We start from the raw sequence: 71,525 nt of genomic DNA on the forward strand, positions 1-71,525 counted from the left end.
CTGGTAGAAACAATGTGGAAAATATGGAAATGTTTGTGCATTTGTGTTTCATCTATTAGTTGAAGGAGTATAACGGTCATCTGCTGCAATTTCCATTCTCTTCAGTGGCCGTTTAAGGCACTTAAATGTCCACTGAATCAGGCACATCATGATTTATTAATGACATATCCAAGTTTTTTATCTGCAAACTGAAAATGTACATAAACCCACCAATAGTATCAGTGCAAGTACTACAGCATATGTCAGTGTATGTTGTTTCTGTCCTTTCAGTAATGCTTTCATTACCATCTTTTCAACATATCTATTACATGTGTCAACTTGCACCCTCTTTATAGTACTACTCAGCCAAACGATGCTTGAGAGTTGAGTGTTTGCGCTTTAGAAAATGTCAGTGTCATTGGGAATGACATTTTCTTTATACTGAAACCTGCTGTAGCTCACAGGTTGCAGAATAAATTCACTCACTTACACAAACCAGCAAGATTATTCTTATTCAGATTATCTTCATGATTGAAGTGGAGACACAAACCTTTTTCCTTTTTGGTTCCAAACACAGGGGATTCAGAAGGGGGTGAAAGACCCATATCATTTATAGCAAAGACCCTGAAGTAATACTCCCGTCCAGGCAAAATGTTGACAACTGTGAACTTATTGTTAAAAAGGTTGTCAGCCACTGTCCTCCAAGTGTGTTTAAAGGAGTCCCGCTTGGAAACCATGTAGTGTAGTCTGTCGTCCCTCTTTTCATCTGGGGATGGAGCCCAGGACAGAGTCACTGTGCCTGGGGTGTTCTGGTACAGCTCAACTGGACCTGGAGGCTTAGGATCATCTACAAGTGGATTTAAATGCATAGATACGTCTGAGCTTTATCCTGCGAGTCAGATTTATTGTATGTGTAAATGTGAAACACCTTTATCATCAGTTAGAAATTAAGTGAAGTGAAGGGGGAATTCTAATCAGATTCACCTGTAACTCTGATTTCAACATTGACACTCTCCTGGCCGACCAGATTCTTGACAGTAATGGTGTAGATGCCGGTGTCGGACCGCTCAGATGTGGGGATTAACAGTTGAGAGCCTTTATCAGAGTTGGTAATTGTTACGTGTTTAGGCACTGGAATGCCATCTTTTAGCCAAAAGATCTCTGGCATGGGAGATGCCTATAAACAGGAAGGAAAATATCACATTTATATGTTTTTATAAATATCAGGATAATAACTTAGATTCACAAACAAGAAAATACATTGTTAATTAAATTACTCATAGTACCTCAAAGCTGATGTTGAGCCGAACTGTATTTCCGGATCTCACCACCACAAAGGTCTTCATATTGCGGTCTTTGAATTTTGGCCTTACTGTCAGGATAACATTTTTAATGATAATGATTATTTTGCCAAATTGCGTTCCAGAAGACTGTCTAGTAGTTCTTCAGTTTTTACTATTACTATTTACTATGTTATAAAAACTTATTTTCTTGGTGCCAATTTCTAAATGTCTTACCAGGAGGAGGCATGGCTATGATGTAATTGTCAAAGCCCTGAGGTTCTCCATCACCTCCATGATTGGTGGGAATTACTCTCACCCAGTATGCGGCCATCGCCTTCAAGCCAAGCACAGTGTAGGAGGTTCGAGTAATTGGGATGACATTACAGCGGATCCATTCGAGGCTTTCTATTAGTCTGATCTCCACGTAGTACCCCAGGGCTTCATCCTCCACCCCTTTCACTTCTTTAGGTTTAGTCCAAGCCAGTGAAAACGTGGTGTAATTGGAGGATGTTAATTTCAGGTCTGTGACTTTGCCTGGGGGTTCTGAAATTACAGTAATGTGAGGTAATTTACACAAAGAGCTGCAGACAATTATGTTGAACAACACTGATTCACTTTTAATCAGGATGTTTTAATGTGATAAAAACAACTCGGCGTGATTGCCTTACTCATCGGATCTCTTGCGATAACTGTGTCACATGGAATACTAGGATCTCCAGCACCAGACAGGTTGATAGCAGAAACCCTAAATTCATAAGCAGCACCTTCAAAGACATCCTTCACTGCATATTTTGTATCTGTGGAAAATTGAACAAGTGATTATCATATCAGTAGATGTCTAGATTGGACTAGGCTGATTCAGGGCTTTCTTTTATTTTCACACTGGAGCCAGTGGCAGTATCTTGCTGTAGCTTGTCATGAGTTGAATACCTGTAATGGGCCCTCTTTGGTTTACAAGGCTCCAGTAATTAGTGCCTTTTTTGTTCTTTTCCAAATTGTATCCCACTATTTTGGTCCCTCCAGTGTCACATGGAGGACACCATGACAGGTTGATGCAGTCTTTAAAGGCACTGACCACTTTAGGTACTGTGGGGGGTCCAGGGTAACCTGTAGGGCAAACGTCTGTTACTGGTCTATTACTGGAGTATTAGACCCAGAAGGAAGGTTTTTTTCATATTTAGTTTGACTTTGTTCTCATCATTTCAACTTTATTCTCAACCTTTTGACTTTATTCTAGATATAGCATTATATTGCCTAATATTTACTTGTAGATAATTTAACAACCAAATGTTTCAAAATAAGGATGATTAAATTTCATCAAATATACCTTGATTGTACATTTTCAGTCTTGTGTTTGCCTGTTTCATTCTATGGCTCTGCTCCCAGGAAACTACTGGGTTTTTTTTTTTTAGATGGCACCTAAAATTGTCATTATACTTTAAAGTCTCTAACTAAAGACTTACGCAATACACCTGCAGGAATGTCCTCCGTCTGCAGGTAATCACTGATGCCCTCTGCAGTCTTAGCTCTGATCCGGTAGCAGTACCTCCTTCCAGGGTCCACATCTGAATCTTTGTAAACTAGGTTGCTGCCAGGGATTTCACCAAGATCGGTCCATTTATTGCGTCCCACTTGTTGCCGTTCTATGAGATAGCTTGTGACCGGACATCCACCACTGTCTTTTGGCGGTTTCCATTTGAATTCAACCGATGTTACAGCACTTTCCATTATGTCTACAGGTCCTTGTGGTGGCGTGGGTTTGTCTGATTAAAAAAATGAAAAGAAGTTATATAATGCTAAAAGCAAACAACTTTGGTGTATCTCCTTACATAGAGAACAATGTAATACATGCAAACCTTAATTGCCTCTCTTTAGTAACTCACCTAGTACAATAAGTTTGGAAATTGCTTCTGTTGTACCAAATTCATTTTTGATTTTGATTTTGACTTCTCCACTTTCTTTTCTTTGACACTTAAGAAGGCGTAGTTGGCTCTCAGTGTCTGAGGTTTCAATCTTCACATTCAGGGCAGGCAAAAGCTCATCATCATCCTTATACCACTGTATACTGAGTGGTGCCCCACCTGAGAATGGCAGCTTCCATTCGGCGTTTTCACCTGCTTTTATAATTATTGGCTTTGTGAACTTTCCTAGAGCATCACTGTCAATTTTTGGCGGGTCTTGTTAGAGAGGAGAGATAGTTATTGTCAAAAACCTAAACCTGTTGAAACCATGATAAGTTAATAAAATTTGATAATTAAATTCTGACCTTGAATATTAAGGGTTGCCTCTGATTTACGTCCTTCAGCTTCGAAGCGATAGACTGCTGTATCGTCTTTTTTACAGCTGTCAATAATTAACCTATGACAGGCTCCATCTTTGATTATTGTTACCCCCTCCTCATTTGTTAGCTTGTTGGATGAAAGGTTTTCATGTTCATAAGACAAACATTTGATAAATTAAGTTTTTTTTTCTAACACAACAGCAAAGTTTTACAGTTACAGCTTTACAAGCAACAATGACATGCTATAATTTGCCTGTAGGAGTTAACTTACCAGCTTCCCATTTTTATACCACTGTCCTTTTGAGGTGTCACTGCTTAGTTTGCAGGACAGCTCTACTTTTTCACCAATATTAGCAACAGTATCTGACAGCCCACTGACAAACTGAACTCCTTGATCTGCAAAAGTGAAAACAAAGAGAAAATACAAGAATTATTGGTGTAAAGGTAGAAAATGCTGTGAGGTGAATGCACATAAATTAGGATTCTTGTTACACAAGTCTAATATAAGTCAACCTAATATAGAGACCATGCAGTCACCATTCTTACAACCTGGTAGAAAATCTAGGATAGAAATTTCTTACTGCTATGTTGAGAGATGTTTGAAAAAAACAGGCCCAGATATCAGAGCCAGCAATGTGGTATAGTATGCAGTAGAGACATATAATGTAAACGATAATAACAATAATACTCTCTGCATTTATTGTGATACCTTAGTCTTCACAGAATGATGCAGTCAATGATAATACCTGTAATGGTGTCAGGAACCAGAGGGCCAGTTTGTAATTTCTTCTTTTTCTTATCAGTTGCATGATCTCCCAGGTTTCTATTCTTTTTATCTCCATTGACTTCATCAGCATCGGTCTTGCCCCCAGATCCATCTCCAGACCTGTCTCTAGATCCATCGCCAGACATGTCTTTAGATCCATCTCCAGACTGGTCTCTAGATCCATCTCTAAACCCGTCTCCAGTCCCTTCACCAGATGCATCTCCTCTATTTGCTCCATCATGCACTGCAGCTCTAGCAGCTGCGTATGCACCATCCTTTGCAGCCTGTGATTGCTGGCTTGCCTCCAGGTTGTCTCTGTCTTTTTGTAATTTGGCTTGCTGTTCCAGGGCTAGTTTTATCAGGTCATTCTGATCCCCTGTTTTTGTGCCTTTACGGACATTTGGACCAGCTGAATTTCAGGACACAGAAGCAGTTAGAAAAAAAGTAATTGAATTTTCCAGTAAGTGTGATTCTGAATTATTAAAAACATGTTTGACAGTGTTTCAAGCTAACAAAATTCTGCTGGTATTTTATTGAAAACTAAAATATGTCCAACCTTCCACTGTGAGAGAGGCATTGCTGGAAGTTATTCCAGCAATGGCATAGTATGTGCCATTATCTGCCGGTTTGCAGTCCTTTACTTTTAATGTATGAATAAGTTTGTCCTCTGAAACAGTGATCTCATATTTGTCCCCATGTTCAAGCGACGAATCCTGTTTTGACCATGTAATTCTGTTGAGGGGTGTTGACAGAACGCACTGGAACGTGGCATTGTCACCTTCAACAGACTTTGCATCCTTTATTCTGGCTATGAACTCTACAGCTGGCACTAAGAGAGGAGGAAAGTGGATGTCAACATAAAAGTTCATTACAGACTACTTCATAAATGTCAGTATTTGTCTCACCAGTTGAATCATTTCTGTTTATTTAGTACAAAGTTTAAACTTTACCCTGAAAGTCAGTTGTAAGGACATTTGCCTCTTCAACATCAACCTGGTATAATCCAGCATCTTCTGGCTGAGGGTCTTTGATGCTGAACACATAGTTTTTCCCTGTTTTTTTAAGGCTGTGCTTTGAATCTTCGTTTTCGTCATCATATGGCACCATTGTCCCATCCTTTTGAGAGAACAGTAGTCAGATAATTTTGTTTTCTGAGCTTTTTCTTGCTGTAGATTCATTAACCTGGATACATTTCAACCTACCTTGAACAAGTTAATCGCACTCTTGGGATCCCAAAGTGTCATATCAAAACCAAACTCGGCTCTCCCATTTGGTTTCACTTCTATTAGTTTCACATTTTCAAGGTTCTCAACAACCTAGAAAAAAGTTGAAGTGTAAGTATTTGTAATTGGTAACTGGTATTTGAGCTTCCATATATCCTATTCTAGCTTTAAAACATCTTTAGCAAATGTCATCTACATTCTTACAGTGAAGGTATTTTTTTCCTGAACGTTTAAAGCCTTGTCAACATTTTCCAAGTCAAAAGTAGCCATTTCAGAATTATTGTGCAGTTGTCACAAGTTGCTCTTTACTGCACCTTTGCCTGTTCATCTTCCCTTTCCTTTCTCATTTGGTTGAGTCTCTTCAGCATCCAACGAAAGTCAGTAACACCAAAGTCCAAACAGATTTTTTCATAGTCCTTCTTTGGTGCACTGAGAAGCAGCTCCCAGAGCTTAGGATCAATTTCTCCCTCTTTCTTTGGTGGGAGTTGTTTTTTTCTGGTGACAACAACACTGAAAAGAAAGGAAGTTTAATGTGGATTTGCTGCAGTGCACAGTTTAAATAAATGTCAGCTTTCATTTGCACTTACGTTTTCTTAAGCATCGATCTGAAATCCTGTGTTCCTTGATCATTTGCTGATTAAAAAAAATGGAATCCCGGTTTTATCGATACCAAACAATTAGGCATCATCATTGTATCAACCATGAAAAAACAAACCCCAAAACAACTTTGAAGATTTTTTAATACAACAACATTATATTGAAACCATATTTATTCGCTGTATCTTTTATTACCATGTTTAACACACATTGCTGTTATTGCTGCGTAAAAGAGCAAACTTATGCTCTCATAGGTTTGTAGTAATTTCATACCTGATTGACCTTTCTTCTTGAAGCCAACTGCGAGAAAGATGAAAACAATAACACAACAAGAAACCATAAGTGAATAGTCAAGGCTATAGTATATTGTATTTATGACAAACATTTTGAAATCATCTTTACCTGCAATCACGTTTAGAGTTGCAGCGCAGAGAGCTTTTCCATACTCATTGGTGACAAGGCATTTGTAGGTGTCGGCTTGGTCGGGTGTTACACTGACTATCTGATAAAGCAGCATTATCTCATAAACATGGCATCTCTAGTGCTGAATATCAGCTTCTGTCTTGCATTCACATAAAGGTCAAACTTGTGATCTTGTGTAGTCAGATACCGTAAAGTACTTAAGCTTAGTTTATACAGTTTAAATATGAATAAATACAAAAATACAATTTTAACATATACAGTCCCCTCCAAAAGTCTTGAAATGACGAGGCTAATTTATTTATTTTTGCTGTACATTCAAGACATTTATGTTTAAGATCAAAACATGCCTTTGAGGCCAATGTTCAGAGTTTCAGCGTCTACTTGATGGCATTTTCACATAACATTACATACCTTAAATAATGTAAAACATATCTAAATCACTGCTCTTGGCTTTAATTTCTAGAAAATTACAGACATGAGCCACAGAAATTCTGGACCAATGTTTAATAGACCGATGAGATGAAGATTAATCTTTTAAAAAGTGATGGAAAGGGCAAAGTGTGGAAGAAGAAAGCATCTGCTCACAATTTAAAAACTTATCTGTGAAGCAGGGTGGAGGCAGTGTCATGGCATATGCTTGCATGGCTGCTTCTGGAACAGGCTCACTAATTTTATTGATAACATAACTCATTATAGCAGCAGCAGGATTATTTCAGGGGTGTACTGAAACAGTTTGTCTGCCACTGTACATGAAATGCATTAAAACTAATTTGGAGGATCTTCAATAATTTGTATTGTGTCTTATGAGATGTGGAGTTTTTTATTTAAAATGTTCTCTCACCTCAAGGATGTGCTCTTGAGTTCTTTCATCATATCTAACGATGAACTTTTCTGGGTCATCAGTGTCACCCTTATTACGAACCCATGTGACAGTTGGTGCAGGCTCTCCACTAACCATAGCTTTAAAAGTGGCTTTTTTACCTGAAAAATTAAAAATAGGAATTTAGTGTCTGATGATATTATTGATGCAGTTTTTTTTTTGTTTGAGTTTGCGTTTTACCTTCTTGAACAGTAATGGCCACTGGCTTTCTGGTGAAATCAGGTGTTGACTTTCCTAAAGGCAGTTGCTCAACATACTGAGTGATTATAACCCCAGGAACTCTGGACCTTTTGGTGATAGCCACTGTTAAGACAATAAAATAAGCATTAGACGTTTGATAGAGAAGGAAGATAAAAAAAAAAAAAGTATTATTATTGTTATTGTTGTTATTATTAGTAGTAGTATTAGTAGTAGTACATACTGTACATATTCACCAGTGTTTCTGATTTTTGGAGCAGTTATGCCAAAATTTCACAAGAGGTCAGTATTTCCTTTCTTTCTGTCAGCCATAGACAAACTAATGAGAAGACCTTCTGTACTGTGTAGAGCTGTATTTTGCATTTAGATCAAATTCAATTTTATTTCATTTAAAATTAAATTTATAAGAATTTGGGACTGATCTGCAAGTTCTGTATATCTGTTAGACTAGAACAATATGTAATTCACATTTCCATGAAGAACATCTGAGCATATATGCATGTAAAATGTACATCACAATACACATAAAGCATGAAATCATAATTCTAGAAGAGTGCTACTGAAAAAAGTATAATTTAAGATCCTCTGAAAGGTTTCTCTGACACCTTTCGAAAAGCTATTACAAAGTCCTATCAGCCCTTATCTCAGACCTGGGTACCATGAACTGCTACCCTATTACACCTAAGAAGGATGGGTGACACATTTTTCAGCCTTTTTCCTCTTTAACATTTCAGCTGTAGGATGACTTGGTAAACAACACCAGAGTTTATCCAACAGCTGTTCAATTCGTAAACTCTAACCCACCATCTGTTGCGTCTTTTTCTGCACAAGCATCATTCCTCATAATTACTCGGAGATGCTTTGTCACCCTAATGCCTAAACGTGTAGAATGACTTTACTGCGGCAAAGTATATGTAGGTCAAACAAGTAATTATACACAACTAAGTTGGTAAAACGCAAACAGTCATGATCTTACCCATTAGTCATACAAAGTGATGTTAATAAACGGTTTAACCTTTAACAGCTCAAGAGTAGCTGTGAATTAGACCTGCACAACGTCCAGGAAAAAGTTTGGACAACTCTTACTTACAGAGCTGCTTCAGCTCATCTATTCTTAGGATGTCTGGCTTGAATGGCTCTTTTCATATCATTCTACAGCATACTTATTTAGTTGAGGTCTGGGCACTGAATAGGCCGCTCCAAAAGGCAGAGTTTTGTGTCTTCGAAGGCATTCTCTAGTAGAATTATTTAGATGTTTAGCTCCATTGTCCTGCTGCGTCAGCAAACATCCACTTTATCTAAGCGAACGTCTTGTCTTGTTCAGTGGCTGGAACACTAGTACTCGATGTTCAGTGTTCAGGGTAGTGTTAATGTTTTGCTTCCACCATGCAAGTGGGTCAGAGATGACTTTTGTCGTGTCTCTCAGTCTGTTGCTCCATTTCCAGTCATGCAGGTTGTACTAAAGCGGTAGACCCGTTTCTAATGGCATATTTAGTACTTTACTTTTCTCTTGTCCTGGTTTAAAATATTCCCACATTCATTGTATTGAGTGAGAGGGATGTAAGGCTCTCAAGTTGAGAAATGACAGTATGTTTTTCCACATTATAAGAAATATTAAGAAACAAAAGAACACCACCACGGATTCAAAGAAAAAAAAAAATCAATTGTTAAAACAATATAACAATGCATCTGCAACGTCAGCTTCAAATTAAAATCCTATCCTGCACAGACATAATTGTAAACTCAAGGACTTGCTTATAAACTTCTGCCCATGTGAGTTACTTTCAGACTCCAATTTCTTCATAAGTTCTCTTTGGCAGCCACAAGTTAGAGGCCATGTACTGAATATTCATCAGTCTGTATGTGTCATCTCTCAAGTGGTTGATTTATGCTTTTATATCATCTGAATGCAGGCAGAATTCTTGTAACCTTGTTCCTCCCTCATTGATTCACACATAATCCAAGTCTGGTTTGAGAGCAGTCAGTCGTTTGCTTCCGCATACCAATCACCCCTGGAAGAACTGCTGGATTTGAACGCCATCAGACTTGAGGACACCTTCAGTGAGAATTTGTTGGCTGTATAAAGCTGATATCCCTTTAATAAACCACTTCAAGCTGCCAACATAAGGCCTCTAGTATGAGGGTGAATGGTTCTCAGACACTCTGGGATAGTGTTTCTCGGAGGCAGGAGACACACTTGTCTCCATTTCAATTGCTAAAGAAGTGGCATTTCAGCAGTCAAATAAAGTTCGTATGTTCTGAGGTGGGTGCTCAAGCAAATTAATTGGTGTCTTTTCTGCAGTTTTATCTCACCCACCTTCACACAGAAAATCCTTACACAGAAAACTGTCTCTGTAATTTAGCCTTGTCTTATTGATATAAATTAACTGAGCAAAATAAACAGCTTAAATGACACTGCCCGTCCAAAATAGAAGTCACCACCTGGATTTAACTAAGCAAATGGGTAAGAGCAAGAGCGTCCCTTTGGATGATTACTGCATGGATGATTACGTTTCAGATGGTAGCAAGTTATTTATTTCTAACTGATGCAGTGAGTAGCTTCTCATTTCCTAAACAACCTTGTTAGAAGACACATCCTATGGTTGTGGAAAAGATGTTTCAGAAGGGTCAAATTATTGGCATGAATGAAGCAAAGAAAGCTCCTGTGGTGGCAGTGCTATGATCTGGGGCTGCTACAGCAACTCTGGACGGGAATAAATGTTGAGAGATTGCAGGTTCGCTAAGTGGTCCAACCAAATAGTGTGTGGCTAAAGGTTTGCTGGTGGTCCAATGAAATATTAGTATGTGGCTTTTTTTATGGACTGGCACTGTACAACATAGTATATTCTAGAGCACCACCTGCACTTAAATTACTCCTTTTAATGAGTTAGGAACTGAGTATCTAAATTTTAGCAGTTTTGAATGTAAGACTTTAGCTGCTTAACAGTTCATAGTCGTCTTTGGGAAAAATAAATCCATGTTATCCATTTTCAATAGGAGACGGCTCTGAACAACAGGCAGGCCAGTCAAGCACACAGACTCTGGGACTACAAAGCCATACAGTTGTAGCACATGGAGAATGAGGTCTGGCTTTGTCCTGATCAAATATCCAGTGACTTGCTAGAAAAAAAGATGGTGCCTTGATAGCAGCATGTCTACTTGATCACTGATGCATCCCCATAACATCACAGATTCTTTTCTTCTTCTTTTTTTTTTTCTTATGCAGTGCCACCTGAGGTCTTTAAGATCACGTGCATTCAGCAATGGTTTCTGACCCTGCCCCTCTTTACCTCTGTTCCAACTTCATTTGAGTGTGTTGCAGGCATCAAAATGACACTTGACACTGGAAATAGGTTTATGTATAAACAACACACAACGACAAAACATCTCAAACGTTTTTTACCTAGGGCTTTTGGGTTCCTGTTAGTGTCTGAACACATTGCAGCGTTGTTGATTATCAGATGAGTTGTGATCACTGTGTCTGAAACACAAAGAAAATAATCAAATGTGTACTGTATGTGAAAATAATTACAATTGTATAAAACATTTTTAAGCCTGTATGTTCACATGTATACATTTTTAACAGGGGTGACACTGAGCTCTAATATGACTAACCCAATCTTTCACAATTAAAAAATGTTAATTTAAAATTAAAATAACCACGTAATTTCAATTGATGATTGAAGCAAATAGATCAGATAATTTTAATTAATTAGTTTATATGTAATTCAGTTGGATTTTCTTGCACAGTAACACATGTCCTTGACTAGAACAGCTGGGGTCATGAGAAACTGGGAGACATAAAAATGGCGTCATGGGTCAGAAAAGGTTGAGAAATCTCGCCTCTGAGATGATTATTGTATATCATCTATGTTGCTGTATGACGCCAGCCTGTCAAAGAGTGATGCCTTGACATCTGCGTGACTAGTGCAGACAGTTGGCGACATGCTGGTACACTGTAAATGGGGAATGTGAAATTCCACCTAATGGCTGACTCCGCTTTACTGCCTGTGGAGTCGGGTGGCTGTGTGAGAAAACTGCTCACGATCCAAACATAGACAGGGGCAGAATGTCTTTACATTAAACTGTTAAGCTGAAGCACATATCTGTAAATCTTTGTCACCAACTTAAATATTACAATTTAAACGTGGAGTGTCACTGGGGTCTAGTTGTTAACGACTAGCAAAAGAGAAAATATAAATCCAAAATGCTTGTCTTACGGGGTCCGTTAGATTTGTTCCTTTTTAAATAGAAAAACTGTGTACTTAATTTATTAATTTGAAAATAAATCTTCTCCTGAGAGTAAAAACAATATACTGAATCTGTATGAGCCAAGAAATCAAAAAGTGTTTTTGACCTTGAACATCAGCAACTCACAAAAAGTATAGTGCAAACTAATCATACTGCTAAATCCTTTGTTAGTCATGGGGAGCCATTTGGGAAGGTCACATTTCTCACTGAAATATAAGACATTATTGAGATTTTTATCATTAGTATTAAGGATAATTTAATGTACAGATACTGACAGCTATTTAATCAAACGTGTATCTATGCTAAAGAAATCCTCAAACTTGTCTGTTTCTTTGAATTAATCAGTGATGCCTTTGGCCGGTTTGAAAGTATCTTAAGTTTCTTTAAATCTTGTGTTTTTTGTTGTTTGATGCATTAGATTGAATTTCTTTGCATATGTTTTATGTAAAAAAGAAATATGGATATGACTTACTTTCAGTTGTTCAACATCTGCGTTAAGTCAACCGTCTTTATCTTGTACTCGCTTTCTCTCTCTTGCTAATCTTCCGGTGATGACATCCCTTTTTGTTTGGTGATAAAAGTTTGGAGCGCATAGAAATCCATAAATGGATGAAATGTATTTGGTAAAAACCCAACTACATGTTGGTATAATGGGTGGAGGTTCCTCTTACCCATCCTTATGAAAGCGATCACTTTGCAGTTGCCACTGAAAATATATTATGACTCAGATACATTATGACTGTCCATTCAATCTGGTATTGAATGTATCCAGTCAACACTTTTCCACCTTTACTGTTGACAATATTGAAACACAAGTGGCATCACATACAGTACTCACAGTATTTCAACATTCATGCATAATATCATTAATGTCAGTCACATTAGTGATGGATATTACTGCACATGCTGTTCATGGTCAGTGATTTATGATTTATGGATCTGCAATAGCCATGAGCTGTAATTTCCCACATGTAAAGGGCAAAGCATCTAGCCAATAGATTTTGAATGGCAGCTTAGTAAAGGCTCAAGTAATCTGATCATTCTACAGTGGACTTTATTGGTCAGTAAACATTCATTTGAGACCTTTTATTTGGTAAAATAATCTTTGGTTGATTTGAATGAATCGGCTGTTCCAATTAGCCTCGACAAGTCTCAGTGGAAATTCTAACAGCACGCCGGTGGTATTTAGAGAGACACATTAGACCTGTGGTGGCATTATAAAAAAGATGATTGCTTGTGGTGGTGTGTTGGACTCGATGTGCTGAGCATGTTTTTAGATTCACATGGTCAAAGGTTAAATATGCATAACTTATCCAGACAGTTTGAATCGTCACCTTGATCTCATAAAAGAGACATAACTGCCAGAAAGGCCTGATGACACGAGTGGGGAATAAAAACAAATACCACCTCTGACCTGGCAGAGGAAATGAGGTGAACAGTCTATTATAAAGCAAGTACATAAGAAACTGTACTTGTCTTATGGAAGTAAATAAACATATCAGTAGAACACTGCTGCATAATGTCTCTTTTCAGTGAGTGTGTCATCAGTTATAATCATCAGTTAAAACAGGCCTTTGTGTTGTGTGTAAGAGTATACAGTACCCATCACCAAGTTTGTGTTTTGTAGGTGTCACATTATGTTCAATATGAATTAATTTTGGTCATGTCAGTGTAATATAATAAGTAAAACCACAGTCTTCGTGCAATTATACTTAGTTGTCTTTCTGAAAGGTCATTCTTTTTTCAAGTGTATGACAGCAATGTAACTAATTTAAGGTTTGCAGCCATAGTCTATTAGGGAACTCAGGTGGCTATATATGGAAATGACTGTGCTCTCAGTCTGGGAGGGCTTAATGCAGTACTGTGATGTGCATGACATTAAATGCTCAGATACTAGAGCTGCATGCTGCTGAAAGCACATGCTTGGAAACATGTATTGCTTTAAAGATGGCCCATGATTTTTTTTTCTGTCAATGACGTTAGTGAAGAATATGTAAAGTCATTAATGAAGGTAGGATACAGTGGCAGAACAAGTCGAATAAGCACATTACATGCATGGCATCAGTTTGTTGATATATTCCAGTTGAACAATTTGACAGATGTTTCTGTGTTACGGTTTGTGACTTCACTTCTACTGAATTTCTGGTGACAGAGTAACATGAGTTTGTGAATACATAGAGTATTTTATTGGTTTGACCAGCACTTTGCATCAAAGTGTCAACGCTTTCCATGTAGGCTATGCATTACAACCAAAGGGTTCTAGGTACTTATTTTCCAGAATATCTCAGTATGAGGAAAAGCTCCATAAAGCATTTGTGACATCTTAATCTGTGGAGAAAAGCAAAAAGAAACATAATCACCAAAATAATAAATTATGTCAGGTAGCTGAATAAATAGCTTCGAAGTTAAACTCTACCTTTAACAACAATTTTAGTGGAACACTCCGCCTTGCCAAAAGAGTTGACTGCAACCACCTTATATTCACCACTATGTTGTGGTTGGACTCTAAGAATAACCAGGGAGCACACACCAAATGAGTTTGTGATGTAGTAGGTGTTGTCGGAGTTGATGCAGATGTCATTCAGGTACCAGGATACAGTGGGTGTAGGGCATCCTCTGACAGCGCATGTCATGAACAGTTGGTAACCTTTAGGTGGTGTGTGTACTTTCAGAGGGACCAAAATGGATGGAGGCCTCTCAAAGCAGAGTGCTGTTGCATGAACCCCATTTGACATTTGAACTAAATTGGAAAAAATAAATGTTTTAAAGCCAAGATTTCAGGCATATAAACTGAAATATATAAAGTGCACCTGTATATTTACCCACCTCTGTTGCTGTTGGTACCCCATGTAGGTGACTGAGATGGGTCTGAGAGGCCCACATCATTCTTGGCGTAGATCCGGAAATGGTACTCTATCCCAGGAACGATGTTGTAGGCTGTGTATGTGTTGGTAAAGAGGCGGTCGGCTATAGTCTTCCACACCCTGGTGTTGGAGTTGCATTGAGACACCACATAGCACAGGTGGTCATCAAGCTCTTCATCAGGAGATGGAGCCCACGATATCACAACTTTACCATGCACTGTTTGCTCCAGCTCCACTGGCCCTGGAGCCTTTGGCTCATCTAGCAGAAATATAGTAAGATGCAAATATGTTATTGAGTGAGGAAGAAAATGTAGCCATTTGGAACAGTTTCCATTCATTTCTTCAGAATGTGGTTGCTGTGAAGTATTATAAAATCGTACTCCTCTATGGATTTTGCTATTACATTTGCATTTTATGGCTATTGTATTATAATCATATGCTATTACTGCATCGGACATATCGGATCAGAAAGATAACGTTTCTTATTCCAGCTATAAGTGTTCAATGTTAATTGGGTTTAACAAGGGGTTGCCAAGAAATAAGTGTGTTATTTAGATTTAATTGGCTAAATATTACCAAGCTAATGTTGTGTGTTGATACACCCCTGTTCCCCATCCATAGGAACCTATTGCAGGCAAATTAGTTCGTCATTCTTAACTAAGGAATTCCTCATTTAAAGACCTGTAACTGTAACACTGTATTACATGTGCTTACCTGTGACTCTGACCTCCACGTCAAATGAAGCCTCACCCATAGAGTTTTTGGCTTTGATAGTGTAGATGGCTGAATCTGAGCGTTTTGATGAGGGAATAACAAGCTGAGACAATCTCTCTGTATTAATGATATTAATCCACGCAGATACTGGTTCACCGTCTTTCAGCCAAGTGATCTGAGGTGGAGGTTCAGCCTGGAAATAGGTCAATATCAGATAAGGACATATAAGACATATATAGCTATGTTGCATTGTGTGTCAAAAATATGACATTGTTGGAATTGATGAGTAAAATCTAAAATATAGAAATGATAGATTTACGATTTACACCAATGAAGAAGCACATTTTAGTTTTTAGTCTTACTCATACCTCATAGCAAATTTTGACACGAACAGAATTTCCGGCTCTGACAACAATGAAGTCCTCTGGGTCTTTAAAATATGGTCTCACTGGATGGAAAGCAGACAAAACACTAAATGCAGACAGGAAACAAACAATGCTCCGAATAGTAAAGTTACATCATTAATATACACTACACAGACAAGGAAGTTTCATCTTACTGTTGGGATTCTTTGCACACACTAGTTCAGATGGAGGGCTTGGATCTCCTGATCCTGACGCATTTATTGCAGAAACCCTGAACTCGTACTCTGCTCCCTCTGTGATATCTCTAACTGCATATTTCACATCTGAAAGATGAATGAAAAAAAAAAGTTGGATTCTACTTATTTGTCCACTGGGTAAGACCTTTATTGAAATAATACCCTTTGTTTTGACAAACCTTTGATAGGTTCATTAAGTCCATTCAGGGCAATCCATTGATTTGTGTCTTTTTTTCGTTTTTCTACTTGATAACCAAAGATTGGCAATCCACTGCCATCCTCAGGGGGGGACCAGGCCAAGTTGATGCAGTTCTTAGATGCACTAACCACTGTGGGGGCACGAGGTGGACTGGAGAATACTAAGGAATTACAATGAATGTAATTAGTAAAGTAGGTTCATTATTAACGATTAAGATGTAATCAATGACATGGAACAGATTAATACATCTGCAGGTTATTACCTCAGGATATTGAAGAACTCCTCTTGGAGACAGAGTAACTATTATAGCGATGACAAAGGTGGGCTTTCTACAGTAACCAAATAGTGTTTGTGATGAATGATTTGAAGCTCCCACAAAACCTTATGCAAAGGCATTTTCATTTATTGCAACCTGTGGGAGGTTAACATGGGATTTGCTGGGGAATGTTAAATGAGACTTCTCTTTTCTATACTCACTCATTATGCCAGCCATAATACTATCAGCCGTCTCCAGGGCGTCACTGAGGCCCTCAGGGTTCACTGCATAGACGCGGTAGTTGTATTTCTTTCCATGAGTCACATTTCTGTCTCTGAATGAGGTCCTGTCAGCGGAGACATCCCCAAGTTTTGTCCACAGACTCTGTCCTGTTTGCTGCCGTTCTACGATATAGCTGGTGACAGCTGAGCCACCATCGTCTTGGGGAGGTTTCCATTTGATCTCAATTATAGATGAAGTGGTTTCAACAGTCTGCACTGGACCCTCTGGTGGACCAGGACGATCTGTTAGGAATAAGATTATGTTACTTTTTAAGCAGAGGTACATAATTGCTGTGTTTCGTTCAGTATATGTTTGTTGATGAACATCAGTGTTGATCGAGGAATAAATACATTCTCATCTTTATGTATTTCAAGCTTTTTATGTTACATTAGATTCCTCCTTTCGTACCAAGCACAATAAGCTGAGATGTTGCTTCCAGAGCCCCGAACAGGTTTTTGAGTTGGATCTTTATTTTCCCGGTGTCTGTCCGTAGACAGTCTCTAAGCAGCAGCCGACTGTGATTAGGCTCCCTTATGATCTTAACGCCACCTCCTTCTTTGATCTCAGTGCCATCCCTAAACCAGGTGACCACCAAGGATTCCTGAGGAGTAAAGGGCATCTTGAAAGCAGCGTTGTGGCCCACCCTCACTATCACAGGTTTAGAGAACTTGTGAAGGTCGTCTGGATCAAATTCAGGTTTGTCTATAAAACACAGTGTAATTCAGTTTAGGACAAGAACGGATGTGTGATCTCATACATGGTGTGCAGTAAGGGGAAGTCTGTGATACCTCCAACCCTGATCGTCCCTTGCGTACTGTGTGCTTCTGATATAAGACCATAAAGCCCTAAGTCGTCATCTCTGCAGCTTTGAATTGTCCAATTTTGAGAAGTTCCATTTTTGGTTACGGTGACTGCAGCATCTGAGTTCAACTTGGAAGTCAAAAGAGGAGAGAAGAATATCTTTATATTACTTTACTAAATTAAAAAAGGATGAGAAACTACTTTTCATGACCATTTCTCTTATACAACAGTGTAACGCTAGTTATTAATGACACGTTCCTTCTAGCTTGGCTCAAACAGAAACTTATAAATGAAAATCCAACTACGACACTTTCTCATCTCTTTCTTTGTTGCTCTGTTCTATTTTTACCAGATTGTGAGATGTAGACACTGAGTGATAACAGCATGCAAACGTGAGGTGTTAAAACGAAGACACCACCACATGAATTCTGAGCCGGCCATTCTGAGATGAAATGATTTGAACTTAGGACGAAACTTGAAGGTGGCATTTAAGCCTCTATTAGACTGGACAGACTCCAGCATATAATGTGAGCATGTCTTAAATAACTCTTAATAAAAGTGAGATACATTTTAGTGTGTTTTATTTATGGGCTTCACCTGCTTCCCGTCTTTGAACCAAGTACCATCACAATCCATATTCCTCTTCACAGTTAATTCAGCTGGCAGTCCACAGGTAATTCCAGGCTCTGGACAAGATAAAACAAATTTACTCTGCACTTTGCATATTCATCTAATGCAGGGCTACATGCAAAATTTATAAATGTAGTTTATTAGCAACACACATTTATTCCATTCCTACTTATTAAAATGCTTAAGATAAAGTGGTTAAGTGGTTCATCAATAGCAGTATAGTTGTGCTTTACATAATAAACAACGTTAATGGTAGGGTATGTTTTAAAGAGTTGGTGAATTCTAACGCTGTGAAGAAATGATTTAAGAGTATAGTTACATAATCATGTTTTTTTAGTGCATATTCCAATAAGGGTTATTCATGGTTCGAAGATTTATGATAAACAGTTGCAAAACTAAGTGAGTTAATGGCATTAAAAGTGAGCACAGTTAAGCAGCAAACATCCAGAACAGGACAAGTTATTCTAAACAGAAATCTAGTGAATTTACAACACTTCTAATTCCACATTTCTTCTATCTGTTATAGTTTTCACATTGTTTTTGTTTTGTGTTTATAGGAAACTATTGAGTTGCACAATATATTTCCATTTTAAAAGCTTTCATGTAATGATAATCAGATGGTAAATCTGAGTCTTTTCATTTAAGTCTCTCATTATTTACCCATACTATGACCAGTGGTTACAAATCCTCAGTATTAAAAGAAAATCTTTGTTCTTACAACATTAGTCAAAGAACGTATGTGTTTACACAGCTCAGTAATGCCAAATGCTCAGTAGATCAGGAAAGGGAGATGTCCTCATACATTTAATAGTTTTTGAATAAAGTATTTTAAAAATGTTTTCATGTGTCTGGAAGGACCATTCACAAAAATACTAACATGATGATAGCAATAACAATTACTATTTATTCCAACTTCTTTCAGTGTGAAGGATCTTACCAGTGCTCAAATCTTCCACAGCGTTTGAATCCAAAGCTGTTGCTGCTGGTTTTTTTGTGGCTCCTACAAATGATTAGTTAAAAATAACCATATCAGCATATTATTCTAGTAATATTACATGTAACAACAAAGGTTATTAGAACTGTAATTATTAGCTTTAGAATTATTATTTTTGTTTTCCTCCTGAAACCTGGTATTTAATTTTTGTCCCCGGTGGATGACACGTGTTTCTCATCTGCATTGATTGAGTGATCTCTCATTTATTAGGATGATAGTCTCTGAAAACCGGAGTTCTGGTTTTAGAAATGTTCAATGTCATCCACACTTTGTGGTAAAGCTCGAGAGGGCTCGCTGGAGATAGTTTGAATGAGGCATTTTATTCAATGGCCTCTTTGTTGGAAGGTTTTCAGATTCATTCAGTGGTTTTTAAGAAACAGGAATAAGTTACATTAACCTTTTAACGTCACATCAAAACATTTTTTCTTATTTTTTTACCGGCAGAACAAACAATTTTACACTGTTGCTTTGCCAAACACAGTAGTTATTTAGTGGTGTTTGTGGTAATTCGTTTATTTCTGTTGATTGGTTAATTGCTTTTGTTCTTTGGTTAACTGTGGTAGGTTGGTACAGCATCGTTGTAGGGATGGCATTTGATTTCTGAAATGAGTCCACTCAAGCTTTTACAGTTCTACTACCTTTTTGATGATAATATTGAATCTTATTCACAATTTAATGTTTAATTGATTTAAATTATAATTTTTTTAAGCTAAGAAACTGAAGAAATCCTTTTTTATTTCTTCATCCAGCAGGTTTTTTGTCTAAAAAAATAACTAAATTACAGATACTTCAACTAATAGCTAATCACATTTAAATAAAAAAATACATAAATGCTCTGCGTTGACAAAGATTTAGCACATTTGTGATATGTCTTGCCAGTATGGTTTCCTTGTTTGCTAATTTACCAGTCTTTTCTCTAAACTTTGTGTTTGTCATTCTTACTTGGTTGAGGGTCTTTTGGTGCCGCAGGTTTAGTCCTCTCTGGAGCTTTATTGGATGCAGGAGCCTGAGGGGTTTCAGCTGGAGGTGCTGCTGCTGCACCCTCTTTAGCAGCTTTAATCTGTTCTTTCCTTTCCTTTCTCTCTTTTTCTAATTTAGCTTGTTGCTCTTGGGCAACCCTCTGCAGGTCCATTCCCGATCCTCCTGCTCTTGTTGTTTTCCTTGCTGTTTTTTTGCCCTTTTGCACATCTTTATCAGCTGAATTGTTAAAAAATAGAGATTTGCAGTGAGTGTGCACCCTGTAATCTCAAATTAAGACATGAAAATCAGTAATTGGTAGTTTAGTCAGCAATTTTGTTCTTTCTCATTATTCCATCAGTTTTGGTGTAGTATCCTCTCTTACCTTCCACAATAAGCCATGCATTGCAGAATTGTATTCCTGCGCAGGCAGAGTAAATTCCTTTGTCCACAATCATGCAGTCTTTGACCACCAGTCTGTGAATGAGCTTGTCCTCTGAAACCTCAATATCATATTTATCTCCTTGTTCCAGTTGAATGTTCTTGCCAAACCACAATATCTTGGAGAAAGGATTAGACAAGACGCACTCAAACACAGCATCTTCTCGCTCCTTTGCTTTCACTTCCTGAATTTTTACCAGGAAATCCACAGTAAGGACTGAAAAGTAATGAGCAGTTTGTTGTAAATTAAAATCACATCTGCCTTTATGATAATTACAGTATTAGAAACACTTTAATTTATTGGCTATTTTATTTATATGGTTATTTCATGGTGTGCATCAAGAACATTGTATGCTTTGAACTGCTAATATGCTGTGAATGTAAAACTTACTTTTAAAATTTGTGGAAAACACATTCACATCCTCTACATCCAACTGATACAGTCCGGCATCTTCTGGCATTAGGTCCCTTATACTGAAAATATACTTTTTTCCTACTTTTCTAAGGCTGTGCTTCATTTTATCTCCCAGCTCCTTGGTATATGGAATCATTTCTCCATCCTGTTGGGGAAACCATACAGTGAAATTTCCTTTCTTCTGGGATAGTTGGAATTGTTTTTAAAAACCATAGATATGAGATAAAAGCAGGAAATGCCACTCTGTGGGGTCCAGGCTGGTCTACCACTGGTTTAGACACTAACCTTGTAAAGGAAGATTGAGCTGCTTTGGTCAAATAGGTCCATGTCAATCTCAAAGGATGCAGTACCATCAGCATTAACCTGAATAGGTCTCAGGTTAGAAAGGCTTCTGACAAACTGGGACAAAAACAGAAACAGCTGAAGGACATTGTTTCCTACAATACATTATAGAAATATGTTCTGTACTTTTACTTATATTAAGCCAATATGCAAATATCACAAACCTCACTTAGTTCTTCCTCCTTTTTTTTCTTCATTTCATTTAGTTCCTTGAGCATCCAACGAAAATCAGTCACCCCAAACTCTGCACAGATTTTCTCATAGTCTTTCTTGTCAGCACTAAGTAAGAGCTCCCAAAATGTAGGATCCATCTCCCCCTCTCTTTTCTGATGTTGCTCAGATTTGGGACAAACCTTACTGGAAATTTTTAAATTGTTGCAATTAGTTAAACAATTTTGTAAATGGACACATGGTGATTTAAAACCTACCTTCTCCTTTTTAATATGGGTGTACATTTCTCATCAGTGGCTTCTGCCTGTTGCTGGGCTCTTGCTTTTTTGAACCCAACTAAAAGCAGAGAAGAAGGTAGTTACATTATTCATGTAATGCAATTAATGCAAACAGCATTACATGGAGGAATTGCTAAGTAGTAGTAAATTGTGGAAGAAGTGCAGAAGTTGATTTGAATCATTTGAGAATATTCAGTATGAATGTTTTGTCAGATTATAATGTGAGAAATTATAACCTTATAAAAGTAGAATTGATGGCAGAGCTGCTGTATGGGATGTATTTGATTCAACAGGTTAAACCTAATGAAGTGTCCAATAAGTGCAAGCAAACTTTCGTGCTTACCTTCAATCACATTCAGAACAACTGTGACCATAGCTTGTCCATATTCATTTGTGACAAGGCATTTATAGGTGTCCGCTTGATCTGGCATAACATCTGGCATCTGTAATGTATAAGACATGCTAAATAAAATGGACCCAATGGGTGACACAGTTAGGCTTGTCAGCTAGTTTTATGCTATAGCAGTGGTTGCAGTACATTACACTACAGTATATATACAGTGGACATCATAGTTACTGTTTAGATTGGTGTGTTTGGTTTGAATTTATTCTATTACCACATGGAAGGAGGTGTATTTTTCAATGAGGAATTATTCAGTTATTAATTAATATGCATGCCCTAATGTGGTATTGCATTCCTTTTCTTTACACTTTCAATATGTAACTACAGTAGGCTGTGGGAATTTAGTCTATTTTGTTATGTGTGCTGCTCCCAGGATAAGTTTATTTTAGGAAAATTAATTGGCAGGTTGATGGATCAGAAGGCTAAATTACTTAATAAAGAGCTACTTAATAGCTGCATCTTCTTTCTTTCTCTCTCCCTCTATTTCTATTCATCTTTTTCTTGGTGATTTTTGTATAGCTTCTTTATATGCATGTTGCCATGTACTACTCACAGCAATTCAATATCCTGTATCACTTGCCTCAAATGTATGCTCATTGGAATTGGGATCATATCTGGCCTGGTATCTTGATGTATCAGACACATCTCCATTATTTCTGCTCCATGTCACAGTCGGCTTTGGGTCTCCAGTGACAATGGCTTTAAAAAAAGCAAATTTGCCTGTAACAGAAAAAAGGAGGGTTTTAATGTAATCGGCTGAGCTTGTCGTACTGTATGCTAAATGGTAACAACATAATAAGACCATAGTTGTATTGGTTAGTGTTTCATTTTATCACACTGACACAGAAGCTTGTGTGGTCTGTGGCAGGACTCTGGTCTCGCAAAAAATAAATCAAGGATCTAATCTATTATGCACAATCATGGAATATTTGGTGACATAAATATTTAAAATGTTTGTTATGCTATCAGTCCTACCCTCTTGGATGGTCAGGGCAATCGGCTTGCGGGTGAAGTCTGGATGGCTCGTTCCCTCTGGCAGTGTCTCGACAAACTGTGTAATCATCACCCCAGGGACCTTAGATTTTTTCTTGATCCCCACTGACAGCATTGGAAAATGAAATGTCAGTGACAACACATTTGACATTTAAAAATATAATAAATAAATAAATGAAAAATATGATAGTGATAAGACCCAGACTTCAAAATTGGTAGTTTTGTAATGAGACCATCATTTGAAATGTCGAAACACATTCTACTTCTTCTGTGACACAGTGGAGTGTCTATTGTTAATCCGTTTATCATCATTTGGTGACACATCAAAAAGTACATGGCTCATTTCTTTTCAGTAAGGTTTCTTTAAACCCTTTTCATTAGGAATCAGTGAAATGAAACCTGGGAACAGATATGTAATATTGCACCTACATATCCACACACAAGATATGTGCAGTCATTCTTTGTGTTAATAAATGAATTGCATATCAGTTCCTCGTGCAGCAGAGAGAAAAAAGACAGATAACAGCCGTCTCTGTTGGCCTCTAATCCTACCTTCTTAACTACTGTAATTCTCTACATCAGGACCTGATAAAGCACATGTTAAAGAGCATGTACAGCACATCAGCATGGTATTAGCAATGGATTATGCATTATACATAATTAACTGAACAATGAACAAAAAAATAAAATGGCAAAGTAGCATGTGGAGCACTGAATCGCTACAGTGTGAGATTTGGCAGCTAAAGCAAAATAATTTCTGCAAAGATTTAATTCTTTGACATTTTTTGTTTTTCTTGTTTTGGCCTTGTCAGTTTGCAGCAATACATCAGGTACTGCTACATAGTCAAATAAGAAAAACATAAGTATACATCAAAAATTATTCCTGCTATAACCTATCTACGCCTGAAATACTTTACTATGCAGTATATAGCGTACAGAACACTTTATGCTTACCTTGACCAGTGGCTGTCCCACCTGTCCCTTTTGATAATCTGATCATACTGTCCATAAATTCCTGGATGGATTCAGCAAGATTCCCCCAACTGCAAAATAAGTACAGTAATTGTATATATACTTACATATTCAGCTCTACTGAGAATGTGTTCCTTTTTATTCTTTCATTGTGCCAGTATTTTTTAAGAGTTATTTTGCAGTGAAGCTGTGGCATCAGTGAAAAAGGCAGAATACATGCCTGAGACCCTAAATTGATGGCAGTTCAGTATGGAGGTGTGATGTGCTTCGGCCTTGGCAGATTCTTTATTGGATTATTTAAGCGCTTCAGTGCTCTGCTGAATGCACATTTCCAGTATGAAAATTTTATGTTGAGATATTGTGTGCAAAATTCAGAACTCCCTTGAGCAATACAAGGATTAGTTAACTTTAGTTAAACAAGAGTAAATCCTGTAAGAACAGTTTTCTCGACTGTCAAAATACTTTTTGTCAAACAGGCCCTTGGAAGTCTTACCTTTTGGCATGATTCAAGTGCAGATTGTGAGTGTACAGTAAAGGATGTGATGATCTGGGGCTACATGCCATGCAGCCGCTTGCTGCATGGCATCATATCCTCCAAAAATAAAATTCTGTCAAAATTATAACTCAAGTGTGGAATTTCATATAAACTTCATGATGCAATTTCTTACCATATTTACACTGTCATTATCCATTAGTTTCCCTTGTCATTATAAGTTGTAGCATGCTGGCTTGATGTTCAAATCATTACATGGTAATCACATCTTTTATGATTTGTTGGTACCTTCGCAGCAGGGAAAGCTATATAACAAACTTTCATGACCAACGTGGTTACTAAACTTAGAATGACAAGCGCCACTTCATGAAAATAGGTTGATGGAACATTATTTGTTATGGATTCAGTTTTGCTTGAGCTTAATTGGATTTGCAGTTACACTGCTTTTTGTTTAGAAAAGGACACATTTTGTATATAGATTAGCTTTACATGGGTTAGACCTAACCCACTCAGTGCTTTGATTTCTATCTTCTCTTGGCTACAAGTGACTAAATGTATTGTAAATGTTGCATTGTATGACCTTTGGAAGTAGATCTGATCATGCCTGTAACATCAATGCTGATTCTAATGATACTGAAAATGATACAGTTCGATATGAAACAAACAAATAGGCGTGGATAAATTGACTTTAGTGCAGCATTTGACCTAGGCCTGGTATTTTTAAGCTGTTTCTTCTATCTAACTATCTAACCTAATCTAACTCTTAGGACACACTACAGTGTGCCTATAGAAACAAGCAGTTTCCTTGCAGTGGAGTGATTTAACCTAAGGATGATCACGTTGAATTGCTAAAACCTAAAAATCAGTATAGAAAACAAACATAAAAAAAATAGTAGAGAGAAAACAGAATTTAGCTGCAATAGTTGAGATCTCATAATGTCCAGGTTGTATTTACATTTTAATCACAGTAAAGGTGCAAACATGTCAGTGTGGGTTTATGTGACGTCAGGCAAAGAATTGCTTTTAAAAGCAATGAAATATTTTTCTGTGAAAGTGCTGATGAAAAAGACTCAAACGTGTTTGACTACTTTTCATTTGCACATACCTACTGTAGCATATAGGTGCATGATATTCAAACGTATCGCCTGGCTCTTGGAAGATAAGAAAACTTGACTGACATATGATGGGTTGTATGCTATATAAAAATGTGAACATCCCATCATGAACATCTCAGGGTGCTTGTCAATCACTGTTGACATAATGACTGAGTCGTAATATGGTGAGACCTGCTCAGTTTTAGTCACTGTTTAACCACCTTATGCCAAAGTATAGGTATATAATGTATTTGGTGTACCTGCTATCTGGGTGGCTGCGTATGTGACCAGTGCTGAAATACAGCATGGGGCAGGATACTGATAAGGCCTGGAAGATCTTGGCGGTAATATGTGAAGTGCTTTGATATGATTTTGTTGATCTTGATTTGGCATTAAAGAAAAAGAAAAAGCAAGCATATTAGGGACATGTTCAGAAGGCATGTTGCTATCTGCAGAGTTTACATTGTTGCTGAGCATGTGCAGTAGCAGATTTGCTTAATTTGCATAAAGAAAAATTAAGAGTGCATTAGATCTGGTCACAAGACAAATCACCTGTTAATTTGACTCAACTGATGTAAGAGATATTCTAAGAAAAAGCACATTTGAATACAATTAAAATTGGGAAGCCGCCTATCTTTGTTGTATTAATTAATAAAATAAAATAATAATTAATAAATTAAATTAACTGTATATTAAAAATACACTGTCCACATTGGATCTCTTGCTTAAACAAGACAGCTCCATTTATAGACAAATGGCTCCCACAGCTTACTCCATCAACTAAACTGAGTAATATCTTTGGAGTAGGTGTGAGTCAGACTGTAAACATATCTCAACACCTGCTGCTGTATGAAAGATGAATGAGGAACTTACTTCAAAACTCCTGCGATGCTCCCAGCTTCCCTGCCTGATATGTGAGTGTTGCCTCCCTGGTCTACAAGCAATTAAATCCATACAGGGGAGCCAGTGACTCTGCAACAAGAACCATTGTTGTCAAACATGGCGAGTGCCAAGAAAAGGGATTGCTTTTTTGAGGCATAAATCAGAACCTTTACCAAGGGGGGTGGAGCTATAAGCCAAGGCCGCCTTCAAGCACCACGCTGGGTTCGAGCCTCACACTGGTTTAGCTTTTTATTGATGAATGCAAGAAATTCTTCAGCACACTCAGTCTTAAAGGGATGCATTTTCTGTCTGTCTGTCTGCCTTGTATTCTGAAGTCAATGCACAGACTAGACTACTTATATAAAACTTTATTTTGGGAGTAACTATGTTTTTGCTTCTCTTAAGACTCTTAGTCACTGTTGTTCTAATGCTGACAGTAGAACAGCTTCCCTGTCATAGCCAAATGTTGACAGCTACATATGCTCATGCTGACACACAGGATATTAAGACAACATCAAAATGTTATAATAATGTTTAAATGCACTAATGATGCCTCGTGACACCATCTAAATACAATGTGTTTATTGGGTGTCATTAAGCAGCCCTGAGAAGTGACTGTAAACATATGGTTTAAAGTCTGAAGTCAGGATTCTTTGAGAAGTATGATCTCCTACATTATTAGGTGGCCTCTGACTCGTCTTTGGAAATACGATCTTCTACTGTTACAAAACATGTTGTTAATGATCTTGGAATTCTTGAACAATTCATTCTTGAAAATCCACGAGGAGCAGAGGAGGTTGAGACATGGCTGAATTCAGAGCTAATTAACAGGCAAACAAGGCCCTGCTGCCATCTGACTTCTCTCCATCACTTTCAACAAATTCAAGTAATTTAGATAAACTGAGACTGATCTGCTCAATTTCTGAACTGAAAGGCACCTGTCAATTCACTGCTAATGTTGCTTCACATAAACTTTATCTGCTGTATCTCACCTTTCTAATTGTTTATTATTATTTCACTATTGATCTACTCTGTATCTTTGTACAGAGTTTTGTGTTATATTTTAGACCCGTTTCTTGATTAGTTTTGTTAGTTTTCTTAGTAATAACAGCTACAAGTTTAACCACAATTGCGTGTCTGTGAATTTCAAGCAGGGTAATAAAAGTGGTTGCATGGCACAGGAACTGTGACTGGTCTCAGACATAGGAAGCTGTTTGAGAGCCTTGATATTTTTAAAAGGCATTTATTGCAAGAGGTCACTGAAGTCAGATGCTCTGAATTCCTTCATGAAACAAAAACAATGGAAAACATGCCTGCATTACATCACCCATAGGCCACATGGACAAAGATAAAATACATTTTTTTTGTCCCACAGTGGGGAAAATATGCAGTGTTACAGCAGCAGAAAGGGCAGTAATGCTAGTAGAGATGATATCACTCATAAATAAGACAGTACAAATAACTGTATCCACATCAAACTACACTAGGTTTCTAAACCCTAAACAAAAAAAACTAAAGCATAAGTCAATCTGTATCTGGTTATTAAAAAAAAACGGTGTCCAAAATGGCAACAAAGGCATGCACAGTATGTATGTATTAATGCCTCCACGCTGGAGACAGCTGCATCCGGAGGCACCATGTTTTGAGTTGTTTGTCCTAACCTTCATCCATCAAATGTGATTTCTATTTGACTGAATGTCTTCGAATTTGGCACAAATAAAGTCCTAAATACTGTTGACTTTTAAAGGCCAAATATCTGTCCAATAAACTCCCAGTAAGGAGTTCTGTTCCACATGTTGAAGTGTTCTTGCTTATAGCCACTGTAGCAGGGTCTGACCTTGTTGTTGATTAAATAATTTCCTCATTCCTCATCAGCTCTTGCCAAACTATGTTAGAGATTAGCATCATTTTGCATGTTTGATTGACAGGTAATTTGATTTATGTTCATTTTGCAATTTGTTTGCATCTGCATTCATTCTGTGTGTAAAAGTTATGATACTGTTATACCAGTGTTGATATGGGAAAACATTACTTGGTAAACATGACAAACATTTGTACATTATCATTTTGTACATGTTATTGCTGGCATTAGTAATAAGCTCAGTGGGCAGGAGTTGTTTTCCAGATCCTTCAGTGTGGCGGTTTGTAAAATAACAAATGACAGATACATGCTTACATTTATTTATTTTGCACAAATTATTACATCGCAAGTCAGAGCCATGTTGCCAATTGAATCTCAGAGGACTGGTCACCTCCAGGCAATAAGTTGATATTTTGTTGTGCTGAAGTACAATAGAATCCAGTTTGAATCACTGATACTTGTAATTAGGACTGTAAATCATTTGTGAAAGGTTACCAATAGTTATTTTTTTTTCAGACTTTTTCTTCTACAACAAACAAACAGCAGGTTTTAAATTCACAAGTCTTCTTATTCCATCCATTTGAATGGATTGGGTATCTTCAAGAGTTCAGGACCAGTGTTTCATCCTAATCTGTAGCAGCAGGAGGAAAATAAGGGAACTGTTAAAATATGTTATCAAAAGGACAGAATTTAGGACTTATCAAAAACTGTGAGGTAGTTTTATACCTTTAACAATGAGTTTAGTTGAACACTCTACTCTGCCCAGGGGGTTTTCTGCTACAACTGTGTATTCACCGCTGTCCTTTGGCCCAACTTTGAGTATCTTCATGGAGCACACCCCGCATGTATTGATGATGTAGTAGTTAGTGTTTGTACTAAGGCTGATGTTATTTCTGTACCATGTAACACGAGGTCTGGGATTTCCAGTCACTGCACATGTCATGTAGCACTCGTAGCTTTCAGGAGAGTTGTGCAGTTTAAGTGGAACGGAGAAAGATGGAGGCGTGTCGAAGTTGCAATCCTTAGAGGCAGGAAGATTAACGGAAAATGTTTCTGGAAAGTTAAAACAGAGAAAATGTAAAACACCTTAATGCTATACATATTAATTCACTGTTAACTATCTTGCTGTACAGTGTGATCTAAATGCATAATAGCTAAGTTCCTCTAACAAAACCTATTATAGTGTTTGACTATCCTTTCAGAGGAAAGAATGAAAAAGGATGAAATACAGGTTTTGAGAGTATAAGATCAACATCTTTACATATCAGCATCAACATATCAAAGCAAGACATCTAAATTTGACTCCACAACTCAAATACATTTCAGCTAAAATAATATAAAACATAGAACAGTAGATAAGATATTTAAGAACAGCATAGAGAAGCATAAACCTGCTCCACCACATTTTTAATTAACAATCACCTCTTTTATTTAATTAGAATTGTCAGTTAATTTTCAACTTATTATTTCATAAATTGTTGCACTACACAGTTATGGATCGCTATTGTTCAACCTGCCTTTCTTTTTCTTCACTTCCCAGGTTGGTGACTCAGATGATTTGGAAACCCCCATGTCATTCTTGGCATAGACACGGAATTGATACTGCCTTCCTGGCATGATGTTGGTGACCGTGAACTTATTATTAAAGAGGTGGTCAGCCATGGTTTGCCAAGTACGCTTAACAGAATCATGTTTGGTGACCATGTAGTGCAACCTATCATCTTTCTTCTCATCTGGAGACGGAGTCCAGGAGACTGTAACTGTTCCTGACACATTCTGATCCAGCTCCACGGGGCCTGGAGGCTTGGGGTCATCTAGAAACAGGTAAGAATATGTTTATGTTTTATACTGGCTACACAGGTAATGCCTGAACACAAAGTCAAGGCCAAAGTGCTTTTTTAAAATTGCATATACTTTTGTTTATTTATTTAGCACCAATTCAATTTCCTTTGCACCTTAAACAATACCTTATGTTGAAAACTTAATTTCTTACCTCTGCAAAAATGACAACCTTCTTGAGAAACTAGAGAAACTTTTGGAATGATCTCAAATCACATTTTAAATCCATAAATCCTGGGTATTCATTGAACTTGACACTGAGTGTCATGGTAGTTCAGATTTTTTATTTGACCCTACCTGTGATTCTTATTTCAACACTAGAGGTCTCCTGACCAACGAGGTTCTTCACAATGATTGTGTAGATCCCTGTGTCATGGCGTTCGGAAGAGGGGATGATTAACTGGGATGATGTGTCTGTGTTGCTCACTGTCACATGCTTGGCTATAGGTAGGCCATCCTTGAGCCATGTAATTGTTGGTACTGGAGAAGCCTGTCAATAACAAGAGCAATAGGGCTAAGATGTGGGTTTATACTTTTTGGTAGAGCAGCAGAGAAGTACTGTATTTACAACCTTTAACAGAGCATTAAATCATACAATTTTGTATGGATATTTCAACAAACCTTGAAGTTGAAGTTGACTCGGGCAGAGTTCCCAGCTCTTATTACCATGAAGTTGTTAATTTTTTTGTCAGTGAATTGGGGTCTCACTTTGAGAATGTGGGAAGAATTATAGAGAAAATTTAAAAAGTAGTAATTTAAAGTACATCATATTAAATTGTGACTGTAGATGGTTCACAGTTTTCACTGACTCACCTGGAGGAGGCATTGCAATAATGTAGTTATCCAACTCTTGTGGCTCGCCATCTCCACCTTCATTGGTAGCTATTACTCTCACCCAGTACATGGCCATAGACTTGAGACCAATAATATTATAGCCAGTCATAGAAATAGGACTGGAGTTACAGCGACCCCATTCTGGGTTTTCTGCTGGTCTGAGCTCCACAAAGTATCCTTTGGCTTCGTCCTGGACCCCTTCTTCCTCCATCGGTTTGTTCCAGCCCAGTGATAAGGTGGTGTATGTTGAGTCTGTCACCTTAAGGTCATTAACCTTACCAGGGGGCTCTGAAAGTGTAACCACAGAGCATTTAAGCGTTGACACACAAGGAGTTGACACTGAGATAACATTGTTGTTTTCTTTGTCAACTCATTACTCACTCTTTGGATCTCTTGCTATCGCAAATTCAGAAGGTACACTTGGCTCTCCAGCACCAGAAATGTTGATAGCTGATACACGGAATTCATACTCGATGCCTTCAACAACATCTTTCACTGCATACTTTTTCTCTGTTGGCATGTCAAAGGGTATTAACATTGACATTACTTCTGTACTTAAAAAATCATTCTCTACTCTACAAGATTGTATCTGAGGTCAAAGATTTAACAAATATACAAAACTGTGAACATAAAAATGTCAAATGCTTCCACTGTACCTCTAACAGGCTCATTAGCTGGGTTGACAAGGCCCCATAGATTACTTCCATTCTTTCGTTTCTCTACATTGTATCCCAAAATGTTGGCGCCTCCAGTATTGGTAGGTGCAGACCAAGCTAGATTTATACAGTCTTTGAAAGCACTGACAATTTTTGGTGCAGAAGGAGGTCCGGGATATGCTGTGAGGGGTATAAAATAGAGAAAACTGTCAGTTTTTAACTGACAGACATTAAGCCTTTTTACACCTGCTTTAACTTTGACATGTAAGACGGCTCACCCTTTGTCCCTGCTTGAATGTCATCTGTCTCCATCATTTCACTGATGCCTTGATCGGTTTCTGCCCTAATGTGGTAGCAGTACTTTCTGCCGTGATCCACATCAGTGTCCCTGAATTTAGGTTCTGGACCAATTTTGCCTATTTTTTTCCAGCTGTTTCGCCCAATTTGTTGGCGTTCCAGGGTGTAGTTGGTGATAGGCGATCCTCCATTGTCTTTTGGGGGCCTCCATTTGAAGTCAATGCAATTTGCTGAACTTTCAATAATATCCACAGGCCCTAGGGGTGGTGTTGGTTTATCTGCAATATGAAAAAAAACAAATTAACAACAACCACTCTCTTATCTGTGTCTCATTGTATGAATGTGTTTAATTTGGTACAAATACTTAACAGTTCTTAACATGCAGTGTACAACTTTACCTAATACAATAAGGTGCGTAATGGCCTCAGTTGTTCCACATTCGTTTTTTATCTTAATCTTAATTTCTCCTGAGCTTTTGCGTTGGCACTTCGTTAGCAGCAGGCGGCTGTGTGTGGAAGACTTTTCAATTCGGATATGGTTATCCTCCAGCAGCTCTTCGCCCTCATTGTACCACTGGATCTTCATTGGTTCCCGGCCAACAAAAGACAACTTGAAACCTGCATCTTTCCCGGTTTTGATTATAACAGGTTTTATGAACTCTGCAAGCTCATCAGGGTCGATTCTTGGGGGATCTAGTAGAAAAAACACACACCTTTTTGAACTAAGATTTCCATTTTTTCTTTTACACATTTCTGTAATGCATGCCTCATTTTTTGGTCCAGTTAAGGTACGTTATATCGATCCTGATAACAGTACCTGCAACAATCAGCACAGCTTCTGTTTTACGGCCATCGGCTTCACATCTGTACTTTCCAGCATCATCTTCTTTGCACTTTCTGATGATTAGTTTTTGGTAAGTCCCATCTTTGACAATACATATATCCTCTGTAGCCGTTATCTGAAAGGCACACTCGCACATATATTAACACATTTACATATAGCAATTTTAAAGGTAAATGCTGCCACTTTATCAGCTGCTGTGTTCCCAACCTCTTTCCCATCTTTGTACCAGACTGTGTCACAGTCCTCACTGCTCAGCTTGCAGACTAGTTCTGTGTTAGTACCAATTATAGCAGTCACATCTGACAGTCCGCTGGTGAAGAAAACTCCTTGTTCTAAAGAACAACGTGGAACAGATATATTTAAACAGTGTAGCTGTACTTAAATTACTCTGTTCGGATGTAACTCACCAATGACTGAATCAGGGACAAGTGGGCCTGTTCTTACTCTCTTTGTTTTCTCTTGATCAGGATCTTCTTCAGTCACCATGACTTGAGTGGGAGCCTCTTCTTCCTTTACTTCTAACACCTGCTTTGCTTCTGATGATGTTGGTTCAGCTGGTTCAGATACTTGTTCTTCCTGTAAATCCTCTACCTCCTCTTCTTCTACATCATATTCCTCTACTTCCTCCTCCTTTTCCTCTTTAATGTGAGCAGTCTCTTCTGCTTTGATTGCATGGTTTCTCACTTCTACTTCTGGCTTTTTTTTTCCTCCTGCCTTTACATTTGCTTTTGTCTCCGTCTTTGTCTCTGTCTTTGCTTTTACTTCTTCTTCTTCTTTGGCCACTTTAGCTGCTGCTTCTGCCTTTGCAACCAACTCTTCTCTCTCTTTTTGTATCTTAGCATTTTGTTCCTGAGCAACTTTCAAAATATCAGCTCCACCACCACCTGCTCGCGTTGTTTTACGAATTTTCTTCTTTCCATGCGAGTTGGGATCATTGTCAGCTAAAATATATATATAAGAAAACAAATAAACAAACAAAAAAAAACATAGTAGCAGAACATTTTTAATACTTAATCCTACATTTTCAGTGTTGAACAGTCAAGATAAGATGTAATGTCACATTTTTCAACTGTACCTTCCACGATAAGCCAAGCACTGCAAGATTTAAGTCCAGCCACAGCAGCATAAATTCCTTTATCTAATGGCAGGCAGTCCTTCACCACCAATGTATGAATCAACATGTCTTCTGACACAGCGATGTCATATTTGTCCCCTTGCTGCAGTGGGATATTTTTTCCCATCCAAGTAATCTTTTTCATTGGGTGTGAGAGGACACACTCAAACATGGCATCCTCTCTTTCCTGTGCCTTAACGTCTTGAATCTTGACCAAGAAGTCTACAGTGGGAACTAGATAAAATACAAATTAGATTTAAACATTGGATCTTGCATTTTCTGTCACAAATCACTCATGTTAGACTCTGTATAACAGTTTAAGGCTTTACATGTATTTGTATGTTATAGAAACATACATGGTAGGTAAGTAGAAAATACGTGTCATCTTACGTTTTAAGTCAGTTGAGAAGATCTTAACACCATCAACCTCCACTTGATACAATCCTGCATCTTCAGGGTTAAGACCATTGATACTAAACACAAACTTCTTTCCCACTTGCTTCAGTGCATGCTTTTCATTGGTGTCAATATCAAAAGGAATCATAACTCCATCCTGTTTGAATTCATAATCAACAGTCATAAAAAATGCCTTAATTTGTGAGTGTAGGAAAATAGAACATATGAAATGTAAAATATCTCACCTTGAATAAGAAAACTTTGCTGCTAGGGTCCTTTAGTGCCATTTCAAGCTCAAACTCTGCTGTACCATCAGCCCTCGTTTCAATGGGCTTTAGGTTGCAAAGCCTTTCAACAACCTGTAGTAATTTCAATTTAGTTAATATATTTTTAAGCATTCTATTATTTTTAAAGATGCTTATCTGGAACATACCCTTTGTTGCTCTTGCTCCCTTTCAGTCTTCTTTTCATTTAGTTTCTTCAGCATCCATCGAAAATCTGTGACACCATACTGTGCACATATGGTCTCATAATCTTTCTTGTCTGCACTCAACAGCAATTCCCAAAACTTCTCATCAATTTCTGGTTTAGTCTCTTCTCTTGGCTCAATTTCAACCCTCGACAAAGAGAAAGCAAAAACAAAGAACCTGTTAAACAGATAATGACCATAAATGGCTTCGACAAAACAAAAACACAGTGTTATATTCTACTTACGTATTTTTTAAGACCTTTTTGAAATCCTCAGGTGTCTCTCGGATAGCTACACAAGCAGCAGCATGGTTACAACTATGATTCAATGAATAACTTATAATGCATAACTATAAATTAAATATAGGCTGGGTACCTGTTCTTGATTGTTGCATGGCTTTGCTCTTTTTAAATCCAACTAAAATGGAAATCAGAAGTAAAATGATTGATCTTAAGAAACAGTTTTGATTTAATATACAAGCCTAATGGCATAAAGGGAAATTACTCACCTTCAATAACATTTAGGGCAGCAGTTACAACTGCTTTTCCAAATTCATTTCTGGCAAAACACTTGTAGGTATCAGTTTGATCCACAGATACATCCGGTATCTATAAATCAAAACACAATTTTTAGGATAATTTACATGGTATGCTGTTTGACTGCAATTGATTTTAAGCTATTTGAATAAACAATTCTCACACGTGATCTGGGACCTCACCTGGAGCTGGTGTTCACCAGAACTTGTATCATAGACCATTTTGTACTTTTCTTCATTAATTTCACCATTATTTCTCACCCAAGTCACAGTTGGTGTGGGTGTGCCAGTAATGATTGCTCTGAAGATAGCTAGTTTTCCTATGTAAACAGAAGAACGTCGGGGTTAATATCATATTAACACAATCAAAGAAAATTACATTGTGCAGGTGATAACTCATGGGCTTTTCCCCCGCTTACCTTCTTGAATAGTGAGAGCAATGGGTTTCCGAGTGAAATCTGGTGTGGTCGTGCCTTCAGGTAGTACTTCCACATACTGTGTGATCATAACTCCAGGCACTATTGACTTCTTTTTAATTTTCACTGTAATTAAATTAGAAAACTTGGTTTGTTTACATATTTACGCAGAGCTTGATCTATTTTATTGAATTAAATTGCTTTAATAAAGTTTAATTGAATACTGTATTCAAAAAGGCCAACTGTATTAAATTAGTTTTGATCACTTGGCATTGCTTACCCTGTCCTGGAGCAGTTGGCTCGTCATTCTTAGCTTTACGCATCTTAAACATCTTCACAACCACTTCTTCTGTTAAAAAATGTTCAAGAATTCTTTAACACTTACTTCACGTATATACCATTACAATTGTTTTTCACTATTTGTTGGATTGTTTAAACGTGTTTGTAGATAGGTTGCTTCCTCTTTAACAAAGGGTTATGTTAAGAAATAAGTAAAAGATTAAATAAAAAGATCCTTATTTCTACATGTATATAAAGTGTAACAATGTTGGTTTCATATCCTTTAATCATGAAAAAATATACATTATTTGAATAAATAAATATAAATTTAGCAAAAAGTCTAAATTAAATGACTGATTCAGATTGGAATTTATGTACCCTCCTACACACTCATCTAATTTTATCCTAAATGACCAAGTATAAATCAGTGAGAGCACTTATGCTATGCTATATATCATGCTCGGGCTGTTATTCACTTAAACTATTAATATTAAATTTAATTAGAACATAAAATACTGAGTTCTGTCTTAGTAATAAGTAATTGCATATTTAACCATTTTGTGTATCTGTTACATTGCTGAGAAGTTTTGTGTGTCTGCGAGAATAAATAGTTTTGTCAAGGGTGTTATGAATGAGCTGATTTATGAATCAAGGTCTAGGGCTTACATTTCTGAGCTGCATTCATCAGCAGAGCATGTGCTTTCCTTTTGACTATTTCCTGTGATTAAATGCTTCTATTGCTTTTGTGTGTATGTTTGTTTCTATGTAAAGAAGCATTTTTTTATGTGAAATTTCTCTTTCAGTAGTTTTACCATAGGTTGCCACTTCTGTGTTTCATCTGCACTGATCTTTAATCAATATTGCAATATTTGTGTGATGAGAAAAATATGTTTTGCAAATTGTGCTAATCTGTAGTAACTGTAGTAGAGTAACATTGCTAATGACCTATAACATATTGAACTTTAGAGGAACTTAGATAACTTAATGTATAGTAAACTGCAAACTCCTGTTAAATAAGCACACAAACATACATTAAATGATTTTCAAAGATTTTGAAAAAATGTCCAACATTATATTAATATTTAGGAATTGTGCCCAGAAATTCTTGATTGTACTTACTATTTTTTTCCAAGTAAAGCACTGTTCTCTGTCGTCTGTTGCCAGCCAGGTTCCAGCTGATCCTTGAGCGTGGGCTCTTCCTTTTGAGAGGCAATAAAGCCTTTAAGAGACACTTAAGAGCAACCTAACCCACTGCTTTTTTATTGTGGCTCCGGGGGTAGGTTTACTGACATGCACTTTGGCCCCAAAATGCTATAGGCTCTTGAAAAGGGGACGCCAGTGGAAATGCAATGAATGAATTTTAATCCCTCCTTCAAAACTGGCAATACAGCTGTAGTACTTCTAGGAGATGCTTTTGAAGAGGGGAGAATAGAGAAGTGTCAAGGAAAATGACATAGAGGTGAAATTGTCTGAGTTGTCTCTCTCCATTTACTTAATTGTACATGTAGGCTGTCTTATCCTCATCCTAGCATTTAAGGTAAGTGTCAATTAAATTCTGATTTACCTTTTTTAAAAGCTCTCTACAGTAGTTTGTTTTGCATGTATAGAAATGCCAGAAGTAATGAACCATGGTTTTCAAATATTGACAGCCTACTCCAAAAATATAACAATCTCAATGGATTAATTTGAAGGAATGTATTTATTTACTCTGACTTTATTGTGGACATATGATACAAAAAGCCAACAAAACAAGTTAAACCTCATTCTTATAACTTTTAGCCACTGTTAGTTTTAATATCTCATGATTTTTAAAAGAACATAAATAAATTAGAATATATTTTAGCATAGTAATGAGTACTTCTCTGAAACTGAGAGGTGTCAGCCTGCACTGGTCCATCATGTTTTCACCCTTGGTACAACTGTTGACCCTTTCCTCTTCAGTGACTCTAAACTTGGACTAATGTCTGACACCACTAATAAATTAGCTCAGAGAAGTAATACAAGCGCACTGGACATAAATTATTAACATAAACTTTTATGGAGGTCAACAAATGTCATGACTTTCGAAACTTGATACGTCCAGTCTTTACCACAATTATGCTAAATTGTATCCTCCCAAATGTCTGTTTGTATTTAATTATTGGTATTTTTTAACACACACTTTGTTAACTGTTCTTCAAAGTAGCAAATAGGTCGGAATAAAAAATTCACATCACAGCAGTAGTTTGAAATATATTTATTTACAGCAAACCCTCACACATTTTCAGATGAGTAATATACTATACCAAAAACTATTATTACTATACATGTGAACAGAACACTGCATCTAAAAGTCCATTGAAAGAAATGCAATAGTTTCTTTAGACAAACTCCTTTAAAATGCACTAAAATTAATAAACCACTGCTTTAATGTCCTTTTGCTGTTTAACATGCATATTATTAAGGAATACAGGACTGCACACTAGTATTTCAAGCTTCTTTTTTATTAATATTGCACAATCAAATAGACAACCAATTTGTGTCTTTTATTTCAGCATGATAAGCTCTTACCGACTTTAAGTTTGAATACCTGCCAGTCTTTGTAGGACTTTGTTTATCAGCTGGTAAACAGCCTGTAAAGAAGGTATGACTAAAGCATCAGTAATATTAAATAACACCAAAGTAGGATTCTACATTTGACAGTACTGGGTCAAATCTAAAGATGTAGTTGTAGTGTAAATCATCTTTGAATTACTAATTGCCTGGTTTCTGTTTTTCGAACAATTTTATCATCTTCTGTGTGCTTGATTATTCTGGGGGGGAAAAAAAGACAAAGATATTTATTAGCCTCAGATTTCAAAGATCAACACTATAATATATACAGGCATAGCTAAAAGTAATTGTCCACATGCAAAAAAACAGTACATCAATTCATCTTTATTGCAAATTTCTTAGAAAATATGGTGCTTTTTGGTGTAGCTTATTATTTTAAATCATACAGCTACTATTTTGTGGCCATTCTTTTGAGGCAATAACTAATTGTGTCTCTTAATAAAATGTCTGCTGTCCTTAACTGGTAGTTGATCACTCTTCTTGAGCTAAATCCTCTAGTTTTCTTAGGTTTGATGATTGCCTTCTCTCAACTCTGGCTTGCAGGTCAGGACTAAGGCATCTCAGGTGCTCTTGAGTTCTTTTAGTTGTTATGACCTCAGACTTGGACAGCTCCCTCTGACATTGGCCACCATGTTTCTCTGTGCACTGAATTTTAATCTTCTCATTTCTTAGTGCTCTGAAAAGATTTAAGACCCAGGGCACCCTGTGCCACACACAGCTTAAAGCCTTATTTCTAATATGTCTTTTCTAGAAAATGGAATATATCTATTTCCTCAATGAAGACTGTGAATTACCAAACAGAAGAGAGTGACTCATGGTATGACTGTGATTGTATCTGTGCTGTAGTTAAATTCAAACTACTTGTAAGTGCACCATCAACACATTTAACCAAGTCTGTATATCGGTACAGAACACCGTCACAACGTATTTGGTTAACATTTACCTCTGACTGTCAATTTAGTGGAAGACTCCGCCCTTCCCAGAGAATTTTCTGCTACAATCTTGTACTCTCCAGTGTCTTTAGATCCAACCGTCAGTATGAGCAGAGAGCATACCCCACAGGTATTGGAGATTAAGTAATTAGTGTTGGTATTCAGACTGATGTTGTTGCGGAGCCATGTCACATGAGGTGTTGGATCCCCTTTTATAGCACAGCTCATGTAGCATTCATACCCTTGAGGAGCAGTGTGCAATTTCAAAGGGACAATGAATTTGGGAGGACACTGTAGATTGCAGGGCTTTGAGTCTGGAACGTTCACAATGAACTTTTCTGGAAGAAATGACATGGGCAATGGATCAAATTAGAGGTTCATTCGTCATTCAACAGGAGAACATCTTTCAGTATTTGCCTGACGTTAGCTATATAGGTGTGATTGGAAGATTGCAGCTACACTATATTCTGCTTATGCATCTAGTGAGTGTTCATAGAATGTATTAAATGCGTTCTGTGTTTCGGTGCCAATGAAAAATGTAATAGGCAGATGGTTGGGAGTAACAAAATTCTATGGATAGCGTTACAAAAAGACACGTTAAAGACTCTCCATTGTGTGTGATGATTGGAAATACAGGTGAAATAACAACTGGAATATCAAGTGAGTGACACAAGCAGAGCATTCTTCATCCATGAAACACTAAAATGAGAAAATGCAAGGGTGGTGAGCTAAAATAGTGGTTTTGTCCCAAAAATGTGTGCCTGCTTTTTTGGTACCAATCTTTACTAGATGTTTCTGTGGTTTTCCACATTCACAAAGAATGTGTTAAGAATGAAAAGAATGTCTCAATAAAAAATGGTACTTATTGAAACAAAGCATATTTTTCTTCTCAAACTGAATATACTGCTATGGCTAATGTAATCATTGAAGACTGTTGTACAGCTCCACCATCATTGGTGTGTATTTGTGTGTAGATGACAAGAATAAGAAGCCAATTTTAAAGTGCTTAGTCCAAAAAAGATAGACAAGTGCTACTGTATATAAGTGCAATGCTGAAGTGCAGTCCATTATCATGATGCATAAGCAAAGAATGGACACAGGCAGTTCAATTCTCTTTGTAGCCTCCATGCTTAGTAGAGGGACTGTGTGGCTTATATTTTATCAAAGCATTTGCTTATGCTAATATTTATTCAAATTCAGATTATTTCACATGGAAAATATGATTATTTTTGTACCTTTCTTGAGAGGAATCAACCACTTTGGTGATTCAGACGGTTTTGATGACCCCATGTCATTCTTTGCATAAACTCTAAACTGGTATTCCCGACCCGGCATGATGTTGCAGGCTGTGACTTTATTGTTGAAAATGCGGTCGGCAATGGTGTTCCATGTTCGTTTGTGTGAATCACGCATGGTCACTTCATAGTGCAGCCTGTCATCACGTTTCTCATCTGGAGATGGGGTCCATGAGATAGTCACTGTACCAGGCACATTTTCATCAAGCTCCACTGGACCTGGTGGCTTAGGCTCATCTGATGGTCAAATACACAAGTGTTACTTTTCTGTTTAATTAAAACATATGGAAAATGAGTCAATTATTGATACCATTAGGTTTACTATTTAACAAAACTCACCTGTGACTCTAATTTCCACGCTGAATGTTTCTTGGCCAACAATGTTCTTTACAATGATAGTATAAATTCCAGTATCTGAGCGCTCAGAAGAAGTAATAAGTAACTGGGATGTTCCCTCTGCATTGCTTACGGTCACTTTTTTGGGCACTGGTACTCCATCTTTTAACCAAATAACCTCAGGCCAAGGGGAGGCCTAAAGTAAGACAAAATTAGATTAGTATATATGCACTGTCATACATATAAGTCATCTTATTTAATTCCTGAATTACCTCAAAGTTAATGGTGAATCGTGCAGAATTTCCTGCTCTTACAATCATAAAACTCTTGATTTTGGCGTCCGTGAATCGTGGCCTCACTAGATGAAGAGAAGTATGAAAGTAAGTCTTAATAATGTTCTAGTCTGATTTTAAAAAATTGTTTTAAGAATGAGGCACAATGTACTGTACTCCTGCAAAGTCACTTGATATGTGATAAAATTAATTACTGACTCAAATACAGCTTTAACTATTACAATCATGATTCTTAATGAACATCTTAATGCTGATGTTCAAATGAAAGATTTTCCAGTCTCTCTTATTTTTTATCATTGGTGATAAAATGGACACCAATTGTCCTCCTAGTTGATCAATGCATTTCCCTTGATTTTTTTTAAACCAGTTATAGTGATGAAGTAAACTTTGAGTTAGGTTTATGGATATCTTAAACCTGATTAATTTCTTTGGGTTAACTAAAGTTTTTTTTTTTTCTTTAGAACAATTATTTGCCATAAATTTATTAAAGTGAGTCTCTTACCAGGAGGAGGCATAGCAAGGATGTAATTATCTAGCTCTTGTGGTGTTCCCGCTCCTCCATCATTAATAGCAATGACTCTCAACCAGTACATGGCCAATGACTTCATGCCTTTTACTGTATAGGTAGTCATCGTTATTGCATTTGTGTTGCAGCGGTCCCACTCTGTGTTTTCTGCAAGTCTCATCTCCACGAAATATGCTTTGGCTTCATCTTGAACCCCCTCAATCTCCTTGGGTTTGGTCCAAGACAGGCACAAGGTTGTATAGGTGGAATCTGTCACTTTCAAGTCAATGACCTTACCAGGAGGCTCTGTAGCACATGAATTATTAGTGTTTCAATTTATAGGGTTTATATATTAGTATAATAAAATGTTTACAAATATCCACCTACTTTTAGGATCTCTGGCAAACACAAACTCAGAGGGTGCACTGAATTCACCCGCTCCTGAATTATTGATTGCTGACACTCTGAATTCATACTCCATACCCTCAACCACATCTTTGGCAGCAAATTCTTTGGCTAAGATAAAAACAAGAAACATAAAAACAAGACCATACATATGCAATACATGACAGCAAAAAACAATTAGTCATAGTCATATTCAGTCATTAATTGATCAAACTAAAATAGAGCTAAAAACTTAAACAATTGATAATGATGGTGACCTCTGATCATCTCTTGAGGGGGGTTGACCAGGCCCCACAAGTTGCTGCCCTTCTTGCGTTTCTCAAGGTTGTATCCCAGAATACTAGTTCCACCAGTGTCGGCAGGAGGAACCCAAGAAAGAGTGATGCAGTCCTTGAAGGCACTGACAACCTTTGGTGCTGATGGAGCTCCAGGGTATGCTGTATACACAATAAACAATACTACTCAGTCACAACTGCATTTCAGTTTCAGTTTCTTTCAGTTGTTTTTGGCCCTACCAGGAGATATGGGTTAGCAAATCCTGGGGAAGTGGGATAGCAAATTCTGTGTCATAAGTGTCTGCAAAATGTGATGCTAGACTGCTCTATTTCTGGCCATTTCCATTGATCTAAAGGTTGCAGCTGTGAATTGTTCTGTTGCAGTTCACTAAAGTTTACCTTTATACAAAAGGCTCTGCTTTGTGACTGTGAACAAATTAATCAATTTATGATGATTGTTATATTGAAGTTAAGTGATCTGCCATAGAAAATTGGTGTTTTTAAATGCTGGAGTAATTCTGTCTTGGATCTACTAAATGTTGCACAACACAATTCACATTGATCAGAGTTTACCTTTTGTACCGGCTTGAATATCCTCTGTTTCCATGAGCTCACTGATGCCCATTTCAGTCTCCACTCTAATGCGATAGCAGTATCTTTTTCCATGGTCTACATCAGTGTCCCTGTATTTCGCCTCTGAACCAATTGGTCCCAACTTCTTCCAGGTGTTACGACCAACTTGTTGTCGTTCAAGAATATAGTTGCCTATCTTGCAGCCACCACTGTCTTTTGGGGGTCTCCACTTGAATTCAATTGCAGAGGAAGTTGCCTCAACAGTCTCCACTGGTCCCATTGGAGGAGTTGGTTTATCTATAAAAATACAGTAAAATTAGCTTGTGCTAAACATATTAGCTATATTTAACATTTCTATGCTATAATGAGTAACTACATGCAAAATACTGTATGAATAATATTTTAATTTTAATAGCATGTACATACCAAGTACAACAAGCTGACTTATGGCTTCAATAGTCCCAAATTCATTTTTGAGTTTTATCTTGACTTCACCACTGTCCTTGCGTTGCAGCTTGCTGAGAACCAGGTAGCTGAAGCCATCTGAGAGCTCTATTTTGACATTTCCTTCATCTGAAAGCTCTTCACCTTCTAGGTACCACTGAACTTTTATAGGTTCCCGTCCAACGTGATGCAATTTGAAGGCAGCTTTGTGTCCTTTCTTTACAGATACAGGAGTTGTAAATGCTTCCAGATCTTCTTTTTCAAATCTGGGTGGATCTAAAATGATTCGTAAAGCAGTGTAATGTTATATTGTTATATACTTCAGATCCTCTTATAATTCTCTTTTAATATGCATTGCTATGAAACATTATGGTGAACTTTGAGGATATAATGGATAATACATTTTCAATTAAATAACCCTTGTGAAGAAGAAGTTCTACCTTCGACAACAATCACAGCTTCTGTCTTCCGTCCATCTGCTTCAAATTTATATTTTCCAGCATATTCCTCTGAGACTTTATGTATTTTCAGCCTATGGAAACTTCCATCTTTTGAAATAGTCATTCCTTCAGAGGATTTAATCTGAAAAAAACAAACACACACACACACACACACACACACACACACACACACACACACACACACACACACACACACACACAAACACACACAAAAAGACATAATAATGTAATGTCTTATCAGATGTTCTAATTTATAAGAATACACAATGATCATTAATTCATGACTTGCTTTATTAATGTAATAACATCTAAGCTTTACCTCATTTCCATCTTTGTACCAGATTCCCACACAATCTTCACTACTCAGTTTACACTCCAGCTCTGCTGCTTCTCCAATAATGGCTTTGCAGTCAGAAAGCGCAGCATGAAAGTGAACTCCTGGGTCTAAAAAATTCATTAGCCAGCAACTTAGTGAATGCATATGTTAGACAACTTGCATGTAAAGACAAGGTATTGTTTAGTTGTTTCGAGTTGTTGTTTATGGATCAACATTCTTAAAGAATTCATGCATTAATTTGTGTATCAGTGAAAGGTCTTGGATTTATTTTTGTTTACACACTTACCTCACTCTTTTAATACACACAATTTTGTATTTGCTTCTCCAATTCTATTGATTTAAATATAACAACGCATGCTATGATGCAGATAGATATCAAACAATAATGTTGAGAAGAACTTGTGATCCAAGTTTGAAAGGAATGTACAAAAGCGCATTTTGCGCTTATTTACAACCTGATGAAGATGTTTTCTTGGTTAATGTGTATATGATTGTTTGGGACTGGCCTTCTTCAGCTTCAAAGCTTGCAGACCTTGGCACAGCTCACAAGAATGACATCCAGGCATTCATTTGCCCCTGTTCGCTTAGTGACTTTTGAAAGAAAGACTTGCTCTTTAAAGCTAAAATAGCCCACTCAGGGCTGACAGCTCCTTGGTCAATGGAAGAACTTGGTATTTTGTCTGATCTGATTTTTGTCTTCCCTGTGCAGAAACCGATTTAGATGGTAATCCTGGTCGTCATCCAAAGTCAGATCAGATTGTCTTCCATCTTCACTTTATCTAGGTGTATGGCAACACACAAGTGTTGCAGTTTTGTTTTAAGAACACAATTGCTTGTGCAATTCAAATGATTAACTCAATGCACCGCCTCATCCTGAATTAACTTTTGAAAAAGGCAAGCATTATTAACACAGATGCACAGAGAGCACAGATGCATTTAAGCATTACTTTCTCAAAGACAGACACACACACACACACACACATACAGTCATTAAACATAATACATAGGAGATGGGAATGCACATATACAGTAAATTAACAAGAAGTGCCTTCTGATATCTAAAATCTATCTTGTTTTTATTCATTTCACTGTTTCACTATGCTAGTAATGAAAGAAATAAATATGCAGAGAAAAATTATTAGTGCATTAATTTTGATTAGCAGATTCTAAAGGCACTCTGAAGGTTAAATCCACTTCTGCTAAACTCTAAAGGAGATGTAACAATTAGAGATCAAATTAAGCGTTCTGCTAAGTGGCCACCCAGCTTTTTCTGTTAACCCTTAAACCACTGAAAAGTCATCTACTCATCAAATGACTTTGTTCAGTGACAGTGCTTCCCATGCAGCAGCTAAAGCAATGCCCATAATCTTACCACTAACTGTCTCCTTGATCAATGGGCCTTGTCGTGCACAACCTGAAGGCTTGCCAGCTGGTGCTGGCTCACCACTGCCTGCATAGTCACCATTTGCTGCAGATTCATCACTGCCTGCTGCTGGCCCATTGCCATGATCCCCATCACTTGCTTCTTTGTTTTTTGCTTTTCAGTTTTAGGGGATATCATCGTATTAACCATCAATCCAGTGTTTTTCATTTGCTGTTGAATATGCCTTACAAATAACATAAATGAAAACAGTAACAATAACAATTAAAATGTCAATGTGAAAAAAGATTAGCAGCAGCTACATAAATAAAAAACATTAACTTTAGTGCAGAAGAGGAGGGTAGTAGAAAAGGTGATATACAACCTTTTATTTAAGGTTTGTTTCATTCTGAAGGGACTTTTTAACAATTATTTTATTATTTGAGGGTTTTTATGTATTCTTTTCTCTTAGCAGTGCATCATGTGTCATGTGTTGGACACATGGACATAGATTCATTGTATGATAGGGAATAACACAAGTAAGCAACTGACTGATTTTAGTTCACTCAATTTTAACTTATTTTTAGCCTACTGTTAGTAATTATACATTTTCAAATCACCTTTTCCATTTTTGTACCCTGTACCTATGCAATTTGTACATCAATTGATGTTTTTATTATTTAATAATCTAGACAACCATGTCCACAAACATGAAAGCACACATTGTATGCACAAAATACAATCATAGACAAACGTTAATTAATTTAGGATTAGGTTGGATATAGAGGATTGCAGAATTTAGCATAGCATATTTCTCACAAAAACAAACCTAGACAGAACCATAAATATTTTTTTTATCAGCCAATGCTGGCTACGTTATTAACTATCTGCTATATCAGGAGAAAGTTTAGTAGTTAGAGTAGTTAGGGCTTTAGGTTGATATTTAAAGCAGAGGTTTTCAGGTCTTTAGGTGAGAACTAGTGCTGCACGATTAATCTTATTGCAATCGTGATGTCAGCCTAAGATTATATGACTGAGAGGCTATGATTTAAGTAACAAGTAAAACTGTCTGACAACCTATTTTTGTGAAGTGAAGTTTGCTCTTCATTTATGGTGCTAGTAAAGAGATAACCCAGTCAATTTCGGTTTTGACACTGAAGCATGTGGTCATGTGTCCAATTTAACGGCTTATCAGGAAATTAGCAATTGGCATGTAACAATTCTTAGGGGTCAAATAACAGAATAAGATATTAATTATTTTTCTTGAGGTTTATGTCAAATGTATGTATGTTTTAGTGGAGGAATACATCATTAATGTGTGACTTTTGTATTAATAACAAGGCAAATCTCTACTTGCAATATGACATTTTCAACAAACCGTGCAGCCCTAGTAAAATCTATGTGAGCAATAACTAGATTTTGTGGCACACATTAAAACTACAATTACTACGAGTATTATTAATGTAGCTTCATCTAAGTTAGAAAGTTTTTAGAAAAGTCTACAGTTGTGATTTGAAAGTCATTTTCATTCCCACGTGACTTAATTATAGTCAACTATCTACTGCATGCAGCCTTTGACATCTCTTACCAACAACAGGTTCTTCAACCTCCACATTTCTCTTTTTGGAACGTTTTTCTCTTTTCACAGATTTTCCACCTTGTTCATTTGTGGTTTCCTCATCAATATTATCTCCTATCAGTAATAAAGTAATAAACATTACATTTAGTTTTAGTTTAAATTCATTTGGAAATGATATTTTCAAGGTTTTTATTTTCTTTTAATTTTAAAAAATGTGTTGTCTGAGCAGAAACAGAAAGAGAGAGAGTTATATATTTATGGAGATGTGTACATATTTTTCTTATATTGATAAAGTGACTAAACATTAAAATAGTTATAAGAAATGTTGACAGACAGAAATAAGTAGTAGACTTACAACAACACACAAACAACAAAACACAACAGTCTTTTTACTACTACTCATAAAAATCTTAATAATTAATCTAATAAATATAAGGTTCTAGAAAAATGCTAAAATGTTTATTGTCTTATAACTGGTTGACCCAGGAAGCCAATATCTTATTGTAGTGTTTCTTACCTGTCACAGTGTCTGGAACAAGTGGACCATCTCTCGCATTTTTCCTGCGAGTACCTTTTCCACCCTCTTCTCCACCCTTTCCTTCTTCTCCTTCTCCTTCTCCTTCTCCTTCTTCTCCCTCTCCCTCAAACTCTTCATCAGAATCTTCAAAAGAGTCATAGTCTTCTTCATCAAAATCATCTCCTTCACCTTCAGTGCCTCCAACACCTCCATCAGCTCCTCCTGTCCCTCCTCCAGCACCAACTCCTGCGCCACCTCCAGCCCCACCTGCAGATCCTAATCCAGCACCAACTCCTGCTCCACCTCCAGCCCCACCTGCAGATCCTAATCCAGCTCCACCTCCAGCTCCACCTCCTGCTCCTACTCCAGCCCCAACCCTCTCACCTCCTTCAGCTGCTCCTCCAGGCCTACCATCTACTCCTACTCCAGCTCCGCCTCCAGCACCACTTCCATCTTGTCCTCCACTTGCACCACCACCAGCCCCAGCTCTGATGCCTTTACCAGAATCTGCCCCTTTACCACTGTCAGTTCCAGTTCCAGCACCAGCACCAGCACCAGCACTACCGGCACCTCCAACACCATCTGCGACAGAGCTTGTGTCCTTTTTCTTAGTTTTCCTTGCAACTCCATCCTTGCCAGCTGCTGCCCTTTTCGACCTTGCAGCAGCCTTAGCTGCAGCCTTAGCTGCAGCTTTGGCCTCAGCTGCTGCCTTTCTAGCTGCTTGCGCCTCTGCACGCACAGCAGCTTCTGCTGCTTCTTTCTCCGCTTGAGCCTTTTTAGCAACTTCCATTTTTTCTTCCATTTCTTTTTGATATCTTTCCTGCTGTTCCTTAGCTATTTTCATCAGTTGTTCATCATTACCACCTCCAGCCATGGTAGTTTTGCGAGCTGCCTTCTTGCCCTTGTTAGCAGGGTTTTTGTCACCTATAAGATACAAATGTCAAATATTTAGCTGATTTTACTTTTACAATTTAATTGTTGGTTATTTTTAGGGTAAACAATTAAATATTTATGCATGTAACTTGCAATCATTCACAGATCATTTTCTGACCTTCAACTACAAGCCAGGCATTGCAGGATTTGATTCCTGCCACAGCTGCATAGATACCGCCATCCAAAGGTGCACAGTCTCGCACAATGAGCTTGTGGATGAGCTTATCTTCAGATACAATAATTTCATATTTTTCACTATTTGACAGTGGGGCACTTTTGCCAATCCATTTGATCTCGTTCATAGGTGCAGTCAGAACACATTGAAAGAGGGCGTCCTCTCGCTCTTGTGCCTTGACCTCTTCTATTTTGACAGCAAAATCAACTTCAGCTACTGCAAATTTTCAAAGAGAAACAGAGAGAGAATTTAATGTCTTTCATTTAGCTCACCCATTTTCAACGTTGCTTATTCTGTTAGGGGTTACTGGAGGTTGACCAGACTTATTGTGTATATTTAATTATAGTTATGACTAACTTTGAAAGAGAAAGAAAATTACCAGATTGATGACTTACTTTTAAAATCTGTAGAGAATACATTAACACCCTCAATATCTACGGAGTAGAGTCCACCATCTTCTGAACCTAATTTTTTAATTGTGAATACGTATTTCTTGCCAACTTGTTTCAAATTATGCTTCATCCCCTCACTTTCCTCCTTGGAGAATGGAACCATGACACCATCCTGCAGAATTTAAGAACATGTTGCTATTAGGATAACTGTTACAGAAACAAAACACCAAACCAGTTGAACATTAATACTTAATCTCTCACCTTGTACAGGAAAATTTTACTGTTGGGATCTTTAAGGTCCAAGTCTAACTCAATTGTTGCACAGTCGTCCTCATTGACATCAATGTGTTTCAGTGTTCTGATGTGTGTAACAAACTACAGAAGAAAAAAATGATAAAACACATAATTATTAGATAAAATAGATCAAGCGTGACTATACATCATAAGAAAGTCAAAACTATCACCAATGAAACAAGGTGAGAACAAGGTGCCAAAATATTTTCTTCTGGGCCTACTCATAATAGAATGAAATGTCAATCTGTATTCCACATACCTCTGCAATCTCTTCCTCTCTTTCTTTCTTCATTTCATTGAGTTTCTTCAGCATTCCACGGAAGTCTGTGATATTATAGTCAGCACAGATCTTCTCATAGTCTTTCTTGTCAGCACTAAGGAGAATTTCCCAGACTTTCTCCTCTGGCTCCATCGGCTTCTCCTCACGTGTTCCATCAGGATTTCTGCAGAGTAAAGAATGTCAGTGCATTACAACAATGATTTACAGCGTCGCTGAAAAATACTATACTATAACAGTTTATTTTTAACAGACAACATACTCACCGTCTTTTAAGTTTTTTTCTGAAGTCAGTTACATCTGGGGAGCATACAAACAAAACAGTCCATCATTTAATCCATTGATTACAAACTCTAGGTTGTGTAGGCTTCAACATATCAAGATCCTGGCAGCATAAAAATTTCAATCAATTTTTAAGAGAAGTATTAATGAGTGAAGTGTCAGGGCATTGTGACACTGCACTACTATGGCAGATGCATTTTGACAGCACATTTGTCTCAATAATTCCAATTAGTGAAGAAAATGTCATGTTGCTTTCAAAATATATGGGCTCAGTTTGTGTTATAGCAAAACTGAGCTGCTCTATCATCTCTACTATTGATAGCTTAGATGAAAAACATCAGTCTATTCATCTTTGTACCTAGCTGGTTGCACATTTTCCTTGAATTAGCTTTCTTAAAAATTTAATAAATGTATTTTGAATTCTGTTATTAGTTTGTCTGCTATTACTACAGTGTACTGTAATGCATATCAAATTAGAGCTCGGGTCTTAAGAGGTTAAAGATAAGACGTGTAGATCATAATGTATTTATAATCTCACCTTCGCCTCCTCCTGCCTTTTGCATTTCTTTTGTTATAGAGAATCCAACTGTAAACAAACAGTGAGCAGTTCACAATGAATCAGTTCAAGCCTGACTTATTTGGAAGAGGATATATACAGTATATATATATATGTGTGTGTGTGTGTGTAAGAAATCAACTTGAAGGAGCCTACCCTCAATAACATTCAAGACGACAGTGCAAACAGCCCTTCCATATTCATTTGTTGCAAAACACTTGTAGGTGTCAGCATCCTCTGGAGCAACCTTAGGAAACTAATAAAATGCAAACACACGAATTAATTGCATTTTTGTCATCACTTGAAGAGGTTTAAGCCTCAGGATTTGTAACTTATTGTACTGTAAAGCTTACCTCAAGGGTATGTTCCTGACACGTCTCATCATACTTTTGCAGGCAGACATCAGGGTGATAATGTATTTCTCCATTTGCTCTGCTCCATGTTACAGTTGGTGTTGAAGTGCCCACTACTTTGGCTTTAAAGACTGCAAATTTACCTTTAAATGAAAATAATTACATTCCTTATTAGTGACTTATACTTTGTGGCTTTATTGTTTTTTTTAATAATAACTGTGTTACACATACATATCCCCATTCACCCTATCTTCATATTGTGCTTTACCCACATGTAAACAATCAAATTAAGTGTCTCTGTTTATAAACTGAGATGACACAGCATGCTGTTTAACATGTTTTATAATTGTAAGAATATTCATTACTTTGTGTGAACACAAATGTTTTTCTTGAATATTTATAGAAAAGCCCTGACACTTTTATTTAAAGTATTGTGATGAGAAATAAAAAAAATCAATTCAGAGACATGACGACTTACCCTCTTGAATAGTCAGAGCAATCGGTTTGCGGGTAAAATCTGGAGTTGACATTCCCTCTGGAAGTTCCTCCATAAACTGTGTTATCATGACACCGGGCACTTTGGACTTCTTCTTGATGACTGATGAAATCAACAAAATATTACAAATTAGAATTTATATATAGATTGTGTATAAGACAAATACTAATAGATTAATGATATGCAGATTGGTAAATAGGTATAAAACGCTTAAAACATAGTGTCTTGATTAAAACAGTAGCAATGTAGCAATGATTTATTTTGAAGAACCTCTAAATAAAATAAAATTAATAAAGACATCAACATCTACATCCCAGATAAGTTACCTAGTAAACATTTGTCAGTGTTAACATCACACATAGTGAGTGTTTATCTATAGGAAGCAATGTGTTTAGGGATAAAATGCCACAATAATGACTCAGACTTCTAAAAACTAGACTCATTAATTATAGTAACTGAAGCTTTAGTAGTTTGAGTGTAAGTTTATATAAATTATATAAACTTACACTCAAGCCTGTATGAGTGAAGTGAAAATAGAAGTTAAAGAAAGGATATTAGAAGGAGTGACCTCTCAAATCTGACCCGACCAAAGTTTGTGCTTGCTCTTGTGTTTTGCAAAAAATCAGTTGTTGCTTATGCGAAAGCAAATTGCAAAGTGAAGTCATTTACATCTCCACCTACTGCTGTGTGTGTTAACATGGAGCACTCCCACTAGATTAGGAGTTCTTACAATGATGAGTAGACGGAAGGGTCAAAAATCTGAAAACCTCCCACAGTGACTGTATCTGCTAAATTATGCATCATAGTTTCAATTGTGTAAAAACACATTTTAAAGTAAGTTTGTAAAAAGAAAACTTTCTACAGTAATGTATTTTGGACTATCCCACCTTATGGGAGTGGTGATATTAGTAGGTTGATAGGTTTTTAAAATTGAAATAAACATGCACTCAAAGTAACTTATGTAAGGAACAGACCACTCCTGTTAAAAGTGTGGAAGTGGAAACTTTAAAGGTAAGTAAATGTTTAGTTTGACCTAATCTGATTTATTTGAGACCTTTGTTATTTAGGAAAAATATACAATATTAGAAATAACTCAGACAGAGTCTTCAGATGTAATTTCACTTCTTAGTCGGCAACTACTAATACAAATGAAGACTCAGATATTTTTTTCCATTGTGTATTGTTAAAACAAGGCAGTTTGCCTGTAATAGATTATTGTACAACATGTCTCTTGTGTATGTAATTAATTAATGCCTATGTGCATATTTAACTATAGTACATGTTCTTATTTTTTTTTAGCACAACTCAGTCTAAATTTGTGAGCACTTCAAACTGGAAAAAAAGTGTTGTGTGGTGAGATGAAGGGTTTACACACGACCCAGGTCCAACTTAGCTAATGTGTTATTTCAAATGTGTCTGGTTCCTTTTGGCTTTTTCCTCTCCATAGTCGTCTTTTGCTTTCTCAAGTGGGATTTGTTTTCTACATAATTCTGTATAAAGCTATATTGTGTACATACAAATAAACTGAATTAAAATAAGGAATTTTAAATATTGGAATTAAACACATTTTTTCAGAGGCCCCAGTACCCTGACAGTACCAATGTCGACTAACTCCCAGCAGTCTTGAGTGGGGCATCAATGACTGTCGATCGCAGAGGTTCTGCCAGTCCATGGTCTTTAATTATTTTCACTTGGAATGAAAGACCTGTAATAGGCAGAATAATAACTACACAATTGAGCAGTTTACATTCTGAAGTGCTTTGAAGGTAAATAGCTTGCAGCAGGCACTTCGCGAACAGTGTGTTCTGCTATGTAGCAGAACTCTGATAACATTATACTTATTTGTTGCTGTTAACAAGCTGAACGTTCACGCAGTGGGATGTGCATGGATGAAACGTACATCATTAAAAACATTATGTTTGCATGGAAATATTGATCAGCATATTAATGTACAGCAATTAAAGCTGTATGATTAAGCCAGGCATTGATTTCATGGGTCAGTCAGCAGGAATGAAGACTTACTGGAATAAATTTAGTTCAAAAACTATAAAGATCCTGTCATCCTGAGAAGATTAATAAGACTAATGATTAACATGGCTTATGTGTTCGATATATGTTGCTTAAAATGTGTAGATTTTATATATTGTGAGCTACACTTACTTAATGATCACCAGATAAATAATATCCTCATTTTGTAGAATGCTAAATGGATAAATATACACCATACTGCACTAGTCAAACATTTGGACACATCTACTTATTTCTCCTCTATTTGGTTTGCTTCTCTAATTTTCTAACCTGCAGATTGATTCTGTCAAGTAAATCTGAATCATCTTAACCACTTTAAAGGTTTCGTCCAGTGCAGTCGTAAAAAATATCAAACAATATAATGAAACTGACAATTACCCAAACCACACCTCCGACTTATGTGACGGTTATTTGACCAAGAAGGAGAGTGATGGACTGGTTATTATCTGGGCACCACAGTTACCCAGCTGAGATGGTTTGGAATGAGTTGAACTGCAGAGTGAAAAGCAGCCAACACGTGCTCAGTATATGTGAAAGCTCCTTCGAGGCTGTTGGAAAAGCATTACGGTGACTACCTCATGAAGCAAATCAAACAATGGCTCTTATCGCGAACATAAAATTGAAAACATATTTTGCTCTGCCACTGAATACGGAGGTGTGTCCAGATCTTTCACTAGTACTGTATATGGATTGCTATCACTAAAAAGCTAAAAATGAAAAAGGTTTTTCATTCACTCCTCACCTAAAATGTTTGCTGCTGGAAATAACTACTCTTATCACATTTTTAATACTGTTTAAAGCAGTGTTTAGGAAGTTTTTTTTATACTTTTTGCTAAAGATTTTCTACAATTTGTTCTCTTGTTAGCTTCAAACTAACAGAGGATATAATATTTGTATGGCTCTGACCACTTTTAACATTTAATAAGTTTCTACAGCCAGCATTTTCAACTGCTTCCATCTATTTTTGGTCAGTGCATTCATCCATATAATTTCATTCAGCTCTTTCAAATTATTCTTTTTATTTCATTTCTTTTATGTCGTCTAAAGAACTCTGAACACTTTTGTGAACATAAATTGCTTTATAAATACACTTAGCTTGCCAAATAAATGAATGAACAAATAAGTGAATGAAAAAGAGTACACTCAGAAAGCTTTTCAAACTTCAACATGTTCCCTCTGTTGTTGTTCTATTTATTCTCATCGGTGCAGCTTTTGCCAGTTGCCATTGCCAGCTGTTTGGACTTGCTCCAATATACAGCAGTAATACAGTGACTACTCCTGAACTTTTTGTTAAATCAGTGAAATTACATTCAGTCAAAGATATAGTCAGTTTTACAAGAAATCAAAAGATATTGAGAGGTAAAGGAGTTGTAAGGGATTTGAGAAGTCATGGATTCTATTGCACCTTATTATCTCAAGACCTCAGTGCAATGTGTTAACTTGGAAGCACATAGCTTTTGTAGATTTGCTTTGAACTGCTAGGATCATAGAAACTGTTGAAAGGTGATGGTGTTTGCAGTGTTAAGGGGACACTATGTTGGCCAGTCATTTTAATTTGATTTTAAAAGAGGTCATGCCATCCCTCTGAGATAACCCTATAGAGCAAGTTCACCTATTGAGATTGAACTGTGCCAACATACTGTACAGGAATTATCACATACACTTGAACAGTGGCATTTTACCTTTTAAATTACAAGATGAAGACACATGACAATCAACCTCAATGCCCTCTAGCAACAGCCTGCTGCTACTATTCATAATGAGGTTGTTTGAAATGTCACAACAAAACGCATTTCTTGTGACACAGAAAGTTGAATCATCCTGATTGGATGACACCTTTCAAGGAGTGAAGAAGAGCACATCACACATGCAACTCACACAACATAGAGCCATGCACATACAGATGGTGAATCAGGTGTAATTTGTTTCCTTTTTTGCTTCCATACCTCTGTCGTCCGGATGAACGTCATCAGAACCGTCGACTTAAAACGCAACGTGACAGCAGGAGAGGGAACAGGACAGGTAAATATTAATCCTGACAAAAGCACCATGGCGGGTTGGAACTTCGACAGGATTATGAACATAAAATAAACACAAAACACCACAAAATACAGTATTTACCCCAGATATGAGAAGCACAAACGGAGACGCAACTTCAGCAGAACAAAATCTTCACACACCTCAGACACATCACGAAACAGGAAATCGTTAGTCTTGGACACAATATAATACAGTATGTTAGCCGTGTGATGCGACAGCAGCATGTAATTGCTGATTAGACTTAACTTGAAGCTCGCTGAGGCATTTCTCATGGATGATGTTTCAGGATGATTCTTGTGCGGTGCTTGAGATAAATTATGTGCTGATGCTTCATTGAGAAGCTATTTGGAGAGAATGAATTTTAAATAAACCTTCATTCTGTCTTCTGTCAGACAAGGACACCCTTCATTTTCAATTTTCTCTTCAATCCTGGCAGCTGTTGGCGACCATGGCATTGGTCCTTTATCTTGATGGTATTGATCTTGTTCATCTTGTTCAGCTGCATGTCTGTACTGATATTTTGTCAACAAGAGTTTCTTTTTTGCATGCTCAGTTAATACAGCATATTCGTATCTCATCTTATGAGATCAGTGACGTCTGTGTTCGTTTGTGATGTTTTTCACTGACATCTTTGTAGCATCACCGCCTTCGGAAGCAAAAGTTGATTAATGGATGGGTTATCCAGATAAATAACAGCATCTGTGCCCATGTGTTTTATGGACATTTTAGAGTATGTTGTACTGTTCAAGGATTTGAAAAACTGGTCTGCTTTCACTTGACAAAAGAAAACACTGTGGTGCTTATCTTCATTTTCACTCAGCAGAAGTCAGCGCTCAGAAGTCAGCAGAGCATTATTTAGATATTCCGTGGCTTCAAAAAAGATGCATGTTTCTTGACAAGACATTAACATTGTGTAATCTTTGATGTGCCGGTCTTCTCATGCTGTTTCTCTCTTTTGTAGGCTGCTTTTTCTTTAGTGTAATATCACCTGAATTTTAATTTTGCATGAAGATGAGCTGTCCAAAGGATTTTGTACGTCATCATTTCTTGGATAAGATAAAAATGCAGGTGGAGACAGCTGCAGAAACAACCCTTGACTGAATAAACTGAGGATGGTGTCCATCATTCTGCACTTACCCGCCTGCCCTGTGGCAGTTTGATCAGTCACCTTTGACCTTTTCCACATCTTGCTATCCCTTTGAGCTCTGCTGATTCAGAAGGCTCTGTAGCAAAAAACAAAAGAAGATACATGAGGACGTCTTTAGCAGAGTATACTTGCATAACTCAGAGGCCAATCTTTGTTTCTGTGTGAGTTTGGGTTATCTCTTTCTTTTAATTTTGCAGTCATCGGTGCTTTTATTTATTTATTCAACTAAAAGTTTTGTTTTTATTACTTTTGGAGAAATACAGCATCTCTAAACTGCAGGGGAAGCACACTGCTCCTCATTGCATTACTGCAGTCAGTAAGAGGCAGCAACCAGTATCGTTTCCATGTATCTTAACTGTTCTTCTGCAGATTTTTTTATGTTTCAAATAAGAACAAACTTGCAGCCCTGAGTCTGAAAGAGGTTGTTCACCACATTCATTATGCAGTTTATTTTGTCATTGAAGATACTAAAAGAGTTTTAGATGAAAGTATAAGGTGTCATCCGTCACTTCATACCATTACTATATTTTGTTCTTGTAAAATTTGACCTAATGACTGGCAATAACCTTCTCATTGGACAGGGTTTTAAAGTAGGAGTGGCTGCATATGGCCAATTCATGTTGTTGTCGATATTACTGTGAAGTTGGACAGATTTTCAGAAAGCATTGTAGACATCAAGAGGTGAGTTGTTTGAGTTCTGCTTTCAGTGCTCTTGTTTGGGGCTTGCTTTGCATGGTCTGCTATAATCACCATGAACTTTTTAATTTTCTGAATTGTTTACTTACTGTCTTCCAATTGTAGTATTTACATGTCTTGCTTTGAAAAAATTCTGTTAATGTTTTTAACTCCTCTAAACCTTTCTCTGAAAGCTCCAATTTGAAACAGGGATCTGACTTTTCTTTCTTTTTACTTTATTTGAATCATAACTTTTTCAAAATATCGAACCTTCAGTATTTCACATTACATATTAAATATTTACAGTGTGTCGTGATCTCCCATTAAAGATACAGCCTGCTGTCCTGGAAAGTAAGTGTTTTATTTTTAGTTGTACACATGCTTCAGCATGTGTTCAGAAATGTTCTGGGCTCCAGCAGCAATCTTGGCTCTCAGTGTGTCTTGAACATGAACCACACAACACATATGGTAAAAGCAAAACAGCCTGCAACAGGAGATATTCTGGCAGGAGGCCCTTTGCATTAAAGGAAGCTCACCCTTCTTCCCTCCCACTGAATAGTTTTGCCATTTTAGCGTATTACATTTATAGGTTAATGTTTGGCTCAGGCGCCCGTCTGTTTCAGTCAAACCAGTCGCTGTCCCAGAGATGTCAGAGATTTGGGCTACAAGCTGCTTTTCTCTGTCTAATTTGTGTTCTCTAGCGTCATGCTTTATAACATCATTACATATAACCAGTGTGTTGACAGGTTGGCTTTCACTGCAGGCAACATAACAAGTCACCAAGCTTTAAATTATTTTTTATACTCAGGTTGACTTCCCAAATCAATCTGGGATGTCTGTATAGATTAATGCAATGTTAGTATCTTCCCTTCAAAAGATTGCTTTGCAAATGATTTGCAACTGTAGTGTTTTTGACTGTTTATTATAATAACTCAATAACATAATCTTTTCTGTGTGTTGTTTGTAATCTGTCCATGCATGGTCTAAACCCTGTCACTGTAATTTCAACTTTGAATGTGTGCACTGCTGCATCGACTTAAAAGTTGACCTATTTTCTTATTAATGACATGAATTAATATAAGATCAGTGTCGGGTTTCTAAAATGTTTAAACCAAAAAGAATATGCCAATGCGTCCCCATGTGTCAGGACACATCAGTGAGTAATTTAGTCTGCCACTGCAGGTTACTATGCCACTGACCATGTACTTCTTGAATGTCCCTCATTGCATTTCTCTGACTGCAGCTGACAGTAGGTGGCTTCAGCTGTGTAACTCACACAAAACTGGCCTTGATGACAAGGGCTTTTGGTGTCAAATGAGTGCTAATGGTGCTACTTGAACTTACCAGTGGATTTTCTCATTAGTTCAGTCGATGTAAGGGTGTTGTCAAGTTAATGCCTATATATGTTGTTGGAAGCATGTTATACACATGATTAATTGCTTCTTTCCTGATCTATGCAGCATTGGGAAAAAAAGTTGCTTTTCTACTTTTTGCATGTGCACAATGTGAGGAAGGAGTCCAAAGAGAACAACAGCAGTGTGAAAGTATCAACTACAACCTTGCGTATTTCTTTAATGTAAAAATAATTCCTATTTTCTGCCAAAATACAACCTACTCCCTCCATGCAGCTCTTTGAATCTGAGGCTACATATTGATTTGAAACCTCCATCTAAAGTTAGTCATCAGCCAGCAACCTCACAGCTCTGACCTCGATGCTGTGATCCAGCTTCCCAGAGTTAAAACCGTGAAATTCAAACTGAGAACCCTGCACTCCTACTAAAGTGATTTTATGCACCAACACCAAATCTGTGTATTCTCTGCTCTGTATAGCGCAATCCTCTACAAATTTTAACATATATCTACGTAATTGTTGGGATGAGATTTTCTGTAATTTGAGCTACTGAAAGAAGATAGTACATAAAATTCAGTATACTGTAAGTCACTTTATTGCTCTTTAAGTATGGCATGTTCACTTTTTGTAGAGGAAAATAGATGCATGTTCCATTATACATGTGCAAGTACAATTTAGGCTTTTTACGGCACCTGTTTGTGCACCTGCTCACAAAATGCTGACGACTTTCTGATGCAAACAGCAGGAGCTGACTTACAAGAAAAAGAGTGACTGTAATCCATTTCTCCTCTCTGTTCAGTACATTTTCTTATCCAGCCTTCGTTTTGAGGGCCACCTACCTGCTCACACTCCTCCGTGTTCTCTGCTCTCTTCTCTTTCAGGCAGCAATCTGGTCACACTATGCCTTCTCCCAGTTTATTTAGTGTAACAGATCCTTCCAGTACGCTGCACGTCTATGCCTGATGCTCCTCTACTGCCTAGACCCACTGACTGCCAAAAGCTATTTAGGCTTTTTTGTATTTGTGGTGATTCCAAACACACTGAAGGTTGTGGGCGGTGAAGCAAAGGAGGGGGGTGCACCATGAAGGGCAGGTCAAAGAGCAGGTTAAATACCTTTTAAAAAATCATTTGTTCCGCTGTACTAGCAGTTTAAATATGTAGTTTGTCAGGCTGAACTCTTGATATATTGAGTTAACAAGTTTAGTACTTGATCAAGTTTATTGTGTGCTTGTGTGTACATATGTACATAAAAGGAATGGAAAATAAAGACAAAGAGACACTGAGTGCAATCTTCGTCATGTTTGTTTTTCCAAGACATATTATAGGAGAAAATGCATAGAGGAGAATACTGTACATTAAACAGTAGACACCTGATTAATAATAATAATCCAGTACAGTGGATTTTTACTGCAAACACTGAATGAAACACTCAAAAACTGATGTGATGAATAATTTCCCTAAATTCATCATTTGTGTTTTCATGAATTTCTGTCACAGTGTTGTCAGCGAGTTGTAAATCACCAACCTCACATTATTTTCAATGGGCATGGGTGCTCTGACTGGTCTGAGGTTACATTGGTCCATACAAGCAAGCTGTGGTGCACTGCGTGTTCTGACACCTGACCATCATAGCCGCCATTCAAATTTCAGCAATATGTGCTCCAGTAGCTCTACTGTGGGAATGGCTAATTGACGAGCTTCCCACGGCCCATGACCCTGTCACCAGAGTAAATACTATGGACGTTATTTACTGTGTAATATTAAACAATTGTTCAAAATAGAAACTGAATTATTGTGTTTGGCTTTTGATTTGAAACCTTCAAATGGCAACAGCTCTAAATCTAAAGTTCAAGGCTGTAACCCTTGAATACATTTGCTCTGTGTCTTTATTTACAGACTGTGGTATTTTGGCTGCATGTTATGTTGACAGTTGTATTATTTTAAGACACGTGGTAAATGTTGCCAGCCAATAAAGAAGTGATGTCTCCAGCAGTTGTGTCAAATTGTCCACTCCCATTGGATCTAATGTCAAACAAGGTTACATGTTTATGTTCCTATGAACATCTGAAACCTGATCAAGATTCTCTGCAAGTGTTAATACCTCTAACAAAAGCACTCTTTCCAAAAATATATCTACTATAAATGATGCTGGAGAATAAAAGAACCCATTGCTATACAAAGTTACCAGTTTCTTTATCTATAAAACATAAAGGTATTTACAAGTAGCGTGCTATATTTATAGTGTGTTGTCTGTAGGAGGTACCTACAGAATAGAGCAGACTGCCTTCTGCCTTAATAGCAATGATTTTCCAGTGCTGACAAAACAGCCCAAATATATGAAGAAAAAAAAAATCAAATATTAGACAGACCAGATGGGTATGACAGACCTCCCTGAAGTGTGTTTTTTTTACTACATGCCAGTCATCTAGGCATCCTAAACTTTTATGGCGCCAAGAGGAAAACCAGTGAACCTAAGCAAACAACCATAAATCTGTCACACGTAAAGAAATATGCCTGCAAGTATCACCTTTTAGGAGACTGTCAAAGGTCTGTTTCAAGTCATACATTATGCACAGTAAATGTATACTTTAGGTCATTGCAAATACAATTGCAGATTTGTCATCATGTTTTATTTCTAAATTAACTTCTAACAAAATGTTTGTTCCCTTAACAGCAAAGCTTTATGTTTGCTGCTCTGATATTGATGATGTGTAGTTACACAAACAGTATCTCACATGGGGATTTCAGAATCTATCACATTAAGACACCAGTAGCTGACATGTTTCTTGATGTCAGACAATCATAAGCCCTTAATGCTTAAGCACACATATGTTTTCGCCAGCTACTTAACTGGCTTTACTTACATGGAAAGACTACACCACAAGCATGTTCTGGTTTATCGGCCACTGAGTTAGCCATGTCATCTGGAAGAGATGATGGAGAGCAAAAATATGTCTCACCCTAAATTTGGATGCTTGTGAATATAACAAACCATGAATAATGTTAGTGTTAATAATAGTTGATCTACTGAGATAGAGAAATGCTGAAAAATAACTCATTACATAGCTAATTTTAAACTGTGTTTTTGTATTCTCTCATTATATTGTATAATAACTGACCTCACCATTGAACTTCTCATTCCTTTTAGTTTTGAATAGGAATTAGAATCAGAATGAAAATACCACATCCTTGTAATTATTTACTAGTTTTCCCAGCCTCCTTCGTGTGATATATACTGTCAGCAAATTGTGTGCAGCAGTGACTTCATCTTAAGTTAGTCAGCAGCCAGCAGTTCCAGATGTGATTCATCGTTACATTAAAATATGCACAGTTGCCAATCTGCGATAACACACTTGTGCAAGTTTTCCCCTCAGTCTTTTTCTTCCCTTTTCATGCTTCTGTTAATGGATTTTTCCAACTAAAGCTTTCAGGCATATGTGTACAATGATGACTTAGTATTATCCAAATTTCTTGACCTACATGCTAACTGGCACCTTACACTGCCTTCATCTGTTTCTAATGGCCTGTCTCATAATTCACATTCTGCCTCCTTTGGCTCTCTGTTGCCTTGCCTTCCACTTCATTTACTGTCAATATCTCCCTATTCTTTGATATTCTAGTCCTGTCTTTGAGTCTGCTCCCCCAAGCGATGGCTTATCTTGTGCTTTCATTTTGATCCGCCTCGGTCAATGTACGATTTTGTCTCTATATTACTGCCAGATGTAGGTAGCTGTACTTGGGCGAACCTCTGAAGCTTTCATTGGTTTAGTTTTTATCTTTTTGACATTGAACTGCTTGATAAGCACCCAAATGTAATAGTTATGTGTGCTTTCTTATGAAAGTTATGGTATAATAAAGTTTATTTTCTGTTGAGGGCAGCTAAACTCGTTAGTTTAAACTTGTGGTAAACAGTTCAATCCACTCTCTTCCTCAGATGTTCTTGGCTGCTGTACTATTTTTATCTGGCCAATTTGAATAGGATCAGAATCCGAAAGACATTTTATGAACTGTGGATAAAGTTGTGGAGCTTCAGGGAGTGTGTACCTTATCCTCTGGGAAAAGAAAAGGTAATGCCCCCAGACCCTGTAAGAAACGAGTGGCTGATCACCGTGTGTGTGATTTACTGCTCTGCTGACTGAGCTGTGCTGATATACCCTGATTCAGAACTCAGCCCACAGCAGCATATATATATAAATCAGGAGATATTTTTGATACTGTTGGTTGTAAAAGTACTTGTAAAAATGAAAGGCTGTTTCAGTTTTGATCTCTACTCTGTGCATTTGCTGAGTTCCTACTGAGTCCATAGCTTTGCACAGACCTGTCAGAGTGTCTGCTCTTTTCTAAGGGAATGCATTCATTTGGTATTAGTTGTATGGTAACACTCATATAAAAATATGTTTTTGTTTTTTTTTATCTCTGGCTGCAGTTGCTACAACCTGAATGCTGTTGAAATATGGCCTCTGTCTGACCTCTGAACCAGGGTGTTAAAGTAAATAAACCCTTTTCACACTTTCCACATCCTTAAAGCACATACACATTCATCTAGTGAGCTAGAAGAAGCAGCCAAACTTGTTACTTTACGTGCAGTGTAATTGAATGCTTGCTTTTCACACTCTCTAGATTCTAAAGTGGCATTCATCATGTTCCCGTCATGGACTCAACAACGTGGAAAACTCAATTTTGGCAGGATTATACTTTAAAGGAATACTTGACTGAAAATGAGACATTGACCGGAGTCGTCCTCATAGCGAAATCCTTATCCCACTTTGAAGACCTATGGTCTGATGTGCTTCAAGTGGAAGCGATAGACTATACATATGAGATTACCTCCACTTCACTGTCATTAAGACATACAAACCCAGCAAGTTTTAGTTCCCATTTTAATATTAGTCTGAGAGTAGTCGGCCTTAAATAGTTTTATCAACATGATCATAAGGAACTCACTAGGATATATAATAAACAAAACCCTCACAGCTAAACACGATCCTAAAGAAATCAAAATCACAGCAGAAGCTGGAACTAACAAACGAAAACAAAACCACAGCAAATGCTGGGACAAAACCTAATACTACACATACAAAGCTGGACCTAGAAGAAACAAAAAACGCAGCAAAATGCTGGAACGAACTACAGAGCAAACAAACTGACTAGACTAACAAAACTTACAAACCGTGGAGAACAAAGCTAGAGGTCGGGGAAAAGGTAAATGGAAGAGGCAGGAAACAAACGAGGTAGACGGTTGACACACTAGCAAATAACAAACACACAGACATGGACTTAAATACAAGACAAACTAATGATTAACAACAAACACCTGCTAAAACCCACACCTGTTGCCACTCCAATCAGCCAAGGCCTATCCCCGGAAGTCAGGGAAACAGACAGAGACCTCCGGGGACACCGCCTCAACTGGCTGGAGGAGAGAAGTGCAACACAGTTGTACAGTGGCCACAGTCGTGATGTGGAATCAAAATGTTTTCGATTAAGCAATAACTACTTTATTAACAACAAAAGGGATGTTGTTTTTTCTGTTTTTGTTTTTAATATTAATCTAACAGTATCAAAATAACTATTCAAGCAAAAGTAGTGTAAAAATGCTCAGACACGTGTTTGTGTCTCCAAATATGCAAGTCATTTGTCCTAATGAGGAAACAACTGTGTATGTGTAGAAACTGAATTCTCTGGCTCTGGCTGTATGGTCCATGCACATCTATGGTGAGGTACAGTTAACAGATGGTTGAACAGAAGTGTGTAGCACTTAGATATGAGAGATGATACCATCTTCATACATGCTAATTGACAATTTAGAAGGGATGCGAAATGGCTACATCCTGGCGTGTTGCCATCACGGGAGTGGGAGCGGGTGTCAACCTGTCAGCACAGCACATTGAGCTAAATTGGTTTTCACAGGGCTCTTAGCTCAAAGATGAAGTTTAACATAGCCAAAATTAGGTATTCATTAGGTAGGTGTAAACAGTGTTATGGTAATTAGATATTCCTTGAAAGATCAGTCACTCTGTCGTGCGTTAAGCTCTACACACATACTTCTAGAGGCTGATTCAAAAATAACCAATGTAGCTACATTATCAGTCTTTTATGTGGCTTGTCACTGTTTGTTTGTGTTTTGTACACATTGTAAATTGCAGGGTTTTCAACTGACTCACTGACAGTGGAAATGGATATGGGTAAGTTTGGACTTCAGGGTCAGGGGCTGTTGAATTCGACTTATGGCGTTGTTGTAGTTGAGAATATATTCAAGTGGGTATGACCTCATTCATCACAAACATCAAACCAAAGCTGCTGAAGTAGATGAAGATTAGAATGAAGTGATACTTCAGTTGTTTTCACTCCATTTTAAATAGTTATGACTGGTACACTGAAATGTTTGAGCACATTTTATTGCAGGGTTTAAGAAGTCAGAATCATGACTGGTTAGAGATTCTTTGGGTCCCATGACTTGCTTTTGTCACGATCAGAAGTTGTTTTCTATTGAAGAAAGTTAGGGGTCGAGTGCTGCATGTCCTCTCAGGAATTTTAGACCATCATGTGGTTCAGCTGCTGAGTGAGGCTTTGGGATAACTGAGATGTCTCTATTTCCAGCCAAGGAATGACCTACTTCATTACATTAGACTGCCATGAAAAAGAGAAAGTACTGACTAAACCTCCATCATCAACTTACCATCATCATCTGGGGATTTTTTTCTCTCTGTATTTTTCACACCTTGCTTAGTGGCATTTTGCAGTCCTAATCCACTGACATTGAACTCCCACCCCCATCCATTTGACCATGGTGAAAACCCCAGAGCTGTCACTGTCATGCAACACTCAGGGCACTCATAAAGGCACCACCTGTTGCTGGTGCATGCCGGGACGCTTAACTTGGAATATAGTACAAGTCAGTCATGTACCTCCCACACCCCAGTATCCTTTTACGAGTGACGTGTCCAATTATTCCTGCTCAATCCTCTGTTAACAGAAAGTAGATATATTACTGAAAATGGTAAGGTGGTGAATCACAAGCTTTACACTATGTTGAATGTTGACTACCTTCAACTTCACATTGTGCTGTCTTAGTCATCCTAGTGGTGTACTAGTAGATTGCATGCAAAGTCTAAAGTAGACAAGTAGAACTCGCTGTTGTTTGATTTCACTACCAAAATAGACTATTCTACAATTTTAGCTAAATTTACACAATATTTCTTTTTTATCACCACCACACAGAGATTTTAGAGAATCCCACATATTTTGTAGTATTTATAATCTAATTTGCTGGAATATATTAGTCAGCAAGGCATTTGTTTGTTTAAATGCTTCATATGAGCTATGGTTACCTTTATCTCACCAGGACATCTAGCGGCTGTGTGAATTGTTACTTGGAGCTGTGTTGTGGTAGCAGATCAATAGCAGTTATGTGAATAATTTATTTTATAATTAATAGCTTACAAATTTACCATTCATGGCCTCTTTTAGTCTCTCAGAACCACTTCCATTGACTGGAAATTTAATCAAAGTCTGCAAATATGTATTTATTGCAAAGTTATTGTGTATTTGACCTCTATGTTTTTACTCAAAGGCTGTGTGCCACCTTCAGCCAAATCTAGAAATTGTAATTAAACGATTTTAAACTTTCTACCATGACATTTCATGTGTCGAGTTTAGATTTGGGAGAGTAGTTCACCACTTGCCTAAAGTTTGTAAACAGTGGGTTATGAAATGATTATTCTTCTGGCACCTTGATAATTTTTTTATCATCAGCTTGAATAGCTGTGTCATCAGCGTCCTGCGGTTCTACTCTGCACAGCAGATGATGGATGATGCATTGGTCCAAAATGCCTGACCCGTTTCACCTACTCTTCTGCAGCAGTAAACAGAGGTGCCTTTCAACATTTGAGCTGCCAGCACATTCTTACAAAAGAGTGTCAATTTTTCTGAAGCGCTAATGTTTCTTTAAAATGTTGCCAGAATATGTCTAGAATGCCTCTGAGTTAATGTGATAATCCTCAACATTGTACAGTATATGTTTCCATTTAGTAAAATAAAAGATCATGTCCAGATGAGATGAGATGTTAGGTAAGTGTTGCTCAGTAGCCGATTGCTAGGTTACATGAGTACATAGTAAGAGTTAAAATGAGGTAATTATTGGCACATATACTGTAGCATCCTGTAGAATCTCTGCTTAAATATTACACATATTACTTTTTGATTCATCTACTGTATAAAATAAAATAAGTTACCAAAATCAAATTGGTAATTCATCCCCTAATGGGATATCTATAATTTAATTCTTAGAATAAAACATGAAACCACATTTATAAATTATTTGATAATAAGACAGCATTGCATAATGTTACAACCTGTGGACTAAATGTACAGTAAACAACCAGGCGGTAATTGAAATACTCACTATGTAACATTAAGTAATAAAATAGGCTAGCTGGTTAGACACTCTTGTCCTCCAGGCTAAAGACAGTATCAGCAAAAGCTGGATGCTGGATTTGTTTGCTGTTTGTTTATATCAGTAATATGATTCTTTGAGGACCACGTAAAATTTGCAGCCAGTGATTCACTGTTCAAATAACATCATTATAATTCTTATTAGTGTTTTAAAACATCTTTCTCTTTAATTCTCCTCAGTCTCCATGGCTACTTGGCAGTTCATACTGATTGTTTCCTTCATTTCACAGACTTAATTGGGCAAATATACAGGCAAACGTAAATATGTAGATACAGTGGCAAGAAAAACTATGTTTGGAATTTCATGGTTTTCTGCATTAATTTGTCATAAAATGTGATCTGATCTTTATCTAAGTCAAGTACTCACGATTTGAGTATTAACGATATAATGTACCTAAAATAATAACACTAAAAAATTCTAACCTTTCCTGACTTTATTGGGAGCAACCATAAAAACCTCATAGTGCTAATGCTAGTTAGTTTGGAGTTGTGAACTAGAGGTACTTTGACTAACAAAAACCACGCAAACATCTTCTGCACAAGAAGAGTAAGCTTATCTGAGCCATGCCTCCCCAAAAGGAGCTTTCAGAGAATCTATGATCAAGAAATTATGATTTACATAAAGCTGGAAAGGGTTACACCATGTTGCTTATTAAAAAGAACATTGCTACAGGCGTGAAGTTTGCCAAAGAACACACTGACACTCCACAGCAGTATTGGCAAAATGTTTTGTGGATTAATGAAACTATATTGTTATATACACTGCATATCTAATGAAAACATCATTATAATCATCCTAATTATAAAATATGGTGGAAGAAACATCATGATTTGGGCTTGCTTTGCTGCATCAGTGCCTGGCTATCTTGCAGTAATTGAGTGAAAGATCAATTCCCAAGTTTATCAAAACATTCTTCAGCTTATAATGTGAGTATGTCTGTACGTCAGCTGAAACTCTGTAGAAATTGGGTGATGCAACAGGACAATGACCCAAAACAGCGGAGAAAGTCTAAAACAGAATGCCTGTAGAAATGCAAAATCAGCCTTTTGGAGTGGCCAAGTCAGAGTTCAGACCTAAATCAAATAGATAAGCTTTAGAATGACTGAAGAGAGCCACACACACGAGACGAAAGAATATGACAGAGCTAAAGCAGTTCTGCAGGAAGAATGGGCTAAAATCCTTCTGAATAACGTGCAGGTCTGAATTTGGCTCGCTTTCGAGATTGGTCAGCATGTTGGTCAAGAGAAGCTGAAGATGACTTTTTGTGACTCCTACATTCAGGGAGCAATCATCTCCTCATCCATCATGTGCTTGCATAAACTGTATTCAAAGAGGTCATGAATGAAACGGCTTTTCATAGATTATACTCATTTGTGGATGTTTCATGGAAGCTAAAGATTTGAGTCCTAATGTAAGGAGTTTTTACGTATATTGCTTTTATCTCTAACAGACTCAGTCACATTAATCTGCAAGGTTTCACTCTGTGAGCATCAGATGAGGGTCAGAGGCATATTCTGGTGTCTGTGTGCAAGGTTTAAAATAGCTCCCTGGAAACTGATCATCAGTGCTGAGCTGCAGTGAAAACAACATAGATCAGATTTCTACTCAGCGTTAGAATAAGCACAACACATAACGGGCCATGTCAGCAATTTCAAGCAACATTGTGAACAGCTCAAAGATGATACATTCCTGTTACTGCCAATGTGAATCTCAGCGACACTTGATTTTTTGCAATGTGCTGCACTGGACTCAGGTTTTTTCATGTCTTGCCACTAGATGGCATTGTCTCACTTTATTGTGTTCAGACTATAGACTTCCCTCCCAGCAGGAGATGAACTTAATAAAGTTGTGGACTCATCTGGATCACACTGGTCAGAATTTATAGACCCTGAATTCCAATGTGGCTTGGAGGCTGAGCTCCCTTGTGTTGATGCAGTTGGCCTGACCATGAAGTATTGATTGTATTATGAAATTCACTTAGATGATAAGTGGTGTCTTGGAATATGTTTATTTATAAACAGAAAGACCTCCATTTTTAATGGCATCCATTTCTTTGCAGGCAAACAACAGTGTATTGAAGGCAGAGGTAAAATTAGATTGAAATGCCAAAGGGAAAGCATTTTTCTCCTACTGCCTTCATCTAGGGAAACCAACATTGCTCTGCGTTTTTATATCACGTTAACCATTCCTCATTTGAATAACTTACTTACAGTGGCATTGTATGACAGTTTAGAAATTGTGTTTGTATAAAATGAAAAGATGGTAATAACCAGCTGTCACACGTTGCTAAGAATCTAAGCTATACTTAACTAGACAGATCTAGACCTTTTATTTACTGATGTATTAAACTCTGAGTTTTAGTTAGGGTTCTGTTTGTGATTTGTGTGTTAGAAACACCCTCTCTAAATATAGCAAGGTCCCCTGGATGAAATAATTTTCTGGATTCTTGAGGCAGTATTTTGTAGCATGAAGCTTTAAAGCTGGGGGTTGTCCAGAGACAAGATAGAGGCACTGTTAGAGCTACTCAAGTGTAGTCACGCGTTCACTCTAATGTGTGATCATACAATAGGAGGATTTATGATCACATCAGGAATCATCCAACAGGCACTTTTAAGAGGATTACCATACTATTCTTCTCTAAGAAAATTATTTTAAGCAAAATTTCAAACCCAAAATTGCTTCTTCGTGTGCAGTGAGTGTTGAATAGAAATACTCAGGGTGTGTTATAAAACTCAAGAAAGTACTTCTTTAACCTATTCTACAATTTGTTGAATCTTATCACATAAGCCTTACCATTTACATTACCATATGTACTGTACAGCTGATGCCATGTTTGCAAAATTATTCTTTACAGAATAAAAATATACACCATGTAATTGTGCAAAATATAGACTTGGCATGTCATTTTTATTTAGTTTTTATTCCTCTTAAAGATGATGTTGCATATCATTGTGCACATATAATTAATCATTTTAGCTGTTTAAGGCAGTGGAATATTGCATCACAAAAAAGTCACTGCAGATTTACTTCAGTTATGACCTGTCACATTCAGACATGATGACATATAGGAAATAAATAGTGATGCATTTAAAACTGTCAATAAGGGTACATTGGTATGTTCTGTGATACTGCATAGTGCAAATATTTTCTTTACGTCAGTATATCAGATCCAAAATATAGGCTATATCCTGTGCATCCATTTCCTACACTTACGCTTACTCAGTGTATGACAAGAAAATCCACATATATGGAAAAACTGATTTACAATTAAAGGACAGTTGGAATATGATTTCATAGAATGTCCTTATTCATGAATCTCTGATAGAGGGTTGTATAATCATTAAATGCGGTTGTGATGACGAAATAATAAAATGGAGATGCGTTTATTATTAACACCAAAAATAATCTCGACATTATGGTCTGTTTCTCTCACTCATTCTCCTTTGCCTGAGCTTGCTGACCTAATGTAATACCAAAATAGGTTGACGGAGTACCTCAAAACATCTCTGTATCTTGCCACAGCATTTTAATATATATCACAACCGACCCTAAGTACTAGCAAATAAGCCCCGGTGAAGCAATAATTTATCATGTGATGCTTGGCTGTTATATATCTCTCTGTCTCGGTCACCATAACTCTTCCTTATAGTTGCTGTTTGAGCACTGCAGTGTTACCAGGGACAGGAGCGATAACTCAGGTGTAATAATGGACCTCTGCGTAGCTATGATGATAGACGAGCCCCCCTTGTAGGAATATATTCTTAATAAAAACACACTTCTTTAATAAAGGTCCATTCTCTTGCAGGTGTCTGATGGAAAAGCTCACCTGACTAAAATCCACACACCTCCTGTGCATGATTGAGCTGCCCAAGGTTGTAACTCTACAGAATAATTTGTTGTTCAGTAGTGAAGGATCAAACTCTGTAAATACATTACATTCAGTAGTGGTAGGCACATCTGGGTTT

At 37.3% G+C, this 71,525-nt stretch overlaps 4 protein-coding genes across 4 annotated transcripts in view; all 4 read right to left on the reverse strand.

The window, feature by feature from the left end:
- Window positions 1-7,739, reverse strand: part of LOC113153476 (immunoglobulin-like and fibronectin type III domain-containing protein 1) — a gene marked incomplete at its 5' end in the record, with an annotated part of 8,339 nt that extends 600 nt beyond the window's left edge. The window contains 20 exons of the mRNA XM_026347122.1: window positions 530-826; window positions 964-1,156; window positions 1,266-1,351; window positions 1,497-1,805; window positions 1,931-2,059; window positions 2,193-2,369; window positions 2,726-3,025; window positions 3,146-3,439; window positions 3,529-3,670; window positions 3,815-3,939; window positions 4,290-4,718; window positions 4,866-5,138; window positions 5,260-5,425; window positions 5,512-5,625; window positions 5,847-6,042; window positions 6,120-6,165; window positions 6,403-6,429; window positions 6,532-6,631; window positions 7,394-7,533; window positions 7,613-7,739. Of these exons, the coding sequence (XP_026202907.1) occupies window positions 530-826; window positions 964-1,156; window positions 1,266-1,351; window positions 1,497-1,805; window positions 1,931-2,059; window positions 2,193-2,369; window positions 2,726-3,025; window positions 3,146-3,439; window positions 3,529-3,670; window positions 3,815-3,939; window positions 4,290-4,718; window positions 4,866-5,138; window positions 5,260-5,425; window positions 5,512-5,625; window positions 5,847-6,042; window positions 6,120-6,165; window positions 6,403-6,429; window positions 6,532-6,631; window positions 7,394-7,533; window positions 7,613-7,739 (3,670 nt within the window). The remainder of the gene's footprint in view (window positions 1-529; window positions 827-963; window positions 1,157-1,265; window positions 1,352-1,496; window positions 1,806-1,930; window positions 2,060-2,192; window positions 2,370-2,725; window positions 3,026-3,145; window positions 3,440-3,528; window positions 3,671-3,814; window positions 3,940-4,289; window positions 4,719-4,865; window positions 5,139-5,259; window positions 5,426-5,511; window positions 5,626-5,846; window positions 6,043-6,119; window positions 6,166-6,402; window positions 6,430-6,531; window positions 6,632-7,393; window positions 7,534-7,612) is intronic.
- A 6,465-nt stretch (window positions 7,740-14,204) lies between these two features.
- On the reverse strand, window positions 14,205-24,222 carry LOC113153477 (immunoglobulin-like and fibronectin type III domain-containing protein 1). The gene is made up of 21 exons (XM_026347123.1): window positions 24,177-24,222; window positions 23,205-23,327; window positions 22,810-22,949; window positions 22,170-22,269; window positions 21,806-21,884; window positions 21,542-21,734; window positions 21,321-21,434; window positions 21,012-21,180; window positions 20,565-20,837; window positions 20,145-20,419; window positions 18,196-18,282; window positions 17,586-17,727; window positions 17,206-17,499; window positions 16,737-17,039; window positions 16,240-16,419; window positions 16,019-16,147; window positions 15,828-15,907; window positions 15,460-15,652; window positions 14,708-15,004; window positions 14,298-14,621; window positions 14,205-14,209 (listed from the first exon to the last, which is right to left on the reverse strand). Exons 1-21 carry the CDS (start codon window positions 24,220-24,222, stop codon window positions 14,205-14,207), a joined length of 3,546 nt encoding a protein of 1,181 aa, XP_026202908.1.
- A 5,002-nt stretch (window positions 24,223-29,224) lies between these two features.
- LOC113153479 (immunoglobulin-like and fibronectin type III domain-containing protein 1) lies at window positions 29,225-36,255 on the reverse strand. The gene is made up of 23 exons (XM_026347124.1): window positions 36,204-36,255; window positions 35,927-36,049; window positions 35,691-35,827; window positions 35,481-35,580; window positions 35,348-35,389; window positions 35,218-35,263; window positions 34,937-35,120; window positions 34,749-34,862; window positions 34,498-34,660; window positions 34,069-34,341; window positions 33,756-33,934; window positions 33,401-33,629; window positions 33,201-33,325; window positions 32,967-33,108; window positions 32,549-32,842; window positions 32,132-32,428; window positions 31,854-32,033; window positions 31,579-31,707; window positions 31,177-31,485; window positions 30,985-31,070; window positions 30,661-30,853; window positions 30,042-30,338; window positions 29,225-29,577 (listed from the first exon to the last, which is right to left on the reverse strand). The coding sequence occupies exons 1-23, from the start codon at window positions 36,253-36,255 to the stop codon at window positions 29,225-29,227; spliced, it is 4,047 nt and encodes a 1,348-aa protein (XP_026202909.1).
- A 2,704-nt stretch (window positions 36,256-38,959) lies between these two features.
- Window positions 38,960-60,157, reverse strand: igfn1.1 (immunoglobulin like and fibronectin type III domain containing 1, tandem duplicate 1). Its single transcript, XM_026348214.1, has 25 exons — window positions 59,945-60,157; window positions 57,070-57,155; window positions 51,847-51,966; window positions 51,369-51,511; window positions 51,172-51,271; window positions 50,998-51,045; window positions 50,444-50,477; window positions 50,160-50,343; window positions 49,868-49,981; window positions 49,610-49,778; window positions 49,158-49,430; window positions 48,107-49,030; window positions 47,599-47,703; window positions 44,633-44,757; window positions 44,293-44,434; window positions 43,835-44,128; window positions 43,409-43,705; window positions 42,818-42,997; window positions 42,543-42,671; window positions 42,153-42,461; window positions 41,630-41,715; window positions 41,361-41,553; window positions 40,962-41,258; window positions 39,738-40,064; window positions 38,960-38,994 (listed from the first exon to the last, which is right to left on the reverse strand). Exons 2-25 carry the CDS (start codon window positions 57,116-57,118, stop codon window positions 38,990-38,992), a joined length of 4,647 nt encoding a protein of 1,548 aa, XP_026203999.1. The 5' UTR covers window positions 57,119-57,155; window positions 59,945-60,157; the 3' UTR covers window positions 38,960-38,989.
- Window positions 60,158-71,525: the final 11,368 nt, after the last annotated feature.

The sequence above is a fragment of the Anabas testudineus genome, chromosome 5 (genome assembly GCF_900324465.2).
Source record: "Anabas testudineus chromosome 5, fAnaTes1.2, whole genome shotgun sequence".
Classification (NCBI taxonomy): Eukaryota; Metazoa; Chordata; class Actinopteri; order Anabantiformes; family Anabantidae; genus Anabas; species Anabas testudineus.

Excerpts from the sequence above, each read along its gene's own strand:
- LOC113153479 (XM_026347124.1), bottom strand. The coding sequence starts at position 36,255 with ATGTTTAAGATGCGTAAAGCTAAGAATGACGAGCCAACTGCTCCAGGA. Across the intron at positions 35,390-35,480 it reads TGCCCTAAATGTTATTGAAG|TTGGATTTAAAAAGAGCAAA; the intron begins GTGAGTAATTTC and ends TTTCCATTTTAG. Across the intron at positions 32,034-32,131 it reads CATTCAAGCAGGGACAAAGG|CATATCCCGGACCTCCTTCT; the intron begins GTGAGCCGTCTT and ends TACCCCTCACAG.
- LOC113153477 (XM_026347123.1), bottom strand. The coding sequence starts at position 24,222 with ATGATCAGATTATCAAAAGGGACAGGTGGGACAGCCACTGGTCAAG. Across the intron at positions 20,838-21,011 it reads GTTTTCCACAAATTTTAAAA|TCCTTACTGTGGATTTCCTG; the intron begins GTAAGTTTTACA and ends ATTACTTTTCAG. Across the intron at positions 17,500-17,585 it reads AGGGACGATCAGGGTTGGAG|ACAAACCTGAATTTGATCCA; the intron begins GTATCACAGACT and ends TGTGTTTTATAG.
- igfn1.1 (XM_026348214.1), bottom strand. The coding sequence starts at position 57,118 with ATGTGGAAAAGGTCAAAGGTGACTGATCAAACTGCCACAGGGCAGGCG. Across the intron at positions 49,431-49,609 it reads ATTCTCTACAGATTTTAAAA|TAGCTGAAGTTGATTTTGCT; the intron begins GTAAGTCATCAA and ends GAAAATTTGCAG. Across the intron at positions 42,998-43,408 it reads TATTCAAGCCGGTACAAAAG|CATACCCTGGAGCTCCATCA; the intron begins GTAAACTCTGAT and ends TTGTGTATACAG.